Below are 72,089 nucleotides of genomic sequence, written 5' to 3' on the forward strand. Positions count from 1 at the left end.
ATTAGAATTGAACTTAATCTTGTAAAACCACTTACTTCCTATAGCTTTCTTGCCCGCAGGTAAGTTTTCTAAAAGCCAAGTATGATTTTGCTCCGAGGCATCCAATTCTTGTCTCATTGCCTTCCTCCAATGATCTACTTGCACTGCTTACCTATAAGAGGTGGGCTCATCATGGTTGGTGATGGCCGAAAGAAAAGCAACATGATTTTTTGAAAATTTTGAATAAGAGACATGGTTAGAAATGGGATAAGATATACCTGAGGTAGCCGAACGGAAGGAAGCAGAAGAACCTTTACTATAACCAGGCAAATTGACTTCAAAATCTGTGAATTTTGCTGGTCTGAATTTAGTGCGTATGGGCTGGACTGGTGGGTTATTTTATGGCGAGGCTGATCCCTCAGCAATGGGAGACTGCGAAACAAAACACTACAAGAAAAACGTGAATTAGCAGCGTATTTTTGTAACGAGCTGCAACCAATTTTTAATTTCATTGCAATTTTGAAATAAAATTATATAGAACAATACTTTAGCAACAAAAACAACATTTTGTTTCTAAATCCGTTGCTATTAGAAACGGATTTACATTCGTTGTTAAAATTTATTGCAAATCGACATTGTAAAAATATTTGAATATAAATTTAACAACGGATTTGAAAATCCGTTGCTAATAACAACGTAGTATCTAATCCGTTGCTATTTTTGTGAAATTAAAAAAAATAATTATATAAATTTTATCAACAATTATTTGTAAAAAGTATTTGAACATAAATTTTATAATGGATTTTCAAATCTGTTGCTAATAGCAACGGAGCATTTAATCCATTGCCATTTTCGTGAAATTAAAAAAAATAATGATATAAATTTTGTCAACAATTATTTGTAAAAATATTTGAATATAAATTTAGTAACAAATTTGAAAATTCGTTGCTAATAGCAATGGATTCTAAAATCTATTGTTAATTTTACGAGAAAAAAATCCCGCCATTAAAATTTGGAAGCGTATGTAATTATAATTAGTAATGGATTACAAATCCGCTACTAATTAGCAACGGATTTTATAATCTGTTACTATTTTTTTGGAGGGAAAAATAAATTTTAGTGTTTAAATTTAGCAACGAATTATAAATCTGTTACTAAATCTGTTACTAATTCACGTATATATTTCTTCATACACTTCTTTTCCCTTCTACATATCACTCGTTCACTTATTTTTTTTCTTTTCTCTTCATCAAAATTTTTTCTTTTCTCTTCTTTCATTTTCTTCTCAATTCTATAATGTTTTTTCTCCTTTTTCTTTCATTCTATTCACTTTATATTGATTTTTTATCATCAATTTCTTCCTTTTTATTTTATCTTTTTTCCCATATATCAAAATTTTCTCTATCTTCTTTCATTTTCTTCCCAAATATCTAATTATTTTTCTCCTTTTTCTTTCATTTTCTTCCTTTATATTTCATTTTCTATCATTAATTTCTTCCATTTTCTTTCAAATTCTCTCATCATGTTCTCACTTTTCCCCTCATTTTCTTCCATTTTTCTAATATCATTTTCCTCTATCATTTCTCTCATTTTCTCACTTTTCCTATGACTTTCTTCACTTTTATTATTTACTTTTATTTTTCATTTTCATTAATATAAATTTCCCTCAATTCATTATTTCATCATAATTTTTTTTGAATAATACATTTTGCTCCCATTATAATGTATCTATAATAACTATTAATGACAATTTGTTTATAAATTAGAATTTATAAATAAGTTATAATATTAAAAATTTAAATTTTAAATTTAAATATTAAAATTAAAAATTTATAATAGTAAATCACAGTCAAATTTGCAACGGATTATAATCAATTGCAATTAATAACGGAATTCCATTGCTAAATCGATTGCAAATAGTAACGATTTTTTTTTGTGAATTTTTCAATTTTTTAAAATTAATTAAATTAGCAACGAAAAACATTGTCCATTGCTATTAGCAACGGATTATCCATTGCTAAATCCATTGCTAATTGCAACGGAAGTTAAAATCCATTGCTAAGTGAATTAGCAACGAGCTTCGCTGCAACAAATAAAAATTAGTTACAAATTCATTGCTAAATCATTTAGTAACGAATTTTTAGGGATTAGAAACGGAAAAAGTCCATTGCTAATCTGCGCTTTTCTTGTAGTGGAAGGTTCAGCAGCCTCCACATGCGTATCGAATGAAGAGGAGACTATTTGCAGTGGTACATCCAAGTCTAGCAAATTTTCATGAGACCATGCAAAGTCAAGTGAAGTGTCTACGTGTCCTCATCATTAATGGGTATCGGCAATGGTACTGTGTGTTTAGGAGTAAAAGACATCATTATTTTGTAAGGAAAAATTTATTCATGAAAAACCACATCATGAGAAACAAACATGCGATGTGTATGTAAATCATAAACTTTATATCCCATCTACCCATATGAATATCCTAAAAACACACATGGTATGGCTCTATCATGGAATTTGTCACGTGAACGAGATAGCACAGAAGCATAACAAAGACACCCAAATACACATAAATGTGTATAAGAAGGTTTTGTAGAAAACAAAAGTTCATAAGGACTCTTTCCATAATGAAGTGAGGTAGGTGTATAATTAATCAAATATGCTGCGGTTAACACACATTTCCCTCAAAATTTAATAAGAAGACCAGCTTGAAATCTTAATGCTGTCGCAACTTCAAGTAAATGTCTGTGTTTACGTTCAACTACACCATTTTGTTGAGGTGTAGAAACATAAGAAATTGGTTAATGATACCTTCTTCTTGAAAGGTTTGTCGTAAAGAAATGTTTGTGAACTCAGTTCCATTGTCACTATGAATGATCTTAACAAGAAAACCAAACTGTCGATGAACCATAATAAGAAAAGAAATTAGCAAATGAGAAACTTCCGCCTTTGACTTGATCAAATAAACCTAGATAGTTCTTGTGAAGTCATCAATAATAGTAAGAAAAAAAATGACATTTAGACATAGAGGGAGTATGATAAGGACCCCATAAATCGCAATGTATTAAAGCAAAAGTTTCACTGGATTTAATACAACCAAGAGGAAATGATTGACGAACTTGCTTAGCACGATGGCAAGCATCGCAACATTCATCAGCTTTATTCAAATGAGAAATGAAAGTTCTGAAATAGAATTCAAACGATTAAAGGACAAGTGACCCAAATGCTACTGCCACAAGACAGCTTGATTCCTTTGAAAGGAAAAGGCTAAAACAATAGGCTTGGTGTGAAAATAGTGAAGTCCATTCCTCTGTTCACCCATTCCAATCAGCTTCCTCGTTGCTAGGTCCTGTAAAACACAAAAGGTAGGAAAGAAATGAGCCACACAATGCAAAGCTTGGGTTATTTTGCTAATAAAAACAAGGTTACAAGCAAATGAAGGAATATGTAAAACATTATTTAAGGTTACTGAAGAATTTAGAGTCACATCTCCATAGGTATTAGCAGTGACAAGAGATCCATCTAGTATGCGAACAATAGAATCACATTGAAGATCCTTCTCATTTTGCAATAAATCCCTTTGGTAAGTCATGTGATCAGAAGCTCCTGAATCCAAAATCCATTCACTATTAGTTGGAAATGAAACATCAACCTTACCAGCAAAAATTGCTATTGATCCCATTCCTTTGGAGCTTTCGACATTCAACAAAGACAAGAGTTGCTCATACTGCTCCTTGGTTAGTCCGCCAACTGGGTTAGAAACACTTTTTTCTCCAACCTTGCTGTTGTTGCCTGACCTCCCTTTTCCTTTTCTATTCTTGTCCCACTAATCTAGATCCCTATGTATCTCAAAGCAAGTCTCCTTTGTATGTCTTGGACGCTTACAATGCTCACAGAATAATTTGGAAACATCATGATTTCTGCCCATGTTCCGAGAGCCAGCTAGTCAATTAGTTGATTTTGCAGTGGTGAATGCCGCACCCTCAACTGGATTATTTCCTTTCACTGCCGAAACCTGCTACTGTCTTTCCTCTTGTGATACCAATCCATATGCACGAGCCAAGGTAGGTAAGGGATCAGTATTTAAAATCTGAGACCTCACTACATTAAATTTGTCATGGAGTCCCATTAAAAATTGATGGACTCTCTCCTTCTCTCTTTTGGCATCCTAGGATTTTGCAGCTCCACAAGTGCAAATGGGAATCTGCAAATATGAACTCTGTTCTTCCCAAAGTCCCTTCAGTCTGGTATAGTAAGCAGCCACAGAGAGATCCCTTTGTTGAGTATTGACAATATCCATCTTGAGCTAGTAAATGCGAGGCGCATTGCCTTGTGAGAGACGTTCCTCCAAATCCACCCATAGCTCTCTTGCTGTATCAAAGTAAGCTACACTATCGTGAAGTGAAGGATGCAGTGAATTGAAAAGCCAAGAGATCACCATTGAATTATTTTTATCCATGCAGCTTCATTAGATGAGTTGGGCTGCGGACAAAGCAAACTTCCATCAACAAAACCAAACTTGGTTTTCGCCAATAAAGCATTCGTTATAGCTCTACGCCATGTGGAGTAATTATCTTCTTTCAGCAGACATGTGTGATGCACATATTTTGCATAGTCATTTAGGTCTAATTTCACAATCATTTTATTTGGTTATTAGTCATTTTTAGCTAATTTCATTAGTTATTTAGTTAGTTTTCCATAATTGTCAACTTTGGATTAATTTGTAATTTTTGCTTTGTTTTGTAGGAAAAATGGTGTTTTTGAAGGACTAAAGAGAATTTTGCCATTGAGGAGTGTCTTCTCAAAAAACAGAAAAAGATGCCAAAAGCAAGTTTTCAAGCTAAAATATGCATAGACCAAACGTGCATAACTTATAAGCTATGCGATTCGCATAAGGAGGAAGAACACTGCTCAGAAGAAATGTGCATAAGGAGTGCATAGTTTATGCACATTCTCACCTCCTTATGCAGATTCACGAAATTGTGCATAACCTATGCACTAAGTCATGCACCGCATAAGTGACCTGTAGAAAGCGCATAAGGATTGCATAACTTATGCATCCACTTATCGATCCATAAAGAGTTCATTAATGAGAGATTCCCTCAAATAATTCCTCCTAGAACATACCATTTTAGGGCTCCATGTCAGAAAAATGCTATAAATAGTCCCATTTTCTCATTTTAGAAGGGGGGCAAGGAGCAAAGAAAGAAAGGAGGAGGCTAAGCAGAATTTGAGGAGTCATTTTCACCTTCCACACCATTTTTAACCAAGATTTGCAGATTTCTTCCTTGCTTTACATTTTTCCATATTTCTAGTGTTTAATTTCTTACTTCTTAGCTTAGATTAAAGCTTTATTTCCATTTAAACTCATCATAGCTTGTAAGCATTATGGATAGTGAGTAGTTTACTTTTGATTCTGGAGTAAGGGTTGTAATATTTGAGATATTTTGTGGATTTTGATTGGGTAATCCATATTTTGTGGTCTTAATGAGTTTTATTCATTTCTTGTATGCTTAATGACATGCTTAATGTAGGATCCCATTGAGTAATGTTCTTAATCCATGGTTGAAGCACCGAAAGGAGAAGACCTTGTGATAGATAATCAGGAAATTGGACTTAATTAACTTAGACCTAGAAATAGGCTAAGGATTAAGAGGATTAACAGATTAATTAAAGAACTTAATGGGTCTTAATTAATTCTAAGTCCACGAAAGTAGGATTAGTTTGATTAAGACACTCTTTGTCTCACTCGAAAGGGAATTCAAAGGATTTAAGGATTAATCTCCTTAAAACTTATAAGTTTCATAAGATTGGACAACCAATTTAAAATCCCAAAATAGCTCGAATATGAAATCCCGAACTCCGGAATCACCTTTTTACCATTGTTAATTTCTAATCAAATTTAATCATTTGCCATTTTAAATATTGCCATATTTGAACTTGCTTATTTCTATTTGATGCAATTTTAGTTTAGTTAATACATTTTTGAATAGAATATTAATTTTGCACATTTAGATTTCATACTCCATTACCCATTAATTCGTCATTTTAATCTCATAAATACTTCGATTTAGTCAACTTTTATATCTTAAATTGAATCATTAACACAACTCCTCGTTGGATAGATATTTTCTATACTACTTGTACGACCTGCACTTGCGGTTGGGACGCATCAAGTTTTTGGCGCCGTTGCCGGGGAGTTGTTTGCTTAAGATTGAATTCTTGATTATTTTAGTTGTTTTTTAGTTTTATCTCTGTTATCTTTTCATTTTGTGTTTGTTTGTTCTTTTTCAGGTACTCTTAATCTTTTATGAGAAGAGCTAGAAGCACAAGTGATACATCCTTATTATTCAACCACAAATTGAGAAATTTTGTAAGGCCAACAAGAAAGAAACCAGAAAAAGAAAAGAAGCCTTGATAGAAATCGAATTAGAAGCGGACATGGTGATGAAAGAATTAGAATTGGTGTTGGTAATGAAATGGTCAAAATAATGAAAATGCAGCCCATGGTGAAGAAGTTGTTAATGCTAACGTGCCTAGGGGAAGTATGATGGATCATGCTTTTCCACGTTTTGATGACTTGAGAGAGAGCAAAGGAAGACCAAGGATTGATGCAAATAGTTACAAGATGGATTTTGGAGTCCTTCAAATGATTCAGAATTCTCAATTTGGGGGTCATCCTTCTGAAAATCCACACACACACCTGAAGAAGTTTGCTATGATTTGCGACATGCAAAAACAACCTGGAGTGTCTGATGATGTAGCAAGATTGAAGCTATTCCCATTCTCTTTGAAAGATAGAGCATTGGATTGGCTTGATTCTTTACCTCACAACTCCATTACAAATTGGGAGCAACTAACTGATGCATTTCTTGCACAATATTTTCCACCTGGAAAAACTCAAGAGTTGAGGAATCAAATGACTTTCGGACCAAGAGAAGATGAAACTCTATGAATCATGGATGAGATGGAAGGAATTAGAGAGATTATGCCCACATCATGCCATTCCAAAATGGATGATAAATCGAATTTCTACACAAATGTCACTCCCGCAATCGGAGGAATTATTGATGCTCAAACAGAGGAGAATTTATTATAAAGCATGAAGATGAAGCTTATGAGTTATTAGAGAAAATTGCAAAGAATACTCATCTTTGGAGTAGTCCAAGAGGACCAGCTCCAACTCGAGAAAGGCAAGTCACTGGAATGTATAATCTTTATCCATTCAACATGATTAATGCACAGTTTGATGCACTTACAAATGTCCTTGCTAAGAAGATGGAAGATTTGAGTATGTTGTTTATTTCAACATCATCAGCTGGAAGTTAACAACAAGTGGCTTATGCAGGAAACTACCACTGTGGAGTAGATTATGGAGAACAAGCGCATATGTTGGTAATTATGGAAACAAGCAAATGGGGAATCCTTATTCTCAAACTTACAATCCAAATTGGAGGAATCATCCCAACTTTTCATGGGGCAATCAGCAAAATCAAGTTCAAAATCGAATTTTCAACCACAACACAGAGTCAAGTACCATATCAAAATAGGCAACCATTGCCCAATTTTCACAGAAAATATGAACCCTCCACCAAAACAAAGAAGAACGAAATTCCACCATCAAGCTTTATTGCAATGATTCTTGCCAACCAAAATAAGCATGATGAGGAGATGAGAGAGGTGAAAGCAAGGTGGAACAAATGCAAACACACAGAATCTTTGGAAAACCAGATTGCACAACTAGCATCTTCCTCAAGTGCCAAATCTTTTGGAAAGCTTCCAAGTCAATCGAAAATCCAAGAGAGCATTGTCAAGCTATTACTTTAAGAAGTGGTAAAGTTATAAATGATGAGAAGAGTGAAAACAGTGAGAAGAGAGAAAATGAAAAAGGAATCATGAGAGTGAAAAACAAGAAAGTGCAGAAAAATGTAAGGAGAAATTTGAAGAAAAGAAGAGAAATATATACCTCCGGAGCCCTACACCCCAAAACTTCCCTTTCCACAAAGATTTCACAAAGCCAAGCTTGATAGGCAATTTGGGAAGTTCTTAGAGGTTATGAAGAAACTTTACATAAATGTGCAATTTGTTGATGCTCTTTCACAAATGCCATCTTATGCAAAATTCTTGAAAGAAATTCTCTCAAAAAAGAGAAAAATTGAAGAATATCAAACTGTAGCTTTGATGAAGAATGTAGTGCTATCCTCCAAAGGAAACTTCCTCCAAAGCTTAAGGATCCGGGAGTTTTTCAATTCCATGCCACATTGGAGAGTCTTGTTCTACAAAAGCTCTATGTGATTTAGGGGCGATGTTAGCCTTATGCCCTTTCTATCTATGAGAAGCTCAACATGGGAGATCTAAAGCCAACCCACATTTCTCTTGATGAACAATCAAGTATCTGAAGGGATTTTGGAGAATGTGCCTGAAGGTTGGAAAGTTCTATATACCTGTTGACTTTGTCATCTTGGACATGGAGGAAGATTCCAATATTCCAATTATATTAGGGAGACCCTTTCTAGCTACAGCAGGAGCATTGATTGATGTGAAAGGAGAAAAGCTTACTCTTAGGGTTGGTGAAGAGCAATTAATTTTCAATATTAATAACTCTATGAAGAAGCATCATTCTGAAGCTGATACTTGCTTGAGAGTTGATATTATTGATAATGGTTGAAGAACACTTCAGAAGAAATATCCGTAAGATCCATTTGAAAATTGTTTGGTTCATGGAGGAGGCATAGACTATGACAACCCTCATGAAGCTGCATATACTCAACACTTAGAGGGAAGTCCACCATTCATTTCTGCTCCAGTTTTTCAACTCATACAAAAGGAAAAAGCAGAATTTAAGCAATCATCATTCAAGGAAGAAGATGCACCTAAGGTAGAACTTAAGCAACTTCCTTCTCAGCTCAGGTATGAATTTCTTGGCACTAATAACACTTATCCAGTAATTGTAAATGCAAACTTGAGTACTTTAGAAGTTGATAAGTTGTTAAGAGTGTTGAGACAATTTAGGAAAGTTTTGGGATACACCATAGATGACATTAAGGGAATAAGCCCACACTTTTGCATGCATAGAATCAGTTTGGAAGAAAATTGTAAACCATCTATTGAACATCAAAGGAGGTTAAACCCAAATATGAAAGAAGTTGTTAAAAAGGAAATTTTGAAGTTGCTTGATGCAGGGATCATATATCCCATCTCTGGGTGAGCACATGTTGTCCCAAAAAAGGTGGAATGACGGTGGTCAAAAATGAAAATAATGAATTAATTCCCACTAGAATGTGACTAGTTGGCGAATGTGCATAGATTATAGAAAATTAAATGTTGCCACTAGAAAAGATCATTTTCCACTTCCCTTCATTGATCAAATGTTGGAAAAACTAGCTAGGCATTCTTACTTTTGCTATTTAGATGGATATTCATGTTTTTTCAAATCCCTATCCATCCAAATGATCAAGAGAAAACCACTTTTACTTGTCCATATGGAACCTTTGCTTATAGAAGGATGCCATTTGGGTTGTGTAATGCACCAGCCACTTTTCAGAGGTGCATGATGGCAATCTTCTGATTTAATTGAAGACATAATGGAGGTTTTTATGGACGATTTTTCATTTGATGGATCTTCATTTGATATATGCTTTGCTAAACTTACTAAAATTTTGCGATGTGCGAATCTTGACCTTGTGTTAAATCGGGAAAAGTGTCATTTCATGGTTCAGAAGGGATAGTGCTTGGACATTTGGTGTCTAACAGAGGAATAGAGGTTGATAAAGCCAAAGTTGAAGTGATAGAGAAGATTGATCCTCCTATCAATGTCAAGGGAATTCAAGTTTCCTAGGACATGCCGGGTTCTCTGACGCTTTATTAAGGATTTTTCTAAAATAGCTAAACCTTTGTCTAATTTGTTAAGTAATGACACACCATTTGAATTTGACCAAGAGTGTTTGGATGCCTTTTGCGAGTTGAAGCAAGCTCTCATCATCGCACCAATCATGCAACCACCTGATTGGAGCCTACCTTTTGAAATTATGTGTGATGCTAGCAACTATGCAATTGAGGCTGTTCTTGGTCAAAGAAAGGACAAAAAGGCTTATGCTATTTATTATGCTAGTAGAACACTGGATGAGGCTCAAACAAATTATGAAACAACTGAAAATGAATTTTTGGCAATTGTCTTTTAATTGGAAAAGTTCGGACCTTACATTATTGACTCAAAGGTAGTTATATTTTCAGATCATGCGACCATCGTATTTGCTCAGTAAAAGGAGGCCAAACCGAGGCTCATTAGGTGGATTCTGATGCTACAAGAGTTTGATTTGGAGATTAGAGATAAGAAGGAGTGAAAATGTAGTTCTTGATAATCTTAGTAGGTTGAAATTGGATGGTGAAGAATTGGATGAAATCCTATTGATGAGTTTTTCTTGGATGACCAACTTTTCTCTCTTGTTGCTAAACTACCTTGGTATGCACTTTGTGAATTATCTATCTTGTGGAGTTTTACCTCTAGATATGACATGGCAACAAAAGAAAAAGTTCTTGCATGAGGTGAAGTTTTATAGATGGGATGACCCTTTACTCTTTAGGAGGTGTTGTGATGGTCTAATTAGAAGATGTATTCCTGAAGAGGAAATCCAGAGTATTTTGCATCATTGCCATGCTTCTGATTATGGAGGACATTTTGGCATCTCTAAGACAGCTAGTAAAATTTTGCAAGCTGGTTTCTTTTGGCCAAATCTTTTTAAGGATGTGAGGAAATTTGTGTTGGATTGTGATAAATGTCAAAGGAGTGGAAATTTGTCAAAAAGAGATCAAATGCCCCTAAATAATATTCTTGAAGTGGAATTATTTGATGTTTGGGGAATAGATTTTATGGGGCCATTCCCTCCTTCATATGGTAATAGATACATCTTAGTTGGGGTTGACTATGTGTCAAAGTGGGTGGAAGCTATTGCAACTCCAACTAATGATGCTAGAGTGGTAGTAAAATTTTTGAAGAAATTTGTCTTGAGCATTTGGAGCTCCTAGGGCTATAATTAGTGATGGGGTTCCCATTTTTGTAATAAGCAATTTGAGAGCTTAATGAGGAAGTATGGTGTAGTGCACAAGATAGCTACTCCATACCATCCTCAAACTTCAGGACAAGTTGAAATTTCTAACAGAGAGCTCAAGCATATTTTGGAGAAAGCGTGAACAATTCTAGGAAAGATTGGTCTATCAAACTAGATGATGCTTTATGGGCATATAGGTGCCTACAAAACCCCTATAGGAACTACTCCTTTTAGGTTGGTGTATGGTAAGTCTTGTCATTTAGTGGAGCTAGAACATAGAGCATATTGGGCCATTCAAACCTTGAATTTTGATCTTAAGCAATTTGGTGAGAAAAGGTTGTTACAACTTAATGAGCTTGAGGAATTGAGGATGGATGCTTATGAAAGTGCCCGTATTTATAAAGAAAGAACTAAAGTTTGGCATGATAAGCATCCGAGGAAAAAGGAATTCAAAGAAGGTGATTCAGTTTTGTTGTTCAACTCAAGATTGAAATTGTTCCTGGAAAACTCAAGTCAAGGTGGACTGGTCCATATAGAGTTTCTAAGGTTTTCCTTATGGAGCAATAGAAATTTGGAGTGAAAAATCTGGGAATTTTAAGGTCAATGGGCATAGATTGAAACATTACATAACCGAGACCCAATACTAGGAGCATTTACAAGCTCTCCAATCCTCACCTCTTTTCAAGAAAATTCATGAAGAGTCCAGCTAAGGACTATAAATTAGCTCTCTTGGGAGGCATACCAAGACCTTTTATTTTGATTTTGTTGATTTACAAAAATTTTCATTAATTTTATTTTTATCTTAAATCTCCCCAAATTCAATATATTACAATGTTAAAATTTGTCTCATGTAGATGTAATTCATCAAGAAAGGTGTTGGGAAAGTAATTCTTGACTTGAAAAAATTTTGTCCTTCAAAAGAATCGATAAGTTTTTCTTGCATAACTGTGGAGAGCTGATCTGGTTTATGCAGAGGAATGTACATTCTGCAAAATGGCTTATGTTTTTGATGAGGCTGGATGTATTTAAATGGAGGAAGGTTGGTGAATCAAAAGCCGCAATCGTTATTGCAAAGGAAAACTAAGTACATTCTGCAGAGCAGAAAAATAGAATCTGCATCAGATCACTTGTGTTTTTGGTGAGGTTGGGTGAATAATTTTCTAATATTTGTGCTTCAAATGATATTATGGTGGTAAGTGAGTCATTTTTTGCAGTTTCGAGCTCCTTTGGGGTTATAGGATTCAAGGTAGAAATGTTGCATTTTTCTTGGCAAATCTTGGAGACTTCATTTCATCATGTGTGGTTAGATGCAACTTCATACAGATTTTTTTTTATGGAGTTTTATGTACTGAATGTTGATTTGCAGAATTTGAGTCAAAATGGCATAGCTCTCAAAGGTCTTTTACGTAAAATCCATTTTACATGCTTGTGTGATGCACTTTTGATGAACTTTGAATATATTGATGTGTTTTTGATGAAAATTTCTCATGGTATGTGTTTCCTAGAATTATATTTCATCATTCTCGGGTATTTTTCACACTTGCAATTCATGTTCTATTGCATTCTTGATTTTGTTGAATTGAGCATAAGCAACTGCATAGCTTATGCGATCCTGCATAACCAAAATTCTTGCCATTTTTCACCTTTATTGCAAGTGCATAAGGAGAGTGCATAGCTTATGCAACTCTACATAACCTCATTTTGTCAAATTTCATATCTGTTAAAACTTGCATAAGGTGAGTGCATGACTTATGCACTTCTGCATAACCAAAAATCCAAAACTCCAATTCTGCCGAAGGTTGCATAAGCAGAGTGCATAACCTATGCACTTCTGCATGACCAGAAACCCAGAAAAATCATTCTTGCCGAGGGGTGCATAAGGAAGGTGCATAAGTTATGCACTTCCGTATAACCAAGAACTCCAAAAATACAACCTTGCCGAGACCTGCATAAGCAATGTGCATAGCCTATGCACTTCTGCATAACCAAAATTCTGAATTTCAAAACCTGCCGCAGAGTGCATAAGCAGAGTGCATAGCTTATGCACATCTGCATGACCACCAACCCAAATTCAAAAAAATTGCCGCAGAGTGCATAGCTTATGCACATCTGCATGACCCAATTTTCTGAAAAACCATTCTTGCCGAGAGATGCATAAGGGGAGTGCATAACTTATGCACTCCCGCATGACTTCGCTCCTCACCATTTCAGGGTCACCGAAACATGCATAAGGACAGTGCATAACCTATGCACTTGTGCATAAGCATTTCTCTGAAATTTAAATCCTTTTGAAACATGTACAAAAGAGTGCACAGTTATGCATAAATCATTTTCCCTTATGCGTCTCCTACAACCCGATTCAAATTCATTTGAAAGAACATTCCCACCACCTCCACTTCCCGACTCTTGAACCCCACGACCACCCTTCAACCTTCATTCTTTCAGGCATTCTCGCCGTCTCTCTCCCATCTTCTCCACCAGCCTCATCACGAAAACCCTAAATCCCCTACATTTCCATTTCCCCTATCTCTTCTCCAATCGACCATGGATTCCCTCCACATTCCCTTGACCTCTCCTCTCGAAGTCTCTCCATTGTCTTGATACACCCCCTTCCAATCCTCCACCACAAACGACACCACCACCACCTCCACCAACCACATACAAACGCAAAATTAGGTCCAAATCCGTGTGACCCATGTCCTCTGCTCCTCCTCTGTCCAAACGCAAAGACCCACCCACCCCATTTTGAGCCACCTCCTAAAAAGCCAAAAGCTCCAGCCTCTACACCTTCTTCCAAGAAAGACAATTTACCCCATTTGTATCAAAGCTACCTGGCCTCTCCGATACAATTCAAAAGCCGCTTTCAAAAGACTCAAAGATAGAAGGGTACAACCTACTAGGTATATATCTGTGATGCTCTACAATCTGGGTTTATTTGACAATGTAGTTGCATTACTTGACGGTATGGGTTGGATGTAATTTGTGCATAAGCAAGAGGTAGTTTATCCAATTCTAGTTTTGGAGTTTATTTCTTCATTCTCTGCTACCCTCAACTTGCATGATGTAGACCATAAGCCAATTATGACATTTAGATGCTTGGGGCAAAATAGAGAGCTGTCATTGGATCAATTTCATAGCATTTTTGGTTTTGCAATTGATGGGTTCTTTAGAGTACCACATATTGGAGTAGAGGTAGCCAATAAGGGCATCCGAATCTGCCCAATTTTGGAGAATCATAACAAAACTAACTCAAACCTTCTCTGCTTGTAGGTCCAAAACATCCCTAATCCTTGACCGCACTTAGGTTTATTCATAGGTGATGGCTAGCACCATATTGGGCGGAGGGACTAGTTACGTGTCAGGGCAAATCTGAACTATTTATGTTATGGTGTGCATTTCACAAAGTTAGGGTGTCTCTGTGTTACTTCTTTTGCGAACATGTCTGCATATTGCCACCAAATCCATTGGTGACATTGTTTTGGGTGTACTCATTACTGTCATAGCCAAGCATATTGGCTTTAATCCTGAAGAGCACTCAATCCCAGCACTTGAGGACACTTCCTATTTTGATGCTGCACACTTAACCAAAACAGGGTTCCAAATATCATATTTTGATATCGCCACCCGAGCCTATTGCACAACGAAACCCAACCTTTCACACCACCCCACAAAGACCCTACTACACCTACCCCACCCCCTCAGCCTACTCAGGACACTCCAGCTACCTCTGCTCAGCCCATTCCTCCTACAGCTGAACCTACCTCATCCACAGCACCTCCTCTGTCACACCCCGGCTTAGTGGGCCCCAGCTCAAGCCCCTCTATGGGTGGCCATCTTGCCGGCGTGCCCCTCTAGAGGCCGGCGATGCGACTCAAATCGATCGCTTTGGTGGAGTTCAATCCCGCCTGCAGAGCTAGGATTCGAACCCATATCACCACGGATTTGCCGCCTCTTACCAATTGAGTGCGGCTCAATTGGTAAGAGGCGGCAAACCGTGAGGTGATATGGGTTCGAATCATTGAACTCCACCAAAGAGGACAGTACCGATTTGAGTTGCATCGCCGGCAAGATGGCCACCCATAGAGGGGCTTGAGCTGGGGCCCACTAAGCTGGGGTGTGACAATAAAAAAAATTGAAGAATTCAAAAGTATCAAATGCCCTAGTAGGCCTAATGTGATTGGTTTGGATAGGTTGGCATGCCAATAGGGTTCTGATAGCAGTACTGCGTATGATATATGGCTTCATTGCCATTCTGTGATGTGATAGCCTATGGCTATACTGATTATGATGTTTTACTTGGCTTTATGCCTTATTGCTTATATGGCTTATTAGCCATTCTGTTTGCACACCGGGAGACACATTGTGACCGATAGTGTGACGGACCGAGGTACACAGTACCCGGCTAGTTTACCGTTTATCCGGTCAATTTGTATAGGTTACTTGGGCATGGAAAAGTATAACTGTAATTGAACTGATTGTTAAAGAAAATACGAAAATTAAATATCAGGAATGATTATGATAAAATACAATGAAAACTTAAAAGTCATAAAGAAGTTAATATCATAAAACAAGATTAGCCCCCGACTAAACACTAAGTTGGTAATTGTTCAGTTCTTATGAACACAATGGCTAAGAAATTATGATTTTTATTTGCATATTATTTCTTTCTATTTTATTATTTGCACCACTAAGCTTTATGCTTAGCGCGTCGCTTTTGCAACGCGTAGGTACTGAAGATTGGACAGAGGGCCAGTAGACCACAGATTCGATAAGGCAGTTCACAGTTCTGCATAGTGTCTGTGTCACCTCACTGTCAGCAGTGCATTGGTAGGACGCTAGATGTCATTTTGGTATTTTGTAATTGATTTTATTTTCTCATATGTATTTGAACTTATGTAATATATTTTGATATTCATGTAAATAATGAAAGGTGTGGGTGTAAATGGAAAAGTGAATGTTGATCTATGATATATGCATGGTATCATATGAGATGGATGAATGATTGAGAAATGAATGGTTGACAAATGTTGAGAACTGAAATTGAGAAATATTGATGAGATTTTGATGTTGGAGTTTGGAAATGATTGAATGTGAATATTGGAAGTGTTTTTCACAGGTTCCGAAGAACGGTTTTCTTCATTTTTAGTCGGTACTCCGCCGGATTTTCTTTAAAATTTTCGGAACCTCAAATAAATAATAATTTTGATAAATGGCTTAAATAAATTATATTTCACAAGTTATATTCAAAAGGAAGAATAAAAATGAATTAAGATAAAATAGAGTGCTCGGTACACTGAGTGGCATAACTTGCTCGGCTACACTGTAGTCGGGTAAGGGGTGTCACATCCTCCATTCAACACTAAAGCCTTATTCACCTACCTTGACAGGCTTAGTGATGATATCTACTTTGTGGATAGGAAGCTTGACAGTGGTCTTGATACACTAAAGGATCGTCATGATCAACTATTTGACCTTGTCATGGAAACCAGGGACAAACAGAAAGAACTGAAGGAGATGGTGAAGCAACTCATGATCTTTCTGGGCATGCCACCCCCACCTCCATCACCTCCTCCTGCACCATCATTTCGACAGCCGGCAGCAGCCACCAGCCCTTTAGCAACATCCTTGGACAAAGGAAAAACAATAGACATAGATTAGTGTTTAGTTTACTTTTGTTCAATCTTGTAGGACCTTTTCTTTGTAAATATGTTCAAACATTTATAGTTTGTTTTGGATTTTGTTGATTTGTTCTAAATTAGTTTCTTTTAAATTCTGTTTCCTTTGAAGTTTTATTGAATAGCTATTACATTAGTCTTCTTTGATTTTTATTGCACTTATTGCCTTTTTGTACATATTTGCCCATACTCTGTCTATATTTCCATACTTTTACTGCTGGTTGTACATTTCCTCTTGCAAATTCCCATGCGACTTTTTTGTATACACTGCATACTATGAATTTCCTCATGCATAACCTTTGCATAGCTGTGCAACTCTTTTCGCTACTGCAGAATCACAGTTGTATTTCCTTATGCAACCGTCCCGCATAGCCTATGCAACATCTATTGCCTCTTATGCGACCGCATGGCTTATGCACCTTACCTATGCACATGTTGACTTAACTCTGCATAACACTTTTTATGCATCCTTTAACTTGAATTCTCATACTGTAACTCTTTCTTTTTGTTCTTATTTTTACAATTCCTGGTCAATATTATTTGCTTTGAGTTTTGGATATCTACTGTTTGAGACATTGAGGACAATGTCTAATTTTGAGTTTGGGGGTGCACATTTTGATTTTTAGCTTTATTTTTCACATTTTGAGTATAAGAGCATCTCATCCCATTTCATTTACATATATTGTAAATATTTTACATATACATCCATACATACATATTCATTACACATTTATACACACATTATACATCACTTAGAAATTGTACAAATTGCATACAAATAGGCTTACTCCATTTAGTTCATGCATTACGCATTTTAGGAATCATACACCATGCATTAAAATCTTTTGCCAAATCCCTTGAGTATTGAAAATGTGCCTATGAGAGTGATTTGACTCACCTTTTAGTTGGGTTTGTGGATTGAAAGTTTCCTAAAAGGTGCAAGGTTTTGAAGTGTCTATCCCTTGCCTATATCTTCTTAGCCAAAAAGCCACCCAACTAGTCATTTGGAGATGGAAGTGTTTAGAGGGAATTATTGGATATAAGGTAGTCAAATGATGTCTCACCAATCCTAGAACAAATTTTCTAAACCTTTCAAGGCAAAATACCAGCTTGTACTTGAAAAGAGAGATGATTAGGCATTCTTTGATTTAAACCTTCTCATTTTAAACCTTTGGCCCTTTTTCCCAATTAAAATTTATCCTTGCAAACCCCTTTGAGCCTTTTTGTCCCTAATTTTTCTTGAAACCCTTATCACTACCTAGCCAATGAACCAAACACTCCAACCCTTTTCATGAGAATAATTATTCATAATATTAGGTACATAAAATAAAATAAAAAAAAATACAATAAAAGGGAGAAGAAATACTTGTCACCTTGTAAAAGTGCTAGTATATGTGCTTTTCACTATTGCCATTCAAAATGAAAGAAATCCACCCAAAGTATTAAAAGAAATGAGTTTGGGGGTGGCATTTTTAGGGACAATCATCAAAAGAAAATACAAAATACAAGTTAAAGTATCAAAATGTCCCTCCATTTTTATGTGTTTTGTAAACTATGCTAGCACTTGACAATCCTCATTGTGTATTCTTCTCTCCCATATAAAAAAAAAAAAAAAAAAGAGAAAAAGAAAAAAATATGTAATAAAGTGTACCTTATGTTTCAAAATTGAAAATATTCTCATGCTTTGAATCCTTTTTACCTATCTTTCTTCTTAGTCTCATTTTGAACCCCATGGCCCCACTACATCCCTAAAAAGACCTTTGATCTCTTGATAGTACTAGCTACATTAGTGGAGATAGGAGTAGGGAATTTGCCTATGGGATTGAAAAATTATTCATTCATTCATTCAATTCCATCATTCCATATGGAGACACTTTGACTATTGATTGTTCTAGAATTCCTTTTGAGCATGACTCTCTCTTTTGATTGGTTGGTTTGGGGATTTGAATGATAATTGACTTGATGGCTAAGCGGTGAAAGCTTGGATAAGCATTAAATTCTTTGCATTTTGAAGGATGGGTATATGGATTGTTGGTATGGCTAAAGGTGTGTTAAGTTACCTTAATGAGTGATTTTCATAACTCTTTGGATAAGGCACCCTTTAAAACTCTGCACCACATTTTAAAGTTTGCTTGAGGACAAGCAAAAGCTTGAGTTTGGGGGTATTTGATGCACATATTTTGCATAGTCATTTAGGTCTAATTTCACAATCATTTTATTTGGTTATTAGTCATTTTTAGCTAATTTCATTAGTTATTTAGTTAGTTTTCCATAATTGTCAACTTTGGATTAATTTGTAATTTTTGCTTTGTTTTGTAGGGAAAATGGTGTTTTTGAAGGACTAAAGAGAATTTTGCCATTGAGGAGTGTCTTCTACAGCAAAAAGATGCCAAAAGTAAGTTTTCAAGCTAAAATATGCATAGACCAAACTGTGCATAACTTGCCGCATAAGCTATGCAGTTCTGCATAAGGAGGAAGAACACTGTTCCAGAACCAGAAAATGTGCATAAGGAGATGCATAGCTTATGCACATTCTCACCTCCCTTATGCAGATTCACGAAATTGTGCATAACCTATGCACCAAGTCATGTAACCATAAGTGACCCGTAACCAGTAGCGCATAAGGGTGCATAACTTATGCAGTCCACTTATGCAGTCCCATAAAGAGTTCATTAATGAGCTGGCAGGAGATTCCCTCAAATAATTCCTCCTAGAACATACCATTTTAGGGCTCCATGTCAGAAAAATGCTATAAATAGTCCCATTTTCTCATTTTAGAAGGGGGGCAAGGAGCAAAGAAAGAAAGGAGGAGGCTAAGCAGAATTTGAGGAGTCATTTTCACCTTCCACACCATTTTTAACCAAGATTTGCAGATTTCTTCCTTGCTTTACATTTTTCCATATTTCTAGTGTTTAATTTCTTACTTCTTAGCTTAGATTAAAGCTTTATTTCCATTTAAACTCATCATAGCTTGTAAGCATTATGGATAGTGAGTAGTTTACTTTTGATTCTGGAGTAAGGGTTGTAATATTTGAGATATTTTGTGGATTTTGATTGGGTAATCCATATTTTGTGGTCTTAATGAGTTTTATTCATTTCTTGTATGCTTAATGACATGCTTAATGTAGGATCCCATTGAGTAATGTTCTTAATCCATGGTTGAAGCACCGAAAGGAGAAGACCTTGTGATAGATAATCAGGAAATTGGACTTAATTAACTTAGACCTAGAAATAGGCTAAGGATTAAGAGGATTAACAGATTAATTAAAGAACTTAATGGGTCTTAATTAATTCTAAGTCCACGAAAGTAGGATTAGTTTGATTAAGGCACTCTTTGTCTCACTCAAAAGGGAATTCAAAGGATTTAAGGATTAATCTCCTTAAAACTCATAAGTTTCATAAGATTGGACAACCAATTTAAAATCCCAAAATAGCTCGAATATGAAATCCCGAACTCCGGAATCACCTTTTTACCATTGTTAATTTCTAATCAAATTTAATCATTTGCCATTTTAAATATTGCCATATTTGAACTTGCTTATTTCTATTTGATGCAATTTTAGTTTAATTAATACATTTTTGAATAGAATATTAATTTTGCACATTTAGATTTCATACTCCATTACCCATTAATTCGTCATTTTAATCTCATAAATACTTCGATTTAGTCAATTTTTATATCGAAAATTCAATCATTAACACAACTCCTCGTGGGATCGATATTTTTCTATACTACTTGTACGACCCGTGCACTTGCGGTTGGGACGCATCAATGTGACAAAGGATAGTCCTGGATTGTCACTTGGCTGCAGCAAGTAAGGTGATGAAGCCACAGTAGCTCCATCAGTAGCAGATGCGTTGATGGTATTGTTGTTTGAATGGTTTGACATTCTTTGTTGTTAAACTTCAGAACTCCTGCTCTGATACCATGATAAAATATGAGGACAGTAATGTTTGATTGTACATCTATTTCTTGTGTATTATTAATCTGAGAGCAAAAGCTCTTATAAGGTTACAAGTGCTAAAAGCAAGGAAAATTAGTTACGGAGAAAAGTTTGAAACTAAAACAATCAGCTACAAAATCTGTGGATAAGCCATAAGCCTCCCAAAGAATCAGCTTATATCTCGCATGTTGTTGAGGTTGTTGAGAAGAGTTGAAATTCTTCAAACTACAGAATTCTTCAAACTACAAAATTTGCACGTGTTATTAATGTTGTAACAAAGCTACTCATGCATTGGCAACAAAAGCAGGACATGATATGTACTATTGTAACCATATGCTGCAAGCTTCCTTTGTATTCTCCTTCTTGTCCACTTAGAGCTTTAATACATTTCAGATCTTTGAAAAAAAAAAAAAAAAGCTTTGACCTTTATTAAAACAAAATTTATAATTATTTAATAAAATTTAAATATTTAAAAAATTTAAAATAATAAATTTATTTAAATTTAAATATTTAAAAAATTTAAAATAATAAATTTATTTAAATTTTAATATTTAAAATATTTTTATTTATAAGTTAAATGAATGCACTCAATTTTTTTTATTTTACTGTTATTTATGGAGAAATAAATATAAAAAATAAAGGTGTTTTGAAAGTATTATTTTTTTATTTTATCTTTATTTTATTATTAATCTATTGAATAGTTTTATTTGAAAATTATAGTTAATCTGACTAACAACAAACGTCAATAATTCTCTGAATAAAAAAAAAAAATCAAATAATCTCTCAAATCTCACAAATCCAATGTCTAATATTTGATTATATATCGAAATTCAATATATTATCATCCAAAATCTTACATGTCCTCGATAAACAAGAATATCAATCATATCTAAACTCGTGAGTAACAGGAGAGAAGCAAAATCAGAGATGGCCACATAGCACCAAAGTGACCAGAGAAGACCGGTGATGATCACTCGTAGATGAGTGAAGCAATCAAGTCTGACCGAGAAGCACATCCTTGTAAGAAGTTGGAACTGGAACTGGAACAGGAACAGGTACAGCTTTTGTTTCCTCGATTACCCTTTGCCTCCTCCATTGTTCTTCTGCAATAAGCGGCAGCTGCCCTTCTTTCTGATGCATTAAACGTCCCTGAGCCCCTCCTCGCAGTTTCTTCAGGCGCAGTCCATCAATTTGCCGCATCTTGGACACTTTACCACATTTGTTAATCCCCCAATTAATAGTAAAACACTTCCAAAGATGCCCATCAACACCAAGTTTCTTCCCTGCATTGATAATAAACTCTGTATGATACAAAACTTTCTTTGAAAAACACCACCCTAAATTTTTAATAAGCAATGCAACTGATAAGGTAACCATTTGATGATGTAAATTTTATCAGAAAGTTTTAATCTCTCTGTGCTAAAATTGGTTTCAAGAAAACAAATGGAAGCTTACCAATAGCAGTACCCCATGATGGTCCAGCCCAGCTTGATCCTGGCTATTAAGCATGGCACCAATCAAGAACAACAAACTACCCATTAAAAAAGGATATGAACACTCGCTCGCAACATTTGGACATGCCCATCAGCTGTCGTATATTTGACACGAGTTGTGGATTGATCCAAGCACCCATAGAACTGGTCCAGCAATAAGCATGTTAAAGCCCAGCTTTTCCAATTTGTAGTAACCATATCCTTTCACTTCCTACAACGCGTTGAAATGGTCATGCCAGGCATACTTGCAATATAGTGAAACTAAAATGCGATAAAAAAAAACCATTTTGGTCTCTTAGGCACAAGGTGGAATTAGATTTGTCAATTTGTTCAAATTCCAGCAATCTCCATGAAAATCAAACGCCACGTTAAGTATGGAACACAAAGGGTCAATTTTCATGCATCAATAAAGCACCGTACGTACCTGAAGAAAAAGAAAAAGATACCCAAGAACAAAAGCAAAGCCCCCAAGGCCTGAAATACAGGAACCGCAAACTCCACAAGCGCCAGCTGCGTATCATACCCCATTAAAGTTAACCGGTAATCGATCCCAGCGAGATGGGCAACGAGATCATGAAGATTAACTAAATTATGAGTGCTAAGGCTATGAACACAAAAACCAAACCCGATCTAGGCTCCATTGAGAACAAGGCCGCAAACCCACCTATAAGAACAATGGTAGCAAACACATAAAGCCCTGTGTTTATGTATTTTGCTCTGTTTCCACCCAGCATTGTTCCGTACATTCTGTTCTCTCGTGCCGACGCTAGCTTCACCATTTGCAAGATTATTCAAGAATTTTAGAGTACAAAAGATCGATCAGCGTACAGAACTTGCCCCTGTGTTTTCCGAAGTTGTGTTATTGTTTTTGTTCTTCGTTCGGTTTGCCGAAAGCCGGAGATGTGCGTAGTGAAACGGAGAAAGACGGGAGAAGGTCGTTCACTACGTGTCCTCACGCAAGGAGTTCTCTTTGAATGCGGACTAAATGAAACGCAGCGATCCCACAATGCGATTTATCGTGATTGTAATTTAAATCTTAATAATATAAATTATATTTCACCTTGAAAAATTATTAAAATTAAAAATTTTAGTTTTAAAATGAGTGATTATATATAAAAGAAATAAACTTTTAATCTCAGTATTTTTAACCATTATCTTTAACCTAATCGATAAAAATCAATTCTCCATTTGCCCATATTAAATAAACTCATATATTTTTCAAAGTTTAATCTAAGAATTGGATTTTTGACAACTTAAAATTGATTCAACCAACATATATAAGACTTTTTGTAATTTAAATATTTTCCTTAAAAAAAAATAAAAATCAGCCCCATAATTTTTTTTTTTACTCAAAATTTCCATTCGTCATTCTTTTTAATCTTTTAAATAAAAATAATTAAAAATAAAACTATAATATACTCTTATTTTTCTTTTTTAATATTTTTAGTGTTTTCAAATATACTGTAGATTTTATTTGTCACTATTATTAACGCTGCTATTAAAATTATTGTTGAAAAATAAAAAAGCATTAAAAATTAAATTTAATATATTTTAATAATAAAAAATTAAAATAAGAAAAATAATTTTGAAATTTTTTAAATAATATTATTTAAAAATAATATTTTAAGTAATATCCTATTTAATTTCATTTGTCCCACTGCTCCCTCTGCCTCTTGTCGATTTGCGAATTGCTAACAAATCTTTTCCCGCAAAATGGATGCAGTCGACTGAAGTTCGTGAAACGGTGCTCAATTCATATCCAAACACCAAAATTTGACACCTCGTGATCTCTACTAACATCACCGTAACTAGACAGCAGTACAGGGCGAGCTAGACTTTGCCCGATACCTGTTAGATCAAATGCCAAAACGAGCATTTGTTTCTTGGAACACCATGATGTCCGGTTACTCGAAATGGTCGCGAGAGTTTCAAGCTTGTAAGGAGTGCCTTGTTGTATTTTTATGCAAATTGTTCACAAATCCAAATTGCCGGGCAGGTTTTTTATGAGTTGCGAGATAGCAATGAGCTGGTGGGTCGATGCGGGTTAATTACGATGCTTATAACGTCTTTATTAAAATGCCTAAAAAAAGGACATTGTTTCGTGGACTAAGCTTATTTCGGATGAGAGCAAGTGGAGAGGTAGTACCTAACGAGTTCACCTTGGATTGTGTTATGAGGATTTGCCGTAAGCTTTGTTGTTCATGGGATTCTGATAAAATGTGGATTTAAATTTGATCAGTCAATTGGTGGTCCGCTTATTCAGTTTGGTTGTGATTGTGACTCTATTGATGAAAATAGTTTATGATGGAGCAGTTAACCCGTGTTAGGTGCTTCAAGCTGCCTAATTGAGGGGGGTGAATATTGATGGGTAGGATTGGAGACGAGGAGCTGATTTTTTACAGAGTAACTAAGAAAAATTATGTTGTGTGTAATTTGAGGGTGAAAGGCTATGCAATGAATGGCCGAGTTGAGGATTCAAAAAGGTTGTTTGAGAAAATGCCTTGGAAAACTATCATTTCTTCAAATACCATGATTACTGTGTACTCAAGGAATGGTGAGATTGATTAGGCTTTGATGATTTTTGAGAAAAACAAAAGGGGAGACAAACCCTATGTCTAGGAGCTAAATATTGTCAGGCTATATTCAAAATGAGCGGCATGAAGATGCTTTAAAACTGTATGGAACCATGCGCCAATTGTTACTAGACTGTACTAGATCAGCACTCTCTGTTCTATATCGTGCTTGTTCGTGCATTAATTGGATCACTTCAACAAGGGCAAATGCTCCATACCGACTTAATCAAAATACCATTCGAATCAAATATTTATGTTGGAACTTCACTTGTAGATATTCAGTCCAAATGTGGGAACATCTTTGATGCGTAAAAATCCTTTCAAGCATCTATTCACCAAATGTGGCAGTGTGGACGGCTCTCATAAATGTTAGATCAAAAAGTTGTCCCTAATAGAGCTACTTTGGTTGAGATTGTGACTGCTTGTGGCCGTGGTGGTCTGTTCAATGAAGGGATGAGATTTTCCGCTCAATGGATGAATTCTGTGGAGTAACTCCAACTTTAAAGCATTATGCGTGCTTAGTCAGGACGCCTACTAGAAGCTGAGGAGTTTATAAAGGAAATGCCCATTGAAGCAGATCGGGTTTGCTTAGTGCTTCTTGGTTCTGGATGGACATGGAAGAGGGTGAAAGGGTTGCCGAACATATGTTCCATTTGCATCCCAAGTCAAATTAGTCCATTTCCATATAATCAAATTCATTTCATAGAATATAATCAAATTAGTCCATTTCCATAAAATCTCCAGATTTGATGAGGGAATTGCATTTGCCAGGCCTTCTTTTTGCAGCGGCCACCTTTTGTTAAAGCAAAGACCAAAGTAGTGCCACTTCGTGGTTGGTGAAAGGGTGAAAGGATTGCCACTAAATTCATTTCACTATTAAGGTTATTCATTCTCTAACCTTCATGCATCTCTTTTCACATATTCCTCAATTACTGCTATATCTTTTTTTAATTTCATTTAAGGTTTTTTTAATGAAAATTGTAGATTTCCTTGAGCATATATTTCATGCAGAAGATGTTCTGTCCTAGTAGTCACTTTTCAGAATCTTTTTGGAGGGCTCTGTTTGAGTTTTTGTTTGTAATCATGCTGGAACAAATTCAGTTTGTTCACTGAATGGTTGGACTCACAATCACAGGTTCTCGGTAACAAATGGTTGCTACTACGACACGTGAGCAATATATTCTTCCCAATTCTTGCAGTTAACCACTATTTTCCTTTACATATTTTCATGGCCGTAGTTGGTCAGGGTATTTGACAATGGCACCAGACTTGCGCTTGTCAAGGCAGAATGGATCCTCAGAACATATCCTTTGTCAAAGCAACGCTTCTTGCTCATCAAAGTGGGGTCCCGTTATTGTTCTTATTTATGATGATTATGATCATGCTTGTGTTGCCGACTTTAAATTTTTGCTTTTGATTTCTTAGAATTTGATAATTAACTGTTGGTAAGAGCAACTTAATTCCTCTTTTAAGGTTGTTTTGTCCGCTGTGCTCCTCTTTTTGTGTACACTTTTTTTTTTTTTATGAATTTGTGTACATTTTTTATACATATGTAATAAGTACTTAAAATCGCACATGTAATTTTTTATTATTTATATTTTCCTTAATTTTTTTATTTAACTCAATTCAAATCTAATTCTTATTACAGATTTAGACTTTAAAAATTTAAAATATATTATTAATAACTACCTAATGATGCGTATAAATTTCATAACAACACTTTTATATTAATTTACAGTGTTATTATGTATGATATTGTATATATTATTTATTATTTTATAAGTAATCTTAATATTGTTTATAATTTTAACATTGTGTCCAAAATAATATTAAAAAAATATTTATTAAAGTGTGAATTGAATGTGGATTTTTGATATCACTAAATTAAATTCATATTCTCCGTTTCACCAACCACTAAGTGGCACTACTTTGGTCTTTGCTTTGACAAAAGGTGGCCGCTGCAAAAAGAAGGTCCGGTAAATGCAATTCCCTCATCAAATCTGGAGTTTTTATGGAAATGGACTAATTTGATTATATTCTATGGGGAAATGCTTGCGTAATTTTTGGATTGTTCTAAATTTTTTAAGGAAAAATATCCGAGTTGTAACGATTAAGCTGGCTGCTTGATGTGGATTCCACTTAATTGCCTTAATTAGGTATACATTATTTCATTTTTCAAAATTTTTTTTTATTAATATTTCAGCCTATTGGTTGGCTTTACCTCATGCACTCAATCGGTAACATTCCATGGAATTAAAATTAAAATTAAATGAGAAATTCTTTTCCACCCTCTGTGTTGATGCATGTTTTATTCAATACAGAAGAACATTATATTACTTAATTAGCATGCTTCATACATCATTAAAATCATGGAACTACAACTATCTTAATTCCTCATACAACTTAATTCAGCTGCTCTTACTGCCTTCCCAATAGCTTCATTGAAATTTATTCGCAATGAATTATAGTTTCCCCTGTCACAAATAAGCAAAAGTATAAAATCTCTGTTTAAAATGTAAAACTTTTTGCACATATATAGAAAAAAGAAACTAGTGGTAGTCAATTTTAAAGATCTATGGATGTATCAGATACATACCGAAAAGGAATCCCATTAGGCTGCTAGTTCTTCAACTCTTGCCATTAATATCTTCATTAACCACGAGCTGCAACTGCTTGGGTTTGTCTTCATTCTTTTCTAAATCCCATTTTTGTGGCTTTTCCATGACACCCCTTTTTCTATACTTGCAGTACAACACAAGTTGGAGGATGCCTAATGGGGTACCGAGCAAATTAGGAGACTGCAAAAATCCAAGATTGAATTAGGACTTCAGGAGGAGTTTCATGGGCTGCTTTAGCAAAAAAGTAAAGGTTAAACAACAATACAGACCGCTAGAAAGATATCACGGCTGAATAGTCCATAAGCTAGCCACAGAGAACTTGCCAGGAATGAAAAAAATGATAAGTAGAATGGCATGAATTCCACGCTCTTTGTTTGTATTACTTGCTTCTGCAATTATGAAGTTCACACAACAATAAGAACAAAATAATTAATAATTAGTAAAAATGTCAAAATGGCCGATGCATTTGGAGGTCCAAAGGGCTTGCATTTACTAAATATGCAAGCTTGAAGTTCACGGATGCCATGAAGAAGAAGAAGAAGAAGAAGAAGAAGAAGAAGAAGAAGAAGAAGAAGAAGAAGAAGAAGAAGAAGAAGAAGAGAATATCATGAATTAAAAAGAAAGAAAGGATCGATGACTCACCATAACCACTAGTGGAGAACCATACATTCCCACAGACCCCACCAGACCAACACTTCCTGTGAATACCTTGCGACTATGGTGATCGTGGAACGCAAAAGATGAGATAGCTGCAGTTATGGAGAAAAACAGGAGGACAGGAAGCAACATAACACCAACTTTTATCTGCACATTCATAAATTTTTAAAGGTAAAATAGATGTTAAGAGTTCAAATCTTATACTTCTTGCACTATAATTAGATACTTGATTCATGTAAATTTTAATTATTTAGTGGCTGGCATATATATATGTGGAAATAAATCAAGAACGTAAATAATATTAATAATAATAAAGAATGTTTCTCATTTGCTCACCCTTCCTCTAGTTTCAGCGAAGCGAAAATATATGATAATGAAAGAAGTCTCAAGAAAGATGCCTAAACCATTGATAGTGACGAGAGGGAAGTTTTCCCATTTGTAGCTCACAACAGGTAATCCATACCAAGTGTAAAGGAGACAGTTTAACAATGTAATGATGTAAGGAACGCATGAAAACTCCTCGGTGCTTCTCTTCCTTACCACCCTTGTGAAAGTTAATCTGAAAGCATACAAAAAAACACAGATCTAAATAATTTCAGTTCCATGTAGTGAAAAAAATGAAATCACTTGGAGCCCAGATATATAATATATCTACAGTATCTTGAATAATACGTACATGGGTGCAGTGTAAAGTAACAAGGAAGCTGCATTGCCTGCAAAAGAAAAGCAAGCAGAGTTGATATAAAAGGTCAGTTCATTGCAATGTTTGCATGGTGCAGTAAGATATAGAGCTAACCATGTAGGCAAACGAAAGGGGAAAGAAATACCCATCACTCCAACTGCCAAGCGCAGCCTATCTCCCATGTTTTTTTACTAAGAAAGAAAGAAAATGGTCCCAAAGGAGGAGGAGAAGAGATCGAGGTTCTCACTAAACAAGTAATTCAGTATGTTCTGTGGACGGTGTAGCACATCAAGGGGATATATATATATATACACCAAGGGACGTGGATAAAAAAAGAATATAATAGAAAATTGAAAGAAGAAGAGCAAGTGCTGTCTACGTCCTTTACATGTGGACTCCTTTGTAAACTTGTGGATGTAAATATCTAGCTCTTCAATATTGGAGGCCTCTTTTGTTTTTATTGCCACATGGGAAATTTGATATGCAAAAACCGTGTCCGGCCAGTTTAGATTAGGAAGAACAGCACAAAAGGTTTCTTAGCTGTTGGGTTCTATTGTTGTGAGTGGAAGATGCCACAGCAATTCCACTTTCCACCTGATACAATTAAATTTGTTTGGCAATTCACTTTTTGTCTCGTCAAATATATTATAATCTTATAATGTGTCAGAGCTAATGCATGCATTATTAAAAGATTACGGTTTCTTCAATAATATTTTTGACCTCTATTTGTACAGATTTATCGCATACAAACAAACTCCCTGTGCATGCCTGGTTTATTTTATGATTTCTAGAGTCCTGTGGATGGCTCCTACTAATAGGGTTCTATTAAGCTTTCGCTGTGATGTTACAAACCTAATGAATGATGCCCATGTTAAAAAAAAAAATGGTTAAATATATTGAAAGACAATATGATATGCAAAAAATTACTTTCTGTAATATCACAGATTGTAATTAAAAAAAATAATAAACTAAAGCAGAGTATCATATGTAGTCTGATGGCTCCTGCGGCATCAGTTCCTGTAGGTTATCGACAAAAATTGATTCACAGGAACAATGTTTCTCCAAACATGCTGACAGCTCTATTCTAATAACTGGAATATAGAAAGAAGGATTTTATTCCGATTCTGGCATTAATTGTAGTGGTTCTTAGAACATGGGAAGAATTTTTACTTGGAATCAAACTAATGAATCTTTTTTTTTTAGCGATGTGCATACTTAGAAGAGATAGATCAGATGAAATTTATTCCAAATCCCCTTCTTATAATAAGTTTTTGTGGCTTATGCTTTTTTGACATCCTGTTGAAGGAAATTAAAAGCATACTTGATTGAAATTTAATTTAATTAATTTCACAGTCAACATCATTTCAATTCATTTTAAATTAAACAAATATATTTCCGTGATAAAAAGACCATTGCTATTACAATGATCTCAACAACTTCCTTCTGGCTGTCTTCCACATATGTGATAAAGAGAACATTTTCAATGCATATCTTACAACTAACAATAATTACTGCCATACTCACTGATCGTACTTGGAAAATCATGGGGATATCTTTTCTGGAATTAGTCCATCATAATTAATCAAATTTTAAACAGCAAATAGTTTTAATTCGTTGATATAATTACTCAGTGCATATTTTCACTGATCAAGAAATTTCAAGAATGATCCTCGCCTTTTAATTTACACAAACAAAAAATATACAAATCATTAAAGCCATTAATTATATCATTAGCCTAAGAAAAAACTTACTTGGTCTATTATAGACTCGTAACATAAATACATGCGTCTCTCTTATTTTACATATGATCTCATTATACATGTTATATCTTGAATTCACAATAAATTGAGTCTAAACAAGATTTTTTATATTAATCAAATGGTTAAGTTCCTTTTGTATGAAAATTTTTTTGCTATATTTAGTCTATTATGAATTTAAGGTATAATATATATATATTTTTTTATAAGTAACAAATTTAATTTAAAATAAAAAAATAAGTGAGACGTATATATTTGTTTCTTGAATTGACAATGAATAAGATCTAATAATTTTTTTTTTTTTTTTTACCTTTTGTAATGCAGAAGATTAAAAGCACTTTCAAATATTATAATATACATCAACTAGTATGGGCATTAGTTTTGCTTACAACTAATTAAGTGTGAGCTTTTAAGAATATATTCCCAAGCTAAAAAAGAAAATAAGCCAGCGTATTGTTGGTTTTGTGAAGCACTTAATACCTTAGATATGGATGCTTGGATGTGGCAATTGGTATTTTATGCATATGAGCAAAAGAATATTAGCTTAATTCTAGACACTACTACTAGCTAGCAATATGGTTCATATGTGTCCAAGAAAAGAATACCATAGATGAATGAATGGTCAATTTCAATCAGCAAACATATAACCTATCTAGCATATATAACCTTATCTATTTCTTGAATTATATTATTCACATTATTCGAAAATTTTTTATCCTTGCAGTTTTCGAAATTTCAGGTTCCTCATAGAAGCTTGTGGCTGCAAGAAGAACACAAAAATTCGACTATATATTGACCTAGCTATAAGTTAATCCTTGGAAATTTTATTCTCCTTGAAAAAACATTGGCTAGTTCCCTTTTTTCTAAATGTATGTTCTAGTCACGTTTAACACAGTAGTAAGAATCTGGAGATGCCAGTAGGATTAATTTATGCCTGGTTCTCTCAGCGGAACCAGAAAAAAAAAAGGTGGGGGGGTATTTTTAGGTATAAGCAACAATTTGATTGGTGAGAAACCCACTTGGGTTTGTGAAGGGTAAGCTACCAAAGTATTCCAATGAAGGTGGCTAAGCAATATCAGAGCTTTTATTTTTTTTTTTTTCAGCCAAAAGAGAGATGCTTTTCGACGTCTAATGTGATGTCTGAAGAAGCATTAGTTCATTATTGATGGTGCTAGTGCTACCCCTGATGCTGATGTAGCTGCGGTTTTGCTTTCAAATCTTAATTAGTAGAGATGGCTATGGAATGGGACCCCGAAAATCATTTCATTAAAGCTTCAATTTGATTATTATTTTAAATATTTGTTTCGCTTTAATTCTAGTTAAAATTTATCTTAAATTACTTCAATTTATTTATTTTTATATATTTTTATTAATAATTTATATAAAATATTTAAATTTTATTTATTTAAAATATAACATATAAAAGTTTATACATGTTATTATAAAATATATTTTATATTTAAATAATTATTTATATAAATAAATTTAAATAATAAATATCCAATTAATATATATAAAAAATTCAAATTCAATATAGTTATTATTCTCAAATAAAAATTTATTTCAAATTTGATTATATATTATTCGAATTCCTTTTAATAAGATTCTATTAAATCGTACGCTTAAGAATATTGAATCCAATTGGTATATTTAATAATTAATTATTTTATTTTAATTTAAAATTAAAATCAAATAAAAATTAATTAAATTCAAGCCTAAATCAACTGATCTAATTTAGTCTTAAAAAATTTTTAATTATTATATTTAATTATAATTAATCAAAATCAAATTAAAATTAAACTGCAACTATATATATATTGTCGGTTTTTTTTTTTTTTTTATTATCATGGGTTAGATGTTAGGTGTGCCAACCGAACAAAATTTTTTTGTCCGACGGTCGGATGCATAATGTGGAAGCGACATGAAAAATTGCTTCTTGCGTGAATCTCTAGCCCTAACTTTTGTCGTTGTTGATCAAAGATTTAGCACGGACTGGTCTTGCATAAATTACTTGTAAATTATATTGAAGATATTTCCACTTAAAGATATATAATAATAAAATAATTAAATTTTAATTTATAACACAAAATTTTTAATAATTAATTTACATAATACAAAATTTTAATAACTTATTTTAATCGATTTTTAAATTTTTTAAATTGATGCATCAGTTATTAAATTAAAAATTTACATTTTTCTCTCCATATTTATATAATATTGATAGGGAATATATAGTAGAGTTAAGTCAAATTAATTTAAGTTATTTTTAAGCCAAATTGATTTAAGTTATTTTTATGAATACAATCTCAAGCTCAACACATAAACCTTGTCAACATTCATCCACTCTTCAAATTAGAGAATTTCTTATAACATTAAAGTAGGTCATATTACGAGAGCAAAAAAGTATGATAGGCAGTGCTAAAACAAGCCTTACCTGAGTGGATTTATCAGCTAATTAAAAAAAAATTAAATCTATATGATTGAGCTAAAAAGAAGAGGATAGATTCTTGTTGATGGGTCATCGCATATAATGTAAGTGACAATTAGACTTATAAACTTGAACACAGTCCATTTGCACATGAAATAGGAGTGTTGGGGTTCCATATTAGTAACTTACAAAAAATTAAAAGAGTATATATAATAAAGAGAATCAGCTAAATTAATTTAAATCATTTTAGTAGAGATAATATATCAACAATTAAAGAATTATAAGATGTTTCTGATGTATTAATTTTTAATACATTATATATTTATAAGAATTTAATTATCTCATAAATTATGAAATATGAAGTCATCTCATAGATAATAAGAGAAGAAATATGTGCTTTATAATACTTAATAAAACCTCGATATCAACCTTGCGTACAATATCCACACTTATTGGAATTAATGACATGACAAGATAATATGATAGAAGTTATCCATATGCTTCCCACCTGCTGAATTTAGTTGACTGTACTACAAAATTTAATACTTTAAGAAAAATAATTATTTATAAATGTTTTGAACACCACTAATTAAAATCATCTCAATAAGTGGTCAGCTGATGGTATGTATAAATAATTTCAGCAATTATATAAACAATTTACAATTAAAGTTTCAAATTCGATCAATGATTGAGATTTTTGTTTTCTATAAGCAAGCAAAATTTTATAATTAAAAAAGATAAGAGATAAAGCCGCACACTATATAGGCATTCCCACAATGATTGATATATACGTATAGTATAGAGAGAACACTTATATTGAAACGAAGAGGAAGGAAGAGGCACAATGAGGCTTGAGAGTCTCATTTATTACAAATTTATGGAGCAGATCCATTTGCATTTAGCTAAACCTTACTTGCAAGGTTGTTAGGTTTTTTTTTTTAGTAAAGAAATAAAATTTACTTATAAATAGATATACGCTAGTTATAATAAAATTTATTTTTAAATTTAAAATATTGTAATGAAATTTTTTTTTTTTACGTTATTAATAGTTGTAAATTGACTCAACCTGAAATCTTGATATTATCTTTATTATAATAACATTATAAATTGATTTATGTTTTTTTTTTTTTTCTTAGGAAGAAGAAATATAATCCAAGGAAAACAAGGCAGACATCGGCCAGTTACTCGCACCTGCCCCAGTTAAGAATATTCCCTGCATATCCATGTGAAGAAGCTTATCAATAGTCATATTAATTAGCTTCCCTGTAACAATAATTAACCACAAATCCCAGGATCTTTGAAGAATTTGGTGGCATATAGAGAGTAAAACCAGAAGCTTCAAATGATTTTGATCAGTTCTATTAACAAGTTCCACAACAACTTTAGGATAGCCTAACTCCCATGCTAAATGCAAGCCGCTGGCCACAGAATGAAATTTCGCCGCCTAGAATTATATGTACCAACCTCGGAACAAATCTACCTTTTTCCATTGCCCCATACGGTCCGCAGGCCGCAGCACACCACCACCCCCAGCATTACCTGAGTTGCCCTTGCTAGCTCTGTCTGTGTTCAACTTCGCCCATCTAAAATGGGGAGGCTTCCCAGCAATAGCCGAAATAGAACGGGCAGTACGAAGTTTTGGGCAACCTATTATGCCTCAAGATTGTGACCGAACTGAGCTTATTTTCAAACACAACAGCTTGGATTTTTGAGCTACTCCTTTGAAGATGAGCTCATTCCTCCATCTGCAGAACCTGGATAGCCGATGTGTTAGAATTGAACCTATCCCAAGAGAGTATTTCTCAAAAACCAATCAGCCACAAAAGAGGTATTAAAGCAAGAAAGAGACTGAGCATTCCAATCTTTAATCCTCATGTCCTAGCATCCGGACAATCTCTTAAGGCATGAAAACTTCCTCTACTAATGCATCACATATTTGCAATAAAGAATCAAGTGTAAAACATCTCCTACAGCTCTCAAGATTAGTCATAATCTTCTCTTAAACCATAAGCCACGAGATATAGGCATGCCATGGAAGTGTAAAAAGCAGAGTTAATAGAAAACATCCCATATGGGGTATTGATCCATGCAGTCTAATTCGTAGCCTGCAAATCAGATACGACAAAGACAACGGCCAATTTCAAATAAATTAACTCAGGAAGATATGAATGAATAAAATCCCATTTCCAACCTAAAGAATCACATAACTTAGCTGCAGTGTAGACTCTCCATGCTTCAGGAACATCCCTGATCGCCAACTGCAAAATAGGAGTTTTCCCAGCTCATTATCAAACCAGATTTTTTTGTTTTTTGTCTGATGTCAAACCAGAATCTGGCAAGCATATCATTACCCACTGTCATACACATATTGTTTATGGGTGTGAAAATGTGAATTTATTTATTAACTGTTAACAAATTTAAAATAATGAGGTGAGAGTAGGAAAAAAAAATGGAGAGCTACCCATTGTACTCGTACGTATGACTCAAAAGCTGAACATATACAATCAGTCAACAACCACATTGAAAGCTTTTTGCACGTGTAAAAAACTGACGTGTAGTAATGAAGAACCCTTATATGTTCTCCTTTTCAGCCATTGATGATTTGATTGGAAGGTCGTTAGAAATTTGAAATTTGTTTGTTTTATTTAATTTTTTTTTATTGTGAGGTGGTTTTGTTGATTTTCTTTTTTATCTTGGATTTGTTGGTATTTGTTGACTTTTTATTTTGTTTTTTTTTTATTTTGTTTGTTAATTCAAGGATTCTTAATTTTAGACTGATTATTTTTTAAAATTTGCATGTGCTGATATTGAGATTAGGATTTATAGTTAAGACGCAAAGAGAGAGAGAGAGAGAGAGAGAGAGAGAGAGAGAGAGAGAGAGAGAGAGAGAGAGAGAGAGAGAAAATTAAAATAAAAGTAATAAATAAATTTGTTATCACTATTAATTGTAAATTAGGATCTATTTAATATTATTTTTAAAATTATTATTGAAAAAAATATTTTTAAAATATATTAATTAGAGAATATTAAAAATTAATTTAAAATTAAATTTAATATGATTTAATCATAAAAACTTTAAAATAAAAAAAATTATTTTTTTAAAATTATTTTTTTAATAATATTTAATGATTTTTTTCCTTGAACATCAATTTTTAGCCAAAATTTTAGTGTCAAATAAGGTCTTACTCTACAAAGAAGAGATTAAAGATTTAAACTATAATAATTATTTATAATTAATAATTTTGATATATAAAAAAATAAAAATCCAACAAATCACGTTACAAAATAGAATTAAAAAACGACTAGCTTAGCGTATTGTTTCTATTAAAAAAAAAAAAACAAAGTGGTAATGTGTTACGGCTGCTTAATGGAGATTCGTTGGGAATTGTCGGCCTTTTATTTTTTTTGAAAGAGCTTAATTTTTTTTTTTATTTCGCCTGGAAATGGGTGTAAATAATTAGGATAATCGAACCTACTCAAAGATCAGATCTGTGCAGAACAAGAGCATAAATCTAATAAAATACTATAAAAACAATTACTTTGATTGTACGTTTAACTGATCAGTAAATTCAGGGATTAAATTCATGTGCCAGTTAGTTATGTATAGTTCTAACGTAATTAATTTATACAGTCAACTAATTAAAATTTAAAAATTATATTTATTTAGAATGATTCATCATATTTTTAGTAGGATTTATTATAATATTAATAATGTATTAATTATTAGTTAAACAAGTGTACACATGAAGTTTTCACTAATTTAACCTTTAAAATTCTTTTCCGTGGATGTGTTATCAACTACCAGTCCACAAACACACGCTCTGACATAGAACTCCACGTTGGTTGACCAGCATTTGATATATTTAAATATCAAACACATATTCCCATTTCCCCAACTCTTTTCTGGGCTTTGGGAGATCTTCACTTTTCTCTCATTTTTGTCTTGCATTCTGTGTCTCTGATCGGAAACTATGGACAGGTGCCACCGGAAACAAGCCATTTTTGAATCTGAAGGTTTGCTTTTACTTCCCCTTTTTTCCCACTTCATCATTTTAAGTTTTCCTTGCTTTCCAACCTTTCATGCTTAATTCACATGGGTCCTTTTCTTCTAGTGTCTATAACAAGAATACTCACTAAAGTCTTTTCCTTGTCTTTTTTTTTTTCTATGCAGAAGTTAGCAGTATTGAATGGAAGTTCATAAACATGAGCGAACAAGAGGAAGATCTCATCTACAGAATGTATAAGCTCGTTGGAGAGAGGTAATGAGCTAATTCCCCTACCCCTTCCCCTCCTTACTTAAAATCAACTGTTTTATGAGAACATTTGGCCTAATAAATGGAGCCATTTCTGCTATTTATGAATGCAATTATAAGATAATGAGGAAAACTATATATTTTGTTATCCTTGTTCTCAATTCTAAAGGCCATAGAATTGCATTGTTCATCTTTTATTATCTTTTCAAATACACTTTACATTGTAAACGGGCTCTTTTCAGGTGGGATTTGATAGCTGGGCGAATTCCAGGCCGAAAAGCACAAGAAATAGAAAGATTTTGGATAACGAGACACCGTGAAGGATTTGTAGAGAAAAGAAAAACTGCATGGTGATAAAACGAATTTTCAAGTCCTTCAGCCACCAACTTGTAATAATGGCTTCAAATGTGTTATTCATTCAAGTCTTTTCTTCTGTATTTAATATTTATTGTTTGCCATAAAATCATGATTCATGCTTATGCAAACGTCAAGAGAACACAAAACATATGTCAGTTCAGAAGTTTATATACATACAATGTGTGAAAGAGATTATCAGATTATAAAGGAGTGACATTATGATATGTATATGTGGTGATTTGAAATCTCCAAGTTCTGCATAAGTATATTACATTGTATGGGATTTCTCTATTTAATTTATGTAGTTAGAATGACTATGATACATGTCATCAGTATACAGCAACTGGTGATGAATAATCATAAGCAATGAAAGCAAACCTTGTGAAGTTAATTAGTTCAGACAACATAACGGCGAAGATAATCCACTCTAGCTGGGTGCTTGAGTTTCATGAGCGCCTTCACTTCATACTTTCTAACCATTTCTCTTGAGATGTTTAAGTTACCAGCAATCTCCCCTAATGTTCTGTCACCTTTACCATCGAGTCCATATCTCTGTCTAATCACTAGGCTCTCCTTTGGCTTTAGAGAATCAAGCTGGAAAGGATTTTCAGACATTAATTAAAATTTTATTGATGGTAGTATGATAACAATCAATTTAAAATATGATACAAGGGAGATTAAAACAATCAGTTTTGTGCTCCTCCCGGAGGGCAATAAAAGAATATTGAACTTAGAGGCATTTTAATAAGATAAATCTCTTCCCAGGGAAATAAGAACTGCCCCTAAAATAGCAAGTTCTCAAAATCTCAGTCCTGGTGTAAATTGAGTGCGTTATGCTTATGCATCTTAATGGAAGAGGCATAAAAATAAGTGACGAAAAAAAAAAAAACACACACACACACACAAGTTAAAAACCAATTAAGATAAATAATTATAATAAAAGATTGATAGAAAATTCAACGAGCCTCGAAATAAAACCATTTGTTTACTTTTGGTTGAATGTAATATTGTAACCCTCATAAGATTTAAACAACTACAATCTATTAAAAAGAGAAATCAACACAGTACAAAAACCAAGGTTTGGGGAGGATGAATAGTTACCACATCATCAAGAGCAAGCCTTAGAAGAGCTGGTTGCCTCCAGTTATCACCTCCATCAATGTCAGCAATCCCATCGATGAGCTCTTCTTGGATAACTGCATGCCTCGAATGGAGAGAGAAAACAGGTTTTGAAGCCCTCATTACTTCATGATACCTCTCAGGGGAGATTCCCACCCTCTCAATAATCTCTTCCTCTGTTGGTTGTCTTTGAAGCTCAACCAACAACTCAAGTTTGGCCTTTTGGATCTCCACTCTTACCTGAAAAAATTGAAATTTTAATGTCACAATGTTTTCTCATTCATTGGCACGCAGCAAATATTGCAAGACCAAACCAGAATTAAAAATAGAAATTGCTCTTTCTAAATTTTTCTTTATGGTTTACTGGTTGCTTCATACATGAAGCAACAGCTAATCGAAAGTATGATAGCCGAGTGGAGGAAAAGGATCCATGTAACCTTCTCTAACTACTTTGGGACCAAGGCTTTATTGAGTTGAGTTTTACTATATTCAAACTTCCTCCTCCTTTCTGATACACAAATGCCTTTCCAAATCTTTTTAGTTCTTCGCAACCCGTCTTTAAATGGGAAAATTTTTTAGTTACTTCCCAAGCTAATGTCTTTAAATGATAAATTTTCACTTTAGTACTAACTAGACCTGGCCAAGGGGTGGTCTCAAACCGGGACCAGACCAGACAAACCTCGGCCTAGGACCGTAATCGGACAGGAACCGCCACCCTCAAGGGCTGGGCTCCCCCCCTCTTTTAATGAACCGTAACAGACCAGAACTGGAGTTTGGCGTAACAGTCCAATCCAAACCCTTTTAAGCATTGAATTGCCTTAACCCAAATTGAACTGAAACACCCGAATCAAACTGAAACCAGAACCAAGGGGAACCAGGCCTCTCCAGTCTGATTCAAGGCCCTCATCTCCATGGATCAAAATTAGCCTGAGGCCCGCTTTAGTACTGACTAACAAAAGCCTAAGATCCTTGACACTCAAAGGAACAAAAATACTTCATGTTAGTTAGAATGAAAAAAATTGGGATAAATGTAGATCATCATGCTGTTTTGAGCATGTGAAAAAAAAAAAAAAGCTTTGGTATGAAGAGAACATACTGATTCAAGGCCAAATGAGACACGTGTAAAGCTTGAGAGTGTCATTGATCGTATTATGGCATGCCTAATCCAAAAAAGACTATATGTGGAGAGCCGAAATCTCCTTTTGGGTTCAAAGCGATCAATTGCTGTAATAAGTCCTTTAACTCCTGCTTGACAAAGGTCTTGAAATCTTGGGCCATTAGCAAAGTCTTGAAAATATTTATTGATTACAAACAGTATAAGGCGTAGATTGTGCTGCAACAAATATAAATATCATAAATAAAAGTTTTTTCTTTAAAAATAGGAGACATCCTCATGTTTTAGAAGCACACTAACAATGTGTTTAATTGTTTTGACCAAAAGATGAAATTGAACAAAACTAAATGAAGTAATAAAAAGTTTAATAAATTCAACATGATATCATCTATAATATTATTGTCCTTCCATGGCCGAGTTACTTGCACTGACAGTCATTGTCATCAATGGAAATAAACTGTTACCTTGATAAGCTTGTTTCTTGCAGCTCGACCAACTTCCATCTGTTTTCTTACTTGCTCCGCATTCATATTTGTTGCCTCAGCTAATTCATCTTCAGTTGGTTCTCTTCCCAAATTTTTCTGCAAATAGTCTTTCACTTGAAGGAGTGCCTAACATAGAGACACTTGTAATTAAGCAACAGAGAATTACCAATTCTTAACCAAGAAGGCAAATGATCAATTTTCAAAATCAAAGACATATGGAGAAAGTATATACACACCTTCATGGGTTGCATTAACTTGAATAACCAGGCATGCTCTGTTGAAGGGAGAACTGGAGGTATCTTCATTTTTTTCCAATCCAAGCTAACCAAATCAGTTGAAGCAGAATACACCCTCACAAGTTCCTCAATCTTTTCATTCTCATCCTTAGCATCTGTTTTCTTCCTAATTGAAGGTACCATTTCCTCTTCCTTGGTCTTCCTCATTGCAATTCTTTTATCAAGGCTCAATCGTTTAGTTTTCGTCGCAGGGTTCCCAACAACGATTTCACTAGCTCTATTTTCTGCTTTCCTGTCACCTTCACCAGTTTTCCTTTTCCTTCGAAGACCTTTCCCAATCAAGCCATTTACATCCACATCAGAAGTATCAGCTGCAGGGCTAATCTTGTATAAATTCTCGAGCTTGGCGGCAGCTTCATTGTAATCCACTTCCAAGGTGCTTGAAGACACTTCATTGGTAGTTTTTCCTCTTCTCTTCTTCCCTTTGGGTGTCTCTATAGGCAATGGGATTTGCTCACGAGGTGCAATCAAAGCTATGTTATTGGATTTATCTTCTTTAAATGCCACAATCAATGGTCTTTTTACGGTGGATTTGTAATTTGAAAATTTTGTGCTCAATCCTAGTGGTGTACAAGCAGCTGAGCTGGAAGCAGTTACCACTCCCATGCCAAGTTTCTAGTGAGAATTTTAAGGGATTGTGAAGACTTACGCTCTCACTGCACAAACACTGAAAAAAACAACAATGCTGTTAGCGAGAATTCATCCACTTTCAGTTGGCATGACATACGAGTACAAGCACACACTTACAGTTCATAAATTAAGGGTGTTTAGGGTGGATGATTGGATTACATAATCTGAAAATTTGAAAGCAATTAAATGGTGATTGCTTTAGCAGTTCTCAATATCCATTACGCTCTAACATAAATAAATGTGCATATACTTTCTTTCTGTTTATCCCTGTTCTCGCAATGACCTTCTCTTTCTATCAACCCTCTTTAAATTCCTTGTCGAGATAAAGCATTTCCTTATTTTAATTTTAAAGTTTAACATAATCCAAATTGTTAACTTGATTGAACCAGCCTCAACATTTTCTTGCATTCTGATCAGGAACCCACACGTACAAAAAAAAAACTAAAAAATTTGAGGAGATAAACTATCTAAATTACCAGGAAAAAAAAAAAGAATCAACGATCAACTAACCACATCAAGTAGATCAGAATTTTTACAGCAAGCCAGAAAAAACATCAAAGCTAGCATGCACAGCAAACCAGAAGCAAAATAAAACAAATGAAAAGCAAAAATCCACAAGAAATTAACATCTCTAACTAGAAATCAAAAAGATTTTGCAATAATCACGCCATACAGCACTAAATCACTCCATAAAACAGGGAAAAAAGAAATATATAGAAAATCAAACCTTTATGGACAGAGCAAAACCTACACCAAACTTCCCAGATAACGCATGCAGAATCTTCAATTTACAGATCTAGTGATTTCTGGAACAATCGCACAAAACAGAAAGAACACAGAATCTAAAATATAAATATTTTGAGCTTTAATTAGGAATCATAAACACGAAAATTACGGCGTCCACGAGTAATTTCTCTGAATAATCAACGGCTAGAAACATTGGTTTTATCGTATCAACGGTGAAAAACTTGACAAGTAAGATACTGGAAGAGCCGAAGGAAGGAGACGACGTGGCGAGATGTAAAGCAAGAAATAGTACCTCTAGGGTCTGGCGTGGCCACTTTAGACTGGTGGAGGAGATATTTGAAGGAATTTATGGATCATGTTTATAACACGTGGGTGATTCTCATTCGAAATAAGGTACGAGATGTGGCTTGTAGGGTCCCGTAAATGTGGTGGTCTAGGGTGTTCTTACGTTTCCTAATCGCAGCCAATAAAAATGTAAATAAATTTTCAAAATTATTATGTATGAATTATTTTTATTTTTGTTCTTAATTTGGGGATAAAAGGTACTCCATTGGACAGGAGGGAACTTGTTCTTGCCTCATCACATAGCCTTATCGTACATGGTCAACGTCTCGATTTGTATTTTAATATTTTAAAAATACATTATTTATTGTTTTCTTAATTATAATCTAATAACTTTAATATTAATCCATATATCTAAAAATTTTTTAATAATTAAAAATATTTATTTTAAATTACTATAAAATTAAAATGGAAGTATCCTCACCCCAACTCTGAAATTTTTTTTTTTTTAATTGTTCCATCTCTGTCCCAGTAGGCAATGGGGCAAATATAGAAATAACAAAATTGAGCTCTATTTTATGAGAAATTATTTAAATTTTTTACATATATAAATTTTTTTTATTTTTTATATTATAAAATTAATATTAAAAAAAAAAGAATGCTGTTTTTATGTACTTGTTAAATATTATATAATTTTATTTCTCTTGTCCCTTTGTCAGCAATATTTTAGCGTTTTCTATCAACAGTGAGAAGAGGGATAGGTGACCGATATGGATTGGACTGGGCCAGACCACCAGTTCAATAAGAAGTAGAGTTAAGCCCTTCAATCTAGCCATCTATAGTCAGGCCCCCACTACGTAAAATTTTTGAATATTTTTATAGATTTATAAATATATATATATATATATATATATATATATATATATAACTGATAAATTATAATTCAAAATTAAGATTTAATTATTAATAAGTAAATATATCTATTAATAAACAGACATGTCAATTCTATACAAATAGTCACAACTGTTTGTATAGGTATCTGTTAATAAACAGACATGTCAATTATATACAAAAAGTTACAACTGTTTGTATAGATGTCTGTTAATAAACAGACATGTCTATTATATACAAATAGTCACAACTGTTTGTATAGGTGTTTGTTAATAAACAGATATGTCTTTTACACAAACAGTTATATCTATTGAAAATATATAGATGTGTCTATCTAGAAAATGTGCTATAACTTTTCATTATTTGTAAATATGGATGAGTTTTTTAATCCAGACATATATATTACTTCTATTTCTTCTTCTTTTCTTCTAGTCTCTCTAAATTCAGTTCGTATAAAGAGTTATTAAGGAAAATCTTCAGGAGTTACTGTTTGCAGATTTCAGGCTTTATTGTATCCTGGAGGTATATTGCCATAACTTTGTAGTAATCTAGTGGGGGCAATTAATATCTTAAAGATAGTGATTCATCACACCTCAAAGCCTATTATACACCCACTGCCCTCAACAATTTTAAGGTATTAATCACAATGGAGTCCAAGGCTGTTTCCGTGATGAATCAAGAGTTCGTGAAACTTGATCGTTTTGATGGGACAAACTATGTTCGCTGGAAAGACAAGATGCTATTATTACTCACCACATTGAATATTTCTTATATACTTGATCCAAGTCTGCCTGCCATTTCACCACCAACTCCAGAAGATTCTGAACAAGTGAAAGCAGATCGAGACAAACGTGAAGAAGATGAATTGCTATGCAGAGGTCATATTCTTAACAACTTGTCAGATAGGCTATATGATCTATTTACTTCTGTCAAGTCTCCAATGGAAATCTGGAAATCATTGGAGTTCAAATACAAATTAGAAAAAACAAGGTGTGGATAAACTTCTCATCATGAAATATTTTGAATTCCAAATGGTTGATAATATATCAGTTATGGATCAAGTCTATGAGTTACACGTCCTTGTTTCAAAACTTAAAGATTTGAAAGTGATAGTTCCTTAATCAATGCAAATAGGAGGAATAATAGCAAAACTTCCTCCTAGTTGGAATGATTATAGGAAGAAATTACTGCATACCACAGAAGATTTTTCTCTTGAACAGATTCAGAAACACTTGCTCATTGAAGAAGAGACAAGAAATCATGATAAGAAATTTGTTTTTGAATCTACTACAAAAGTTAATTTTGTATAAGGAAATCAGAATTTTCAAAAGAAAAATTCTGAAAGTAAGAGAAAGTTTTCTGAAGCAGCAGGCAACAGTACTAGTTATGGTAGCAACAGCAAATCCAAAAAAGGAAGAACTTGTTACAATTGTGGCAATAAAGGGCATTATAAATGTGAATGCAGGTTTCTAAAGAAACATAAGAAAGAAGATACGAATAATAGTGCTTAGAATTCCAACAAAGCAAATATAGTTGAATAAATTATTGAATTGATTGCAATAATATCATATTTGCATATTGGAATGGTAACAGAACTCAATATGGCTACAACAACCAAAACTAATGATTGGCGGTATGATTCTGGGGCTACTGTTCATGTTTGCAATGACAAAACTCAATTTAAAAATTATGAAGAAGTTGTAGATGGGCAGAAAGTTCTAATGGGAAATCATGATTCCGCTAAAGTGGTGGGGAAAAGGAAGTTTTGAATTAAACTTCACTTCTGGAAAGAAGCTATTATTAGTAAATATGTTGTATGTGCCAGAAATAAGGAAAAATCTTGTGTCTGCTAGTCTATTGTGTAAAAAAGATTATAAGACTGTTTTGCAGTCTGATAAAATAATTGTGTCCATAAATGAACTAGTTGTGGGAAAAGGTTACTCATATGATGGAATGTTTAAACACAGTATTAATAATAATATGAATATTTCTATTTATACTGTTGAGTCATCTTTATCTTTATGGCATGATCGTTTAGTACATATTAGTTTTAGATCTTTAAAATTTATGGCTAAACATGGTTTAATTTTATATATAGATAACAATAAAAAATCTTGTAAAATCTGTATACAAGCAAAAATGATTAAGAAATATTTTTCAAAAGTTGAAAGATCTTCTAAGTTATTAGAACTTGTGCATTCTGATATTTGTGAATTAAATGGAATATTGACAAAAAGATGAAATATGTATTTTATAATTTTCATAGATGATTTCTCCAAATATACTTATGTTTATTTAATGAAAAATAAAGATCAAGCATTCCAAATGTTTTAGATTTATTAATTTGAAGTTGAGAATCAAAAAGAAAAAAAAAATGAAAATTTTGAGAAGTGACAGAGGTGGTGAGTACTTTTCCATTGAATTTTCTTCATTTTGTGAAGAAAATGGAATTATACATCAAATTAGTGCACCCTATACACCAAATTAGTGCACCTTATACACCACAACAAAATGGGTTGGCAGAAAGAAAGAATAAAACCTTAGTAGATATGCTTAATTCTATGCTTGTGAAATCTAATTTGCCAACAAACTTATGGGGAGAAGCTTTACTTACTGCTTATCACTTACATAATAGAATTCTCTCTAGAAAATTTAAGATTTCTCCATATGAATTATGGAAAAATAGAAAACCTAATTTGAACTATTTAAGAGTATGGGGCTGTTTGGCATATTATAGAGTTCCAAATCCTAAAAGGACTAAATTAGGTCCTAGAGCTTTGAAAGGAGTTTTTGTTGGTTATGCTGAAAATTCTAAAGCTTATAAAATTTTAAATTTAGACTCAAATATAATTGTAGAATCTAGATATGTTGAATTTATTGAAAATAAATTTCATAATGACCCTATACATGAGCCTATGAACAGTTCAAGTCAAAGCAATGGTTCTAGTATTGATATTGATTTTGAATCGACTTCTAATAACAAAAGAAAGTTAGATTCTTCTAATAAAATTAGAAGAAGTCAACGTATTAGAAAAGAAAAGAATTTACATCTAGATTTTATATCTTCTCAGGCTATTGTTTTTCTAGTAGAAGACAATAGGTCAGTTGTACTTAACAAAATACCAATTTTGTTAAGCGTAAAAGATGATCCTAAAACATTTCAAGAGGCAATGATTACAAGGGATGTGGCTTTTTGAAAAGAGGCAATCAATGATGAAATAGATTCATTATTATTTAATAATACATGGGTTCTAGTTGATTTGCCACCTGGTTCCAAACCAATAGGATGTAAATGGGTTTTCAGAAAAAAATATAAAAAAGATGGATCGATTCAAACTTTTAAAGCTAGATTGGTTGCAAAGGGTTTTAAACAAAAAAAGGGAATTGACTACTTTGATACATATGCACTAGTGGCTAGAATAACATCTATTAGAGTACTTTTATCTTTAGCATCAATATATAATTTATAAGTACATTAAATGGATGTTAATACAGCCTTTCTAAATGGTGACTTAGAAGAAAAAGTATATATGGAGCAACCAGAAGGATTTGTTCTGCCAAGGAATGAAAGAAAAGTTTGTAAATTAATTAAATCTTTATATGGTTTGAAACAAGCACCGAAACAATGGCATAAAAAATTTGATTATGCAATTTTGGAATATGGCTTTAAACATAATAGAGCTGATAAATTTATTTATTCCAAGTTTACAGATGATTTTGGTGTGATAATTTGTCTTTATGTTGATGACATGCTTATAATTGGAACAAATATGAAAGGTGTGAATGATACAAAGAAGTATCTAACCTTAAAATTTAAAATGAAAGATTTAAAAGAGGTAGATACAATCTCAGGTATTAAAGTAAAAAAACATAGTGGGGGTTTTGCTCTTTACCAATCTTATTATATTGAGAAAATATTAAATAAATTTAATTATTTAAAAGTCAAAGAAGCAAAAACTCCATATGATGTTTCTTCCAAATTAACTAAAAATTCTGACAGGGCATTTGCTCAAATTGAGTATGCTAGTGCAATTGGTAGCTTAATGTATGCTATGCATTGCACTAGACCTCATATTACTTTTGCAGTATATAAATTATCAAGATATATACACTAGTAAGCCTAGTATTGAACATTGAAAAGCAATTTCAAGAGTTCTTGGTTATTTAAAAAGAACTATAAACTTTATTTTATAATAAATTTCCAATTGTGTTAGAAGGTTATACAGATGCTAGCTGAATAACTAGTATTAATGATAATCAATCAACTTTCGGTTGGGTTTTTACCTTAGGAGAATGTGCTATTTCTTAGGCATCAAAGAAACAAACTTGTATAACCCATTCTACAATGGAATCAGAATTTATAGCTCTAGCAGCAGCTGGTAAGGAGGCAGAATGGATGAGAAATTTTTTACTATATATTAAGTTGGGGCCACAACCGATGCCTGCTGTTTCCTCATAATGTGATAGTCAAGCAACAATGTCTAGAGCTTATAATAAAATTTATAATTGAAAGTCTAGACATATTAGCTTAAGACATGAGTATGTGAGACAATTAATCTCTGATGGAATTATTACTATTACTTATGTCAAGTCTTATAATAATCTGGCAGATCCGTTTACAAAAGAGCTCTTGAGAGATATGATAAAAAATACGTGTGCTGGATTAGGATTAAAAATATTTCATTAAATTTACTAATGATGGGAACCCTACTTTATAGTATTATTACTAAATAAAGTTTAAAGGGTAATAATAAGTCATTAGTAAATATTGTAATTAAGTTCTTAGTGTACTAAGTTAATGGAATGAGGATGAGTATTTATACTCTTAATGAAGTTTAAAATTATTACAAATAAAACTTCACCTATGTGAACATAAGAAGTGGTGCCGCTTCAACAAAAGTGAGAATAACTTTTGTAAATGTTCATGAAAACAAGAGGTAGCACAAGGCCATATTTGTGCTAAAATTTTAGTGAACTTTTTAAGTCGAACTAATTGATTCGTGTGTGTAGTATTTATGGTTTTATTTAATAGGAATCTAGGTTTAAGTTAAGGCCACCATGATTTCTTTAGAACTTTAAAATACTTACACTAAGAAAAAGTTTAAATCGAAAGATACTTTACATTATGTATGAAACAATGGGATCTAATAATACAAGCTAAGTGGGAGATTGTTATAAATAGCTTGTATGTTAGACAGTATGGAGAGAAAAAATTTCTATATTGTTAAAATATAAGAAAGTGAAGGAATGGTAAGAGTGAAATATGTATAGAATTATATATATATAATTCAATATATATTATTCTATTATGGCACTTGGCATATATATATGTAAAATAAAATAATTATCTTATTTTAATTTTTGTAAATAAATTACAAACAGATGTGTTTATTAATAAGTAGATATGTCTATTAATAAACAGACATGTCAATACTATACAAACAGTCATAACTGTTTGTATAGGTGTCTGTTAATAAACAGACATGTCAATTTTATACAAACAGTCACAACTGTTTGGATAGGTGTCTGTTAATAAACAGACATGTCTATTCTATACAAAAAGTCACAACTGTTTGTATAGGTGTCTGTTAATAAACAGACATATATATTCTATATAAACAGTCACAACTATTTGTATAGGTGTCTGTTAATAAACAAATATGTCTTTTACACAAACAGTTATATCTATTGAAGATAGATAAATGTGTTTGTAACACTCCTATATGCATAGCTATGTGTAATTTATTGTTTCGGTGACCGGTGTCGGTCCGGACAATTAAGGGGATTAGAATCACAATTAAGACACCTAGAAAAACCCTGAATGAAAATTTATAGTGATTACCAGTTAGTTAAGTATAAACAAGAAAAACAAAGCATAAAAAGTTAAATGAGCCGATGGTCACAGCGATGGGTGACCTTACCGGAAAGTGACTGCGAGGTCAGTCCTAACCCTAAGTTTGAACAGAAAATTGTGACACTGCGGTCCTAAGGACTATTGCAAACCTAGTGGAAAAGAGAAAATCATGGAAAAGAGCTGATAAGTAAGACAAATAATTAGGTCAAGACTCCGGAAGAAACGCCGAATTACTTGCAAACCGGATCAAATCGGCGAGGGACAAATTGGTCAATTCACCCTTAGAGATGACTCCTGACCTAACTGTTCAATAAAATTGGAGAAATGAAAATTTCAGAATATAGAATTAAATTAAAGAACTATGGAAAAATAAAGGAAAAAGAAAAAGAAATGAAAATATGTTTATTACATCACCTTAGTGACCTCACTATGATGTCAAAAATGAAATTCATTTAATTGATTTTTGACTAAGTCAATTTTAGAATTATTAATGCATAAAATGAAAAAAGAAAATGTAAAAGACCCATCTTCTTCTTGTGTGCCGTAGCTCTCTCTCTCTCTTTTCTCTCTCTCTAATTTTCCACCATGAAAGCTTATGTGCAAGCTTCCTAAACCCTAAATTCCACCATGAATTCTCTAAATTTCCTAATCAAAACTTGATTTTAAGTCTTGGAAAGAAGAGTGAAAGAGAAAGAAAGAAGAAAAAATTGAAGAAATTGAAGATTCAAGAAACTTCATTCAAGGTTAGTGATTAATCACCTAATTTCTCTTTAGAATTTTGTTTATGTGCGTGAATTAGTTTATAAATTATGGAGAAATTAAACAAATCAAATAGGTGAGACCAATTAGGGAAATTCGGCCTACACTAGAGGAACTAAGATTTTCTTGAGTTTGATGCAATTGAACATATGATTAAGTCAAATTAAGTGTATATAAGAATGTTATGCACTTTAATTGTGTCAATTGCATAAGTTGTCAAATTTAGGATTCTTGAGCCATAAGAAATTGGGAGAAAAATTGGAGAAAATAGTCAATTGATGCAAATGACCTTAATTAAGGTTAGAAATGATCAATTGTGACCAATTGTGATGTGTTTGAATGAATAGAAATGAAATGCAATTCGGATTTGTGAAGGGTTCTAATCTGGCAGTTTGACCTAGGTCCCTTTCAGGGACCAAAAATAAAATTTTACCAACCCAATTGGTGTGAGGCCAATTAGGAATGAAAATAGACACATAATGACACATTTTTCATGTAGAAACCATGCCCAGAAAATTACATTAATATAGTGAACAATTAGGTCAAATCAGGGTAATGTGCACTGCCACTGTATAGAAATGACCAAATGAATAGTGTTTGTTCATTTGGTCATAACTTGGCCTAGACAGGTCTAAATGACCTGATTTTTGTGGAATTGGAATGATATGACATAGCACTACAACTTTCATGAAGAACACCAACCCAAATTCTGCCCATAACCAAATCATTTTGCCAACCAAAGTTGGTATCTCAAAATTGCCAAAACCAAGAAAGTGCCCAGAATTCTGGGTTTGAACTAATCCGGCCAGCCTTAGAAAAATGACTATATCTTAGGCTACAAAACTCTAAATGGAGTGATTTAAAAAAGGGAATTAAAGATAAGACAATAAGGAACAACTTTGATGAAGGATACTTAGCCAAATTCTCACAGTAACCAGACTAATGAAACAGTAGAAAATAGAGCACCAAAACTGAAAAATTAAATTTTCTCTTAGGAGACTTAGAAATTGAAATGGCAACCAAGACCAACAAATTAGACACTCAAAATGTGGTATGTGGGTGTAATGAAAATCGGTATACCTATTTAGTGTGGAAAAGTCAACATTTTGATCCAATGGTCAAATGAATAGTAATCACCATAATTAAGAACATAAAGAATTCAATTTATGGGATTATATAAGTAAAGTTTAAATGAAAATTTCAATTGTTAAAATTATGGTTAAACATAATTTGAATAAATATTGAAACATCTTAATTGTGTACTTCAGAGGAAAAAGAGCCTTCCGAGGAAAGGAATCGACAGGAGTGAAATAAGAAAAAACTAATTATGAGGTTTGTGCATAATAAATTTATTTAAGTATTTCTTATTGAAATTTGATTTAGTATGTAATATGAATAGTTTTTAATTGTTTTGGCTTTGAGAATTTTATTTAGAAATTATTGTGTTGCCTACTTTGTAAATGGAAATTTTGAGATAAAATGTTATTTGTAATTAAATGTTGTGATTTAAAATTATTTTTGATTCACACTTGGCATGACAGTCCCTTACTATGTTCCTCCTCCACTTGTGGGGTTGAGTTTGATATTTGATTATATTCTTCCCTCTCTGGCTTGCCAGTCTGAGGTGAGTTTGGATGAGTACTCATTAGCTAGCCAACGACCTCCCTCATTGATTTCGATTAATGGGGTGAGTTTGTATTGTCGTAGTGTACAATACGGCAAAGTTTGGAAATTTTGTGTCATGACCTAAGTGGTACTATTGATTGGCAACACTGTGTTTATTAAATTGTTTGACCAAATTTGTGTTATATGAAATTTGAAAATTGTGAAAAGAAATTGTAAATTATTTGAATTGTGATTTATCAATAAATGTTTTATACACCGCATCTTAAATTCTTATTGTGCACCACTGAGTAAAATTTACTCAGCGATAGCTTAATTTTGCTGTCTCAGATAGGAAAAAGGGCATAGTAGTAGAGTGAGCTGCTACAATAAGAGAAGAGCACAGTTTAGAGATTTTTGTACGAGTATTTGTTGATACTCTTGTTGTTTATTTTAATGTAAATAGTTTAGTGTCATATATATTAATGTAAAATTGAGCAGTTGTACAGTAAATTATAATAATATTATCTTTTGAATTTTTATGTCTGTAAATTAAATTGTGAATGCAAATTATTTATTTGAAATACAATGTGCATGAATTTATGAAATGTTTTGATATGACAATTTTTATTTGAAATTGTGGATTTTGAATTGAATTGTTGCTATTGATGTTAGTTTGAGATATTTGGAGGTTGGGGTGTGATTGAAAAACCTTTGGAAGTGATTTTCTACATGTCTTAATTTTTTATTTTTCTTAATTATAGCTGGCATTCTGCCGAAATTTTTACAAAACTTGCGGAAAAATAAAAATGGACAAAAATTTTACCTAACTTTTAAACTTCAAATAAACATTTTAATACCTGCTAGAAATATTCACCACCTTCAAAAAGTACGAAAATTATTTTAAAATCCCTTGTAGCGTATTTAATTGGTTATCAGTAGGTGAAGTACGGTAATTCATTAGGTATACTACGAGATCATGTTATGCCTTACAGAGGGGTAAGGTGTGATAATATCTATCTAGAAAATGTGCTATAACTTTTTATTCTTTATAAATATGGATGAATTTTTCAATCTAGACATATATACGACTTCTATTTCTTTTTCTTTTCTTCTAGTCTCTCTAAATTCAGTTCGTATAAAGAGTTCTTAAGGAAAATCTTCAAGAGTTGCTGTCTGCAGATTTCAGGCTTTGTTGTATTCTGGAAGTATATTACCATAACCTTGCAGCAATCTAGTGGGGGCAATTAATATCTTAAAGATAGTAATTCATCACGCCTCAAAGCCTATTCTACACCCACTGCCCTCAACATTAATGAGGTCCGTGAGTCAGTGGGGGTACCCATTGAGGCTGAGCCTTCAGGCTTCCACATCAATTATGAATGCGTATGTTCATGGGTTCATAAGCGTTACTAAAATTTCTCCCAATTAACAATTGCTTGGATGTGTGTATTCTCGAAAAAAAAAAATTATAAGCAAATGAAAGTCAAGGCGGCTCCGACTTGCAAAGTTCATTTCTCACTTTTCAGTTTTAATTTGCAAAAGGTGTTTGGAAAGCTGTCACACCTTACCCCTTCGTAAGGCATAACACGATCCCGTAGTATACCTAATGAATTATCGAACTTCGTCTACCGATAATCCACTGAATATACTACTAGGGATTTTAAACCAATTCCCATTCGTTTTTGAAGTGGTGGGAGATTTTCAACAGGTAATAAAACCTTTAATTGAAGTTAAATCATATATAAAATTTTCATTCAATTTAAAGATTCAGTAATTTTTATAGAAAATTCGACAGAGTACCATATATATTTGAGAAAAATAGTTCTTCAAAAACCTGTAAAAACACTCTCAATAAATCTATTTTAACTCCAAACTCCAATATAGTTTCAACTCAACTCAATTGCAACAACAAATTTCCGCAATTTCAAGTAACTCATCACTTAAAAAAAATTACAAAACAAAGAACTTAGACATTTCATTATTAAGGAATAATAAGTTTACAAATTTTTACAATAGTCAAAATAAAATTCTCAAAATTTAATATACAACTGCTCAAGTTCATTGTGTACATACACACAGTTCATATACATCAAAATAAAAATTTACAAAGGGTATAATCTATATACCCGGTAAAATCTAAAATGCAGTCACTTCTAGTCACAAGCAGCCTACTCTGCTGCTTTATCTATCTCTCTACCTACAACAGCAATGAAAAGCCATCGCTGAGCCAATGTCTCAGTGGTGCAAAACGTTAAGAGAATGATAATTTTAAACAATAAATAAATCACAAGTAAATCACTTGATGTGTGGATACATAAAATCATGCTTAATTTTGAAAGACAGAAAATTTCTTAAAGAAATTAAATTTCATTTCATAATTCACTAAATAATAATTCTGACAAGTCACACGCAGCTTAATCTTGATACCAATGTCCAATTTGTCCCAATAGCCAACGGCTAATGAGGAATAACATAGCTAGCTAGCAAAATATATGAGTATTCATCCAATTCATCCTCAACTAGCATACACCTCAATACTTCAGCCAGAGAGGGAATTCAAAACCAATTCGTCCTACTAGGCAAGCTAGTGAGGAATGCAATCACATAATCATGATCGCTGTGGTTTCAAACTATTTTACAATTTCCAAGAATCAAAACATTCATCAAATTACATTCAAATAAATTTCTCAACATTTAGGCCAACATTGAACAATTAGTGTTATTCAAAACTTTCAATAGCAATTAAAGTCATAAATTAACTTTCACCATTAAATCAAATCAAAAAGTCAATTGAAAATCAACAAGAACTAGTTGTTGTGCACAAACCTCAAATAAGTCACCTCCTGGCCTTGACTCACTTGTTCTTTATCTTTCCCAGTTTCTTTCTCCACTGAAATACACAATTTAAGACGTTTGAATATTCATTCAACTCATTTCCATAATTAATCCAACATTTAAATGCATGCATACTAAATTTCTCTCACAATTTCCCTTCAAAATTGAATTCTTTGTATGTGGTATGTTATGGTTACTATTTATTTGACCATTTGGTCAAAATATTGACTTTTTCATACTAAATAGATATGCTAATTTTAATTATCCCCACATACCACATTTTGGGTCACAATTATGTTGACATTGATTGCCAATTGAATTTCTAAGTTCCTTAAGTGAAATTTCAAATTTTCAGTTTTTGTCTCTTGGGTTTACTGTTTCATTAGCCTATGTTACAGTGGAAATTTGGCCAATTTTCCTTCATCAAAGTTGTTTCTTAATGTCTTAACTTTAATTCTATTTTTAAATCACTCTATTTGGAGTTTTGTAGCTCAAGTTATAGCCATTTAACAATAACTGGCCGGATTGGCCAAATTTCAGATTTTTGGGTAAGTTTAAGATTCTGACAGTTTTAGTGAACCATCTTTGGTTGGCAATTTGATTTGGTTCTGGTCAGAATCTGTAACACCCCTAATTTTTAAATTTATTTTTTTTGGTAAATATTGATATTTTATTTTATTTGAAATTTTAAGAAATTATTTGAAATTTTTCAGATTTTAGAAATCGGGTTCGATTTTCCAAAAATATAAACTTTGATGATTTTTAAAAATTAATTTAAAGACCACGTGGCAAAACTAAAAATATATTTGGAGTCTATGAATTTTTCTGAGTTTTCTAGAATTTTTTTAGAATTTTTGGACCTCGTTTTCGGTCCCAAGGCAGAGTAAAAATTCAAAATTTTGTATCCTGAATCGAACCGGCTAAATCAAATCGGACCAGATCGGACCGATCGAATCGGACCAACATTTCTTCTTCCTTTTTCTTCCTTTCCCACACGCGTTCTCCTTCTTCTCTCTCTATCCCGTTTTCTCTCTCCTCCCACCCCAGCCCGCCGGCCAGCCGCCTCCCCCGCCACCCTAGCCCGCCGGCGCACCTCCCCAACCGCCCTAGCTCGCCGGCCGCCGCCTGGAGTGCTGGCAATCGTCGCACGAAGCGACGTGACATGCAAGCGTGCCGCTTCGTCTTCCCAGCCGAAATTCGGCCGATCCGGCCACCAATCGGGCCGGGTCTTGTGTCTAAACCCATCTACTCGTCGAGAGCTTTCCATAGACACCAAGAACACCGAAATCTATTGAGCGGTTTGTCCAATTTTTGCCCGGGAAGTTTTACCCATTTTGATTTTTGGGCTAGATTTCTCGCAAACCGTGAACCCTACGAGAAAATCGAGAGTACCAGAACGCTCCACTCGTCGAGAGCTTCACGGCAATATAAATTTCAAAATTTTCTGACACCGTTTTTCGGTGAGTCCCACGGAATTTCGCAGTATTTTTCCGAGCATATAATGAGCTTAGAAAATTCCGTAAAGTTTATGTACTAACCCCCGTGTTGTGGGCTTCGTATAGGTATTTTCAATTTGCGAGAATTCGACAGTTGTCCGGATTTGTGAATTTCCGGCCAGACAGACTGGCTACCGAAAAAGTCTCCGAATTGGATCGAGGTTTTAGCTACCCCACCATTGTCAGACGTCCCGAGGGTGTCCCCGATGTCGGAATCGGCATTGGTAAACCCGAACCTTACTTTTTCATAATTTTCTTGTGCTTAAATGAGATTAAAAATTCGTAAAATATTCGTGGTAGCTCAGAAAATTATGATTCTTTTTGCATTAGCCTAGTAATATTACTAAGGACCGCGGGGCAAAGTTTTAGAATTTTTAGAGTTCATTTGGGTAGTTTTTGCAAAAAGAGTCAATTATAAGGACTAAATTGAAATTTTACATATTGTGATGGATGACTGTTTGGATGGGCCCAAGAGGGGCTGTGTGATGTGATTGAGTTGTGGATATATGGATTGTGAATATAGAAGTGTATTTTGAGCCCTTTTGCAGGTTGGGTAGGTCCTAGGTATAGGGGAGACTCTGCCAGATTTTCGGCATGACTTAGGATGTATTTGGTCTTTTTCTTAATCATATTGAGTCAAATTTATTAAATGATTGTAATAAAAAATAGTCAGGTGAGCCGGGACAGCCTTCTTCCTCCGCCCAGCCGCCGCAGTGACCGCTGTCAAGTCAGTGAGTAAAATATTAATTTTAATTGTAATTTTGATATTATTATATGTTTAAGCATGTCCATGCATCACTTATATGTATGTATCTAAGTTGTTAAACTCGAGGCACGTTTTATGCTGCATTCATAATTGTTAAAGTGCCATGGATGTTGTTGTAGTAATTTGGAGCAGTGTGCGTGCGTTCGTGTGCGTGTGATGTGGTGTTGACTATGGATAGGACGGGTAGACACGGCTTGAGATCTTCGTTGGGACCCGGTCCTTCAGGGTAGACACTGCTTGAGTTCTTCGCTGGGACCCCGATTTGGTTATTAAGTGGAAGTCCGAGCTGAGTTCTTCGCTGGCACAGGTTGGATTTAAGAGAGCTGTATAGGGGATCAGCTCCCATATATTATGATTGATATTACTGGGTGTGTGAGTGCTCCAAATTACCTTTTTGCTGTTATGATGTGAAATTATTGCTGATGTTGCATTTCACTCTACAGGGAGCATTAGCTTTACATAGTTATAGAGATTATGGTTAAAATTGATATTTTACTCTCTGAGTCGAGCGCTCACTCCTATTCAATATTTTTCCAGGCCACAGGAGGATATTTTTGAGGTTAACCTGCTTTTCTCCCTCGCAGGTCGTCTATTCATGTTTGTGTAATTCTATAAACTTCTAGAATTTCCTCATGTGTTAGAAATATTTATTTGAATTGGGTCTGTAATATAAATTGTCAATGTGGACCTGTAAACTTATTATTTTATGCATGTGTATTGGGTTGGATGAGGGAGCTGAGCTCCCATTTATTTTATGTTGTTATGAGTATGTGGAGGGTGAGCTGAGCTCCCCAATTTATATATATTGTGTTTACAGGTCGGATGAGTCAAAAACTCCTCGTTGAAAGGTCCATTTTATGGCCGGACTCTGTCCGGTTGAATTCTTGAAATTGGGCCCAAATGGGCCTTAGAGTTGGGTTAAGGAATAGTTAGGCTTACTACGGGCCTCGGGGGCTTTAGGCTGGCCCAGGTCCTAGTGCCGGTCCGGCCCATAGGTTGGGTCGTGATAGAATCTGGGTTTGTGTTCTTCACAAAAGTTGTTCTAATGTGTCATAGCTTTCTAATGGTTCAAAAATCAGGTCATTTGGATCTTTCTACACCAAGTTATAACCATTTGAACTAGTATTGTTCATATGATCAATTCTGTACAGTAACCGTGTGCCTAATCCAGATTTGACCTAATTTTACACCAATTTATGTTTAGTTTTAGGGCAAGGTTTCTTCATCAAAATTGTTGCATTATGACCCTATTTTCATCTCCAATTGGCCTCACACAAATTGGAGCAACAGAATTCAATTTATGACCATTTAAAAGGACAAAGGTCAAGCTGTCCAGATTGGGGTAGCATCACCTTCAATCCCACTTCCATTCCCATACATTCAATGAACTCTCAAACATGCCAATTGACCAATTTAAATCTCAATTAGGTCAAATTGTATCAATTTACCATTTCTCCCAAATTTTCCCCTAATTTCCCATGGTTCAAGAACCCTAATCATGCAATTAACACAATTCACTCAATCTAAGCATACTAATCATTTAACCTTCGTCACTTAAGCATGAAGAAAAGTTCAATTGAATTAAAACACACCAATTTCATAAACCTCCATGGCTGGCCTAATTTCCTTCTTGAAGATTGACACATGATTTCTTTAATTTTTGAATTATTTCATGCATTTCTCAACCTAACTTCAAGAAGTAATGAAGAAAGAAAAATAAATTTTAACTAACCTCACTTGGCATTTTTTCAATCTTCAAATACCTTCATTATTTCTTATTTCTTTTTCTCCCAACCTTCACCTTTAAGCTTGATTAGAGGTTTTCTACAATGTTTCTAAGGGATTGAGGGTGAAATTTAGGGTTTTCAAGAGCTTGAAATAAGCTCCAATGGAGGAATTAATGATAGAGAAGAGAGAGAGAGGAGAGGGACGGGTTGAAGATGAGAAAGAAGATCAATTCCTTTCTTTCTTAATTTGTCTTTTAATTATTAGAATTTATCTCCAAAATTTCAAATTTTAAATATTAAAATTTATTGCATCATGATCGTGTCATGCATGATGTCATAACCCTTTTAAATTTTTGAATTTTCCTTTCCTTTTTCATTTTCTTCCATAAACCTCTTCGATTTGAATTTAATTTTTAATATTTTAATTTCCTACATTTTATTGGACAATTAGGCTAAAAGTCACCTCTAAGAGTGAATTGACCAAATTATCCCTTACCAGTTTGATCTATTTTTTCCAGTAACATTTAATTGCTCCCGGAGCCCTGGTTCAATTATTTGACCTTCTTCTTAACTCTTTTCCGTGATTTTCATATTTTCACTAGCTTCCCAATAATTCTTAGACCTGGGATGTCATAAGGTCCCGCTTAAAAATAGGACAACAATTGACCTCGCAGTCACTTCTCGTTTTGGTTACCCATCGTTGTGGCCTTGGCTCATTTAACCTCTTATGCTTTATTTTTCTCATTTCAATTTTTCCTTCATATAATTTCTATTAATTTTTGTTTATAGCTTTTTTAAGGGACTTAAATATGGTTCTAAGCTTCTTGACTGTCCGAACTAGCACTGATCACCGGAATAGTAAAATTATAGAACTAATGAATATAGGGGTGTTACAAAAGCCACACCTTCTTATCTTGAAATCATCGGCTTTAACCACTGTGTAAATTCTAAAATAATTAATTTTATATGAACCATAAAATAAATATGAAAAAATTATTAGATTTAAACTCAATATAATTATTCCATGCGATAAAAATAAGTTTGTTAAACTAGGTTTTGATTATATTGAAAAGTATTTTAAAATTATTTTATTTTAAATAATTAAATTAATATTTTATTTATCTCATAAAAATAATTTATATATAAAAAATATTTTTTTATTATAATATTAAACTAATGATACGCATTTATATTGTGCATATATAAATATTTTTATATTTTAATAAAATTATTAAATTTTAAAAAATAATTTAAAAAGAAAAAATTATTTTTTTAAAAAATAATTATTTATTTCAATAAATTTTTATCATCAGTGTTGATGTTGGCTGACGCTTCAAACCTAACATTATTGGTCACTGTATCAGGAGAAAATGCAAGCATGTACCATCCATGCCTACGTTGGATCCATAATATAGGTTGTATGCATTCTCATTGCAAGCCTAGTGGTTCGTCATTAATTGCTCAATAATTTGTCAGTAATAAAATGTGGGACTTACCCCCTAAACTTTCAGTTAATAAAATTATTCTCTGAAACTTTCATTAGCTGACAAGTTCATCCTTTCCTTTGTACGTAAAATTGAATCTCGTGAATAATAAATCTTAATTCAGTGATATTAAAATAATTTTTAAAATTATAAAGGTTTAAATTTAAATATTAATCAAATTTAATTAAAAAAATCTCATAAAATCCTGTTCTCAATACATTAAGTACTTGGTTTATTAAGAGATAATTAATAGTATAAAATATAGAATTCCTCTAAAAAAAATAATAATGTACGGCATTCATAGATTGCAGTCAATAATAATTATTAGTGGTATTGGGAGGGCAAATTTATGCCCTGTTACACGATTCCGCGTGCGCCGCAATTAGCGGTTGGTGATTTATAAATAGTAACTAACTAGGGCCGACCCAAACAACGCCAATTGTAAACTGTATGCTCCACACATCAATATTATTAATATTATTTATTTTTATTTTTTTTATTTATAATTTTAACACTTTAATTTATAATTTTATTAAAATATTTATATTAATAACATAAAATATAAAATACTTATTTATTATAAAAAAATATTTTTTTTTCTAAAAATTTAAAATTATAAGATTTTTTTTTCTTTATTAATAATAATAATAATAATTACTTTATTATTTTTTAACTATATTTTTAAAAATATTTAATTATTTTTTAAAAAATTTTATTACTTTCGTATTTCAATTGTAAACTAAATAATATGATATAATAAATTAATAATTATATTTTTATTTTAATAAAATAATAAATGATATAATATATTAAAATAATAACACATTTATTTTAATAATAAAACAAATAATATATTTATAATTTTATATTTATTTTAATAATAAAATAAGTTATATGATATAGATTCTTAGTAGTCATTTTATATATCAACAGCAACAGCTAAACATAATTTTATTAAGCACTTAACATAAATAAGTTATTATTAGCTACCAGCTATCAACTATCAATTAACAATTATGAGTTACATTCAACTTAGTAAAGTCAAAATACTATCTCTTTTATTTATTTTGTTTGGTGATATGAGTGTTTGCATTAAGGGTTGAGATAATAGGTCATGAAATGTCACTCTCATAACTTTTAATATAATATTTAATGTTTTAACTAAAATTAAAAAGATGATACCACTATATTTACATTGAACAGTTAATCCAACTAGTATTTTTACTGAATAGTTATATTTTAAATTATTATATAAACAACTAATTACTATATTAAAAAAAATTAAAGACCCAACTTGTGAATTTAATTGTATATGGGTTCTAACCTATATTCATACTATCTCCATCCAATATTTGATTCACTAATCTAGAGATAATCACATGCATTTAATGTGAATTAAATCTATAAATCACAATCTAAGTGTACATTTAATTGTAGAAGTTAATGCTCCAACAAAATAATTGAAATTGAGAGCTTCCTTGATTCTATGTTCACATGCAGAAGCCAAGTTTCTTTTCATATGTGTCTACACTAATATACACAATCTTGATCTCAAGAGAAGTTATTGCATGACCTTTGTTATATTTATTATTTTTTATTTATTACATAGATAAACCATTAATAACTAATATCTAACAACTAACAATGATTAAAACAATTGATAACTACTAGAACAATTAATTACTACTAGAATAGCTAGTATTGCAAACAGACCTATAGATTCCCACATGCGATTAGTGCTATATTAGGGACGAATATTTTATACATACATTATTAGGGTAGCACTCAAAAATAGTGCACGTCTACTCACAAAAACTTAGTTAGATCATAAATTTAAAAGAGTGTGACTTACTCATTTATAAGTTAAAGTGCATATGCAGTGAATGTATCTAATAATTTTTTCACGAGAGATGTTATTAGGTGCACATGTGCCATATTTCACATTCATGTAAGACCCGCTTTATATATTACAGGGAGAACCCACGTGCATTAGGGGTTTTTCTCTCTCATGCTGAAGTCTACATCAAGGAGGTGGTTTAAACTATATATGTGTTGCATTCACACATGCATTCACACATTGGTTCGTAAATTGCTAAATGTATGATGGATTTAAAGGAGTTATGTTTGATAGCCTAAATTTAAAGGAGTGTTCCATCACCATCATTGAATTGTGAGGTGTTTTCACTAGTTTGATCTTAGCCTATGATAAGGGGGTAAGAAATATACAATTTAGGTAGATTGCAATTGTACGCCCAATATGACTAATCATGATTATTATTTGACTAAGGAAACTTTTTAGATTTAATTACAAGTATTAAGTAGATAATTTTAGATTTTCAAAAGAAGCTAATAATGACGCTAATTAAATAGCTCATTATATTCAAAAAAATTGTTTGTTTATTATGGGAAAATTCTAGCATGCATACAAAGTACTTAAAAATAGTGCTTTATAGATACAAAATTATAGTTATATCTGAAATTAAGGAGCAGTGAATCTCATATCTTATAAGAGAGGGAACATTTGCTTTAGAAGCACAAAATAATTTTTTGTTTATTATGAATTTAAGTTATAAACATGTAAATGTTATATATTTAATATATAATAATTAGTTAATCATAAATTTTAGAAAGTGTGACTTGCTCCTTTATGAGTTAAGGTGCATATGTATCAAGTATATTTAATAATATTTTTAAGAGAAATATTATTAGATGTACATGATGCATATATTCCATAATTCACAATTATGTTGGACTCACTTCACACGTTAGAACGAGAACTCAAGTGCACCATGAGTCTCATCCAAATGAGTTTCTTTCTCTCGAACTAAAGTCTATATCTAGAAGGTGGCTTCAATCAATGATATGTTTATTATGGAAAAAAAATTAAAAAGTAGAAAATTTCATTTATTGTATGAGAGGAAACATTTATTTTAAAAATACATAATAATCTCTCGTTAATTTAATATATATTTAGATTATAAATATATTAATTTTATTTATTTAATATATAAATTTCATTATATATATATATATATTAAATTTACGAAACCAAGAATTTCTCAAATGAAATAATTTACCCCCTCGATTCGTGATCTCCTCCTCATGATATCTATGGAATCTTTTTTATAATATACTAGATTTTTGTGATTATTTTTCTCTCCTTCCAGAAGAAACTAGGGCAGCAAACGTAATCAAAACAACATCCTTAGCACGTCAACTCTGTCTCTCTCCTCCCGATTCACATGTAAAATAAAATCAACTTGCTCGTGCTCGTCACATCGAAGATAGGAAAATTGTCGTCTGCAATTAATAGTATTAACGCTTAAGCCGGAACTGGTTTAGAAGTTCCGCGTTTCCTCTTCCCAAACACCTCCCCCGTACACTTCCAATTCATTCTCAATTTTCTGGCTTTTGGTTATGATTTAATAAAGAATAAAAATAGAAAATGCTGCTACATGGCGATTTTTTAAACCTTTTTATTAATATAGGTGATATGCTGTTAATATCCCACCTTGATTTAAAATTTAATAATGTACTCTTTATATAGTAGTAGACACTCCTCCCTCTTAAGTTAGCTTTTGGAGTGAGTTAAATTCGGATCATTTTCTTAAGATGATATCAAAGCCTTTTCAATCAATGTTAGGGCTTTCCATAAGTGTTTTACACTTTAAATTGACTATAGTTTAGGATAGGGGTAATGTGCCTTTTTATGGCCTTAAATACTCCTCCCCCTTAGCTAACTTTTGAGATGAATTAGATTCAGCTTATATTCTTAAGACACGATATGGTGAAACCATTTTGGAGCCTCAACTTTAATATATATATATATATATATATATATATATATATATATATATATATATATATATATAAAATAGGCACACAAATCATACAATTACACACACAAATCGTACAATCACACAGTAAAGAAAAGAGAAGAAGAATAACACGAGATTTAATGTGGTTCAACTGGTCTACATAAATGAGCAAGACAAGAGAAAAAGTTACACTATGATGAAAAGAGCAAGATACAATTATTCAGAACTCTCAAACTCTAACCCCAGTGTGCTTTCTGAATATCTCACAGCTTTATCGCAAAGGGCAGAATATTATAATATTTATACTAAAGAGATCAGTGGTGGGCTTGGGGCCTGGGTCTATCATCCCGTGCCCTCCGCTACCACCATTTATCTCATTTTTTTATCCCAATCGAGTCACAAAGCGAAACTTTCGGGTCAAGTCACGATTCGGGTTCATGAAAAATATATCCAAATATTCAAGTCACAAAAAAATAACAATTCTTCCCCTTGACTTGAATTCCCTCCATCATCAACAAAATAACCACAAACACTCTATCTTGCCATATGCCCTCGTAAGAGCACTACAAACACCAACCAAGTCTAGGCAATGCCTAAACTTGCTTACTAGGACTCCCTTCATCATCATATTTGTTAGATTATCATGTGTAGAGACTTTCTGCATAACTATAGTCTCCTGAGATATAATGTCTCGAATGAAGTGATATCTAACATCAATGTACTTAGTTCGTTCATGGTACATCTGGTTCTTTATGAGATGTATTACACTCTAGCTGTCACAAAACACTGTTGGCTTGTTCTGTATCAACCCAAGATCACCCACCAAACCTTGTAACCATAAAACTTCTTTTATTGTCTTTTCTCAAGCCATATATTCAGCCTCTGTGGTAGACAAAGCAACCATAACTTGCAATATTGTCTTCCAACTGATAGCACTTCTAGAGAGAGTAAACAAATAACTTGTCAAAGATCTCCTCTTGTCTAAGTCCCCTATAAAATCTGAATTCACATAGCCAATAACTAAATCACTCATCTTAGCCCTGTTAAATGTAAAACCAACATTTGTAATACCCTTCAAATACCTCAGAATCCATTTCACTGCCTACCAATGCTCTTTCCCAGGACACGCCATGTATCTACTTACAACACTAACTGCAAGTGAAATGTCAAGTCAAATGCAAACAATAACATAAATGATGTTACTAACAGCACTCAAATAAGGAACATTAGACATATGCTCCATCTCCTTATCTGTTTTTGGTGACATGTCTGCAGATAACTTGAAATAGGCAGGAAATGGAACAGTCACAGGTTTAGCATTATTTATATTGAAACGCTTGAGCACTTTCTCAACATATGCCTGTTGAGACAAGAAAAGCTTCTTAACACTTCTATCCCTGATAATTTCCATTCCCAATATTTTCTTTGCAATACCCAGATCCTTCATCTCAAACTCATCACTCAACTACTTTTTCAAAATGTTAATTTATTACATATTTTTAGCAACAATAAGCATGTCATCCATATACAATAGCAAATAGATAAAGGAATCATCTGAAAGCTTCCTATGATATCCACAACTGTCATATGAACTATGAATAAAGTCATTACATACCATGAATGTATCAAATCTTTTGTACCATTATCTAGGGGACTGTTCCAGATCATATAAAGACTTCTTGAGCAAGCAAATATGGTTTTCCATATTTGGAGTGACAAATCCCTTAGGTTGACTCATATAAATTTTCTCCTCTAGCTCACCATGCCAAAATGTTATCTTCATATCTAGTTGCTCAAGCTCTAGATCATGAAGAGCAACAATAGCAAGTAAGATCATGATAGAACTGTACTTCACAACTGGAGAAAATATTTTATTAAAGTCAATTCCCTCCCTCTGAGTAAAGCCTTTTGCTACCACTCGTGCCTTATATCAAGGTGTTTCAATCCTTGGAGTAAAGGAGTGGAAGCATGAAAAACACAAGTTTATATCATTGAATTCAAAAATTTTCACCTAGGGTCACATGCATCATGCAAAATTTATTTTTATCTATTTGATTTCAATGATAAACAACATATTAAAACTCTTTTAATATGTTTTTGGATCTGTATTTTCCATTTAAGATTTTAAAATTAATTAGATTAATTTTAGAACCCTAGATTAGATTAAGAACAAATACACTAACCTCTTGATGCACTGCAGCGTATTTGTACCTTTAGGATGCGTCTTTAGGACACCAGATGTTATTCCTCTAGCTTGTCCACACCAAGATCACCTATGGCAGCCCTTGAATAGTTTCTAAAGCTTTTTCTATTAATTAGAAAATCAAGTTTTGCCTTTTAAGAGATTACAGATGGAAACAGAACACTAGAAACGATTTCTAGTATTTTCACTTCAAGAGATTATTTGCTAATCTCTTGGAATAGATGAGAGATGAAGAAGAAGACAGAATGGGAGCCTCAAGGGTGGCGGCACCAAGGAGGCAGCAGCTAGTTATGTTTTGTTCTTTCATCCTTACACTTATATAGCTAGGTCACCACTTAAAACCCTTGCCACATGTCACCTTCTGATTGGTTCTAGGTTTAATTGACCCAATCACATTGTGCCAAGTGTCAAACCTATATTTAATCTTAATCATCTTACATGATTAAAAGACATTTGGCAAACTTATGTGTAATGCCATGTGTCATCATCTCATGGTGTCACATGTCATCCTGTGAAATGATCAAAATGCCCGTGTCTTAATTTTGAGTTCTCAACCCAAAATAATTATTTCTCTTCTTCTAATCAATTTATATCAAATATAAATTAATTAATTAATCAATCTCTATTAATTAATTTCTCATTAATTAAATTCATATTTAAACACTTTAAATATAAATTTAACTTATACTATACATCCAATAATTTAGATTAGGTTTCAAGTCATGCTAGAGACTTTGCAATCTAATTGCAAACCAAATCTATTTAATTAATCAATTAAACTCTTTAATTAATTAATTAAATCATATTTAATTTGATGATTACTTGTGTATGTGTGTGACTTACTAGGCTCATCACTAATTGGCAATGAGACATGATATCAACTCTTAATATCATCATAACTCTTTCTTACCATAAATGATTTCTCTAAACCATTTTATGCACCTCATAGACCATAGTTAACATCTAGCATTGCATGCCATGACCACCCAATCAGTAATAAGGTTTACCTTAAATGAACTTATAATCATATGTTACCATGCACTAGAATCTCTTTGTTACAAAATCCCAATTCAAGCTGGAGTCATGGTTTATGTCAAACCCCATTTGCTATGAATATTATGTTCTCTTTTAATTCCAGTTCTTGATTAAAAAGATTTTCTCATCAGAAACTCTTTTCTGATTAAATCTATCTGTCCTGGCCAGGAACTTGAAACATCAAGAATAATTAAATGAACATAGGATTTTATTCCTATTTACTTAGAGGAACAGATTCCATCTTGATCAACACCTTCCTCCATATATAACTAGTAGGAGCCAACACATGCCCATATACTCATACACAGTACAAGTATGAAAGCAGTATCAAACTCAAACTACCTATATACAAGATAACTGTGCTATCTTAGGTCTAAAGATTATATGCACTGATATAATTTATGACAATACATTAACAAGAGTAAACTCCATGTGCTTTCATAAGCGTCACTGGTTTGGCCTACTTATCATGTATAAGTGCCTATCATGTTTGTTATATGGCATGAGACTCACCATTCTATATTATTTATATCTCACCATTCTATATAAATAACTTGGGAACAAACATGAATACAATCTTTCTGGATAAGTCATGTCCTTATTATGAAGTATCCTCGATTGTGAACCTATTTATGATACTTTGTGCTAGAGATACTGTCACTCATATTCTTAACAACTTAAGAATAGAATTTCTAACAAAATATCAATGGACTTTTTCTATTACACATAAATATATTATGTAAACAGAAAAGTAAAAATGCCTTTATTAATAAAATATGTACAAGATACATACTAAATGATATGCTCTAGGGCATATTACTAACAATCTCCCACTAGCACTAAAGCCATTCATTACAATATCTTAGACCCATCTTCTCAAGATGTCGGTCTAGCTGAGTCTGTGACATAGGCTTAGTAAATGGATTAGCTGGATTTTCAGCTGATGCTATTTTTTGCATGGCTACATCGCCTCATCTAACTATTTCTTTGATAATGTGGTAGTGCCTTTTTATGTGTTTGGATTTCTAGTGAGACCAGGGTTCCTTAGCCTGTATGACTGCTCCATTATTGTCACAGTGTAGTGGAACTGCTGACTCAATGGAAGGAACTACTGCAAGTTCTATTACGAACTTCTTTATCCAAACAGCTTCCTTTGCAACATCTGATGCAGTAATACACTCAGCATCGGTAGTGGAATCTGCAGTCGTACTTTGTTTGGAACTCTTTCAACTGACTGCACCTCCATTACAAATGAACACATACCCAGAGGTAGACTTTCTATCATCGATATCTGATTGAAAATCAAAATCAGTATAACCATCCAATTGCAAGTCTCCACCTCCATAAATCAAGAATAAATCCTTAGTTCTTCTCGAGTACTTAAGGATATTCTTGACAGCTATCCAGTGTTCCAAACCTAGATTGGATTGATACCTGCTAGTCAAACTAACAGCATATGCGATATTCGGCCTAGTACACAATATTGCATACATTAAACTTCCAATAGCCGAAGTATATGGAATCCTAGACATTTTATCTCTTTCTTCAGGTGTCTTTAGAGACATCTCTTTAGAAAGGTGGATACCATGTCTCACTGGTAACAATCCTCTCTTGGAATTAAACATGTTAAATCTCTTTAACACCTTTTTTAAGTATAGACTTTGGGATAAACTAATTATTCTTTTCGCTCTGTCTCTATAGATGCGAATCCCAAGAATATAGGTTGTCTCCCCTAAGTCTTTCATGGAGAATGTATTTGACAACCATATCTTCATAGTTGTTAACATACCTGTGTCATTACCTATCAACAGAATATTATTCACATATAAGAAAAGAAAAGTGACAAGACTATCACTAACCTTCTTATATACACATGGCTCATTCTCATTTTTGATAAAATCAAATGACTTAATGGCTTCATCAAAACGGATGTTCCAACTCCTCGAAGCTTGTTTTAACCCATAAATGGATCGGTTTAGCTTGTGCACTTTGGAACCATCTTGGGATTCTAAACCCCTACGTTGTTCCATAAAAATGTTTTCTTCAATGTATCCATTGAGAAAAGCTGTTTTGACATCCATCTGCCAAATCTCATAATCATAGTATGCAGCTATTGCTAATAGAATCCTAATTGATTTAAGCATGGCAACAGGCGAGAAAGTCTCCTCATAGTCGATTTCTTGCCTTTGGTGAAACCCTTTCGATATTAGCCTTGCCTTATAGGTCTCTACCTTTCCATCAGAATCAATTTTCTTCTTGAAAACCCATTTGTTCCATATAGGTACAATACCTTCAGGTGGGTCAACAAGATCCCAAACTTGATTCTTATATATGGAATCAATCTCGGATTTCATAGCATCAATCCATTTTGAAGAGTCTATATCTGATATAGCTTCTTCATAGGTAAGTGGATCATCTCCATGATCTACTTCTTCATGAGTAGACAACTCTTGTTCTTCTTCATGAAGGAAACCATATCTCACTGGTGGGTGAGATACCCTGGTTGTTCTACGAGGAATAGCTGTAGATGTTACATCAATAAGTGTAGGTTGACTAGATGAATCTATATCCATCTGATCCGTTGGTTGGTCAGAATTCTCCAATTCTAACTCTTTTTGCCTTCCTTTGCCTCCTTCTTGAACAAACTGTTGTTCAATAAATGTGGCATCTCTACTTACCACAACCTTTTGTGAAGTAGGCAAATAAAAATAATATCCAAAACTATCTTTTGGATATCTAACAAATTGACCCTTTTCTAATATGATTTCCAATTTATCAGTGTTTAGCTTTTTGATATAAGCTGGACAACCCCAAATCTTAATATGCTTAAGACTTGGTTTTCTTCCATGCCATATCTCATAAGGTGTGGAAGAAACTGATTTTGATAGAATCCTATTCAGAATATACAAAGCTGATTCTAATGCAAATCCCCAAAAGGAGATTGGCATATTAGTATAGCTCATCATACTATGTACCATATCCAATAGGGTACGATTTCTCCTTTCAGATACACCATTCAACTGTGGTGTTCCTGGAGGAGTCAGCTGGGAACCAATGTTGTGCTCTCTCAAGTATTCATCAAATTTAGTACTCAAATATTCACCTCCATGATCTGATCGAAGAGCTTTAATACTCTTTCCTATTTGATTTTCTAATTCAAATTTAAATTCTTTGAACTTTTTAAAGGATTCATGTTTGTATTTCATCAAATACAAATACCCAAACATTGATTTATCATCAGTAAAGGTAATAAAGTAATGAAAACCGCCTCTAGCCATTTCTTTAAATGGACCACATACATCACTATGTATTAGCTCCAAAATATTTTCAGCTCTTAGTCCTTGTCCAACAAAGGGTGATTTAGTCATTTTGCCCTAAAGGCAGGATTCACAAGTTGGAGTAGGTCCAAAACCTAATGAGGATAAAATCCTCATTTTCCCCAGTTTTGTAATCCTATCTTCTGCAACATGACATAACTTTAAGTGTCAAATATATTTTGAGTTGATTTTCACCATGGCATTACATTCATTTAGATCACTTGCATTCATTTTGTGTTTGTCATTATTATCCAAATAATAAAGACCATCATTCATATAACCTGAACCAACATATTTATTTCCAAAATAAATATTGCAAACATCATCTGTGAACTGAAATTCATAGCCATTTCTAGTCAAACTAAATATAGAAATGATGTTCTTAAAAGCATTAGGTACATATAAAATATTATCCAAATACAAAATATGTCCAAACATATAAAAAAATTTAGATCCTATGGCTAAAGCTTCAACAGTTGAGCCATTGCCAATCTGGACTCTAACATCTTGAGAACGCAAGCTGCTACTATTTGCTAGTTCCTGCATATCATAAGAAATATGAGAACTGGCACCAGTATCTAAAACCCAACCTGTAGATAAACTATGAGTATCATTAGAATCTAAATAATAAGATATGGACATACCTTCCAAAGGTCTATCCTTCTTGTCCTTCAGAGAAATAAGATATTCTGGGCAGTTCCTTTCCAGTGCCCATCCTTCTGGCAGTGGAAATACTTTCCTTTGCCTCCATTAGCTTTAGTCTTCCCTTTCTGTTTAGCTATTTTCTTGGAAGGACCAAGAATCTGAGATTTTTTTTTTCTTATTGCCCTTCTTCTTGTTAGACTTTCCAGTAGAAGAAGATGCAATCAAAGCTACCTCTTTTCCTTTATTGCCTGGCTTATTCTTTTGGGCAATAACCAGCATGTTGAGTAAACCAGCCAAGGTGCATTCCTGTTTAGTCATATGGAAATTTGTCACAAAATTCCCAAAAGACTTAGGAAGGGACTGAAGGATCAAATCCGTCTGTAGTTGGAAATCCATGTTGAAGTCAAGATGTTCCAACTGTTCAATCAGCCAAATCATTTTGTGGACATGATCCCTAATATTCTGTCCCTCAGACATCCTCATGTGAAACAGCTGTCTAGATATCTCATACCTAGCATTCCTGCTGTGCTCACCATACAACTCTTGTAGGTGAAGGAGGATCTCACTCGCACTCTGCATGTTCTCATGCTGCTTCTGTAACTCATTACTCATGGAAGCAAGCATGTAACACTTAGCTCTTATATCATGCTCATTCTACTTGTCCAAAGTTTCATGTTTCTCTTGAGTGGCCTCTAGAGGTAAGGGACCAAGAACATTTAAGTCTAGAACATATCCTATATGTTCAAGGTTCAAGACAAGTTTCAAATTTCTTAGCCAATCAGAGAGATTAGGTCCTGTCAACCTATTTGCGATCAAGTATGCTTGCAAAGATATTGGATGGTGGTGGTTGTTCTGTGCTCATTATTATCAGAAAATTAACTACAGAAAATAACCAGATTAATTAGTAAATGTATCATGTAATTAACCAAAATGATTATGGTCTTTTAATCAAATTGGTCATTCGACTAATTTAGCGAATTCTACACTTCCAAAGTAGAAAATGGAAATCCTAGTTGGATGGATTTCTAGTGGGTGATTGAATTCTTATAATTCTTGTCACGACCCAACCTATGGGCCGGACCGGCACTAGGACCTGGGCCAGCCTAAAGCCCCCGAGGCCCGTAGTAAGCCTAACTGTTCATTAACCCAACTCTAAGGCCCATTTGGGCCCAATATCAAGAAAACAAACGGACAGAGTCCGGCCATAAAATGGACTTTCCAACGGGGAGTTTTCGACTCACTCGACCTGTAAACATAATAAATACTCAATTGGGGAGCTCAGCTCACCCTCCACATACTCATATCCTCATAAAAATAAATGGGAGCTCAGCTCCCTCATCCAATCCATCAAACATGCATATCATTATACGTTTACAGGTCCAACATGATAATAATATTACAGACCATAATCAAATAAATACTTCTAACACATGCGGAAATTCTAGGAGTAAACAAAATTACACAAATATGGATAAACAACCTGCGAAGGATAAAAGCAGGTTAATCACAATAAAATCCTCCTC

General features: G+C 33.3%; 3 protein-coding genes, 1 long non-coding RNA gene and 1 pseudogene across 7 annotated transcripts; 2 read left to right on the top strand and 3 right to left on the bottom strand.

Moving 5' to 3' along the window:
• Positions 1-21,430: 21,430 nt before the first annotated feature.
• LOC110637500 (uncharacterized) lies at positions 21,431-23,103 on the bottom strand. Its single transcript, XR_002491523.2, has 3 exons — positions 22,558-23,103; positions 22,096-22,344; positions 21,431-21,923 (listed from the first exon to the last, which is right to left on the bottom strand). It is a non-coding gene; the product is annotated as an uncharacterized LOC110637500 (long non-coding RNA).
• A 927-nt stretch (positions 23,104-24,030) lies between these two features.
• Positions 24,031-26,287, top strand: LOC110637491 (pentatricopeptide repeat-containing protein At4g13650-like; annotated as a pseudogene).
• A 657-nt stretch (positions 26,288-26,944) lies between these two features.
• LOC110637498 (bidirectional sugar transporter SWEET3) lies at positions 26,945-28,967 on the bottom strand. Its single transcript, XM_021787622.2, has 7 exons — positions 28,809-28,967; positions 28,658-28,694; positions 28,318-28,540; positions 27,967-28,128; positions 27,594-27,713; positions 27,303-27,504; positions 26,945-27,180 (listed from the first exon to the last, which is right to left on the bottom strand). Exons 1-6 carry the CDS (start codon positions 28,843-28,845, stop codon positions 27,334-27,336), a joined length of 750 nt encoding a protein of 249 aa, XP_021643314.1. The 5' UTR covers positions 28,846-28,967; the 3' UTR covers positions 26,945-27,180; positions 27,303-27,333.
• A 7,353-nt stretch (positions 28,968-36,320) lies between these two features.
• On the top strand, positions 36,321-37,686 carry LOC110637509 (transcription factor TRY-like). Its single transcript, XM_021787644.2, has 3 exons — positions 36,321-36,862; positions 37,020-37,107; positions 37,344-37,686. Exons 1-3 carry the CDS (start codon positions 36,820-36,822, stop codon positions 37,453-37,455), a joined length of 243 nt encoding a protein of 80 aa, XP_021643336.1. The 5' UTR covers positions 36,321-36,819; the 3' UTR covers positions 37,456-37,686.
• LOC110637508 (RNA polymerase sigma factor sigE, chloroplastic/mitochondrial) lies at positions 37,640-42,114 on the bottom strand. 4 transcript variants are annotated; one of them, XM_058139244.1, is made up of 6 exons: positions 41,830-42,106; positions 40,413-41,139; positions 40,156-40,272; positions 39,674-39,910; positions 38,560-38,817; positions 37,640-38,052 (listed from the first exon to the last, which is right to left on the bottom strand). In XM_058139244.1, the coding sequence occupies exons 2-6, from the start codon at positions 41,076-41,078 to the stop codon at positions 37,855-37,857; spliced, it is 1,476 nt and encodes a 491-aa protein (XP_057995227.1). In that variant the 5' UTR covers positions 41,079-41,139; positions 41,830-42,106; the 3' UTR covers positions 37,640-37,854. The 4 variants fall into 4 exon arrangements, with proteins under 4 accessions (XP_057995227.1, XP_021643334.2, XP_057995229.1 ...); XM_021787642.2 differs by having other exon boundaries at positions 40,156-40,302; positions 41,830-42,096; XM_058139246.1 differs by lacking the exon at positions 39,674-39,910 and having other exon boundaries at positions 41,830-42,114.
• Between the last annotated feature and the right edge of the window lie 29,975 nt (positions 42,115-72,089).

Source organism: Hevea brasiliensis, chromosome 17 (genome assembly GCF_030052815.1).
Source record: "Hevea brasiliensis isolate MT/VB/25A 57/8 chromosome 17, ASM3005281v1, whole genome shotgun sequence".
In the NCBI taxonomy this organism is placed as follows: domain Eukaryota; kingdom Viridiplantae; phylum Streptophyta; class Magnoliopsida; order Malpighiales; family Euphorbiaceae; genus Hevea; species Hevea brasiliensis.

Excerpts from the sequence above, each read along its gene's own strand:
- LOC110637498 (XM_021787622.2), bottom strand. The coding sequence starts at position 28,845 with ATGGGAGATAGGCTGCGCTTGGCAGTTGGAGTGATGG. Across the intron at positions 28,695-28,808 it reads CTTGGCAGTTGGAGTGATGG|GCAATGCAGCTTCCTTGTTA; the intron begins GTATTTCTTTCC and ends TTTCTTTTGCAG. Across the intron at positions 27,714-27,966 it reads GTTCTCCACTAGTGGTTATG|AAGCAAGTAATACAAACAAA; the intron begins GTGAGTCATCGA and ends TCATAATTGCAG.
- LOC110637509 (XM_021787644.2), top strand. The coding sequence starts at position 36,820 with ATGGACAGGTGCCACCGGAAACAAGCCATTTTTGAATCTGAAG. Across the intron at positions 36,863-37,019 it reads AGCCATTTTTGAATCTGAAG|AAGTTAGCAGTATTGAATGG; the intron begins GTTTGCTTTTAC and ends TTTTCTATGCAG. Across the intron at positions 37,108-37,343 it reads TATAAGCTCGTTGGAGAGAG|GTGGGATTTGATAGCTGGGC; the intron begins GTAATGAGCTAA and ends GGCTCTTTTCAG.
- LOC110637508 (XM_021787642.2), bottom strand. The coding sequence starts at position 41,078 with ATGGGAGTGGTAACTGCTTCCAGCTCAGCTGCTTGTACACCACTAGGA. Across the intron at positions 40,303-40,412 it reads AGTTAATGCAACCCATGAAG|GCACTCCTTCAAGTGAAAGA; the intron begins GTGTGTATATAC and ends TCTCTATGTTAG. Across the intron at positions 38,053-38,559 it reads GGCTTGCTCTTGATGATGTG|CTTGATTCTCTAAAGCCAAA; the intron begins GTAACTATTCAT and ends AATCCTTTCCAG.